This window comes from Tauraco erythrolophus, chromosome 4, assembly GCF_009769465.1.
Source record: "Tauraco erythrolophus isolate bTauEry1 chromosome 4, bTauEry1.pri, whole genome shotgun sequence".
NCBI lineage: Eukaryota > Metazoa > Chordata > Aves > Musophagiformes > Musophagidae > Tauraco > Tauraco erythrolophus.
The window spans coordinates 61,433,351-61,502,631 of record NC_141468.1 but is presented as its reverse complement, the minus strand read 5'-3'; the positions used below and the strand labels follow the sequence as shown (position 1 = coordinate 61,502,631).

General features: G+C 47.8%; 3 protein-coding genes across 12 annotated transcripts; all 3 read left to right on the top strand.

The window, feature by feature from the left end:
* Positions 1 to 9,845: 9,845 nt before the first annotated feature.
* Positions 9,846 to 26,061, top strand: HMGXB4 (HMG-box containing 4). Of its 5 annotated transcripts, none has more exons than XM_086611108.1 (11): positions 9,846 to 9,906; positions 12,111 to 12,216; positions 12,812 to 12,960; positions 14,301 to 14,376; positions 15,487 to 16,661; positions 18,399 to 18,480; positions 18,971 to 19,035; positions 19,324 to 19,429; positions 19,991 to 20,160; positions 21,373 to 21,495; positions 23,395 to 26,061. In XM_086611108.1, exons 2-11 carry the CDS (start codon positions 12,186 to 12,188, stop codon positions 23,437 to 23,439), a joined length of 2,022 nt encoding a protein of 673 aa, XP_086467234.1. In that variant the 5' UTR covers positions 9,846 to 9,906; positions 12,111 to 12,185; the 3' UTR covers positions 23,440 to 26,061. The 5 variants fall into 5 exon arrangements, with proteins under 5 accessions (XP_086467234.1, XP_086467230.1, XP_009988166.1 ...); XM_009989864.2 differs by lacking the exon at positions 9,846 to 9,906 and having other exon boundaries at positions 12,147 to 12,216; positions 15,487 to 16,415; positions 16,644 to 16,661; XM_086611104.1 differs by lacking the exon at positions 9,846 to 9,906 and having other exon boundaries at positions 12,078 to 12,216; positions 12,821 to 12,930.
* A 543-nt stretch (positions 26,062 to 26,604) lies between these two features.
* Positions 26,605 to 50,799, top strand: TOM1 (target of myb1 membrane trafficking protein). Of its 6 annotated transcripts, XM_086611099.1 has the most exons (17): positions 26,605 to 26,682; positions 34,478 to 34,562; positions 36,257 to 36,335; positions 36,481 to 36,630; positions 36,743 to 36,877; positions 37,130 to 37,276; positions 38,394 to 38,510; positions 38,963 to 39,096; positions 42,256 to 42,289; positions 42,871 to 42,979; positions 44,020 to 44,140; positions 46,598 to 46,673; positions 46,965 to 46,967; positions 47,115 to 47,177; positions 48,856 to 48,915; positions 49,267 to 49,303; positions 49,408 to 50,799. In XM_086611099.1, exons 1-17 carry the CDS (start codon positions 26,631 to 26,633, stop codon positions 49,554 to 49,556), a joined length of 1,551 nt encoding a protein of 516 aa, XP_086467225.1. In that variant the 5' UTR covers positions 26,605 to 26,630; the 3' UTR covers positions 49,557 to 50,799. The 6 variants fall into 6 exon arrangements, with proteins under 6 accessions (XP_086467225.1, XP_086467224.1, XP_086467226.1 ...); XM_086611098.1 differs by lacking the exon at positions 46,965 to 46,967; XM_086611100.1 differs by lacking the exons at positions 46,965 to 46,967; positions 47,115 to 47,177.
* An 11,400-nt stretch (positions 50,800 to 62,199) lies between these two features.
* On the top strand, positions 62,200 to 68,515 carry HMOX1 (heme oxygenase 1). Its single transcript, XM_009991166.2, has 5 exons — positions 62,200 to 62,280; positions 62,611 to 62,731; positions 65,115 to 65,606; positions 66,221 to 66,329; positions 67,856 to 68,515. The coding sequence occupies exons 1-5, from the start codon at positions 62,249 to 62,251 to the stop codon at positions 67,990 to 67,992; spliced, it is 891 nt and encodes a 296-aa protein (XP_009989468.1). The 5' UTR covers positions 62,200 to 62,248; the 3' UTR covers positions 67,993 to 68,515.
* Positions 68,516 to 69,281: the final 766 nt, after the last annotated feature.

The window sequence follows — 69,281 nt, the reverse complement described above, 5'->3', positions numbered from 1 at the left end:
AGATCCAGTCATACCACAGGAAATTTTCTCCTGGTTTTGGCACTGACATCTGAATGGTTCCTGGACACTGCTCAAGTTCGGTGAGGTTTCTTGGGAAAGCAGGCAAAAAAACACTGACGCCGCTGGCCAGGCTACTTTCCTGTCTGCGCACCCATCCATCAGGCTGCTATGGAGTCTCAGTGTCTAATGGTTGTAGCTGGGAAACTGCCTGAGAATTAGTCCTTTTTATGGGAAATTCCAGAATTGGAAAACATCAGGATTGTTCCAGATCGAAATTATTCAGAATTTTTTAATCCTTCAGGATATTTCTCTCCTCTTAGCATTTTGCCTTTAGCATTTTATTCAGCAAAACTGACCACAACAGTGGAACAACAGCAAATAGTGTCATTAACAAAATTCCTGTTAGCCACTTTCATCCCTGAGCCATGGAGTCAACCTCTGATGCTTCCAGAGACAGCCTCTGCTCTTAGCCAAAGCTAAGTTAGTTACCCTGCATTGCCTTGGCAGCATATAACATACTATAAGAACGCAGCCATTAACATGTGTATATGTACCAGTGTCTGAAAGCTACAAATCGGGGCAATTCTGGAGAAAAACAAGGAATCTGGAGAAAAAATAGAGAATCATCCCTTAAAACTCGGCCTTTGTGGAGGCATCAAACGGAGAACATAAATCTCTTGCCGCGGAAGAGGCAAGTACTTACTCAGTAAGTACAGCTGCCTTTGCACACCCTGCAAAGCTGGAAACTGTGGCTACAAGGAGCACCCCAGAGCATGCAGCTGCGACCAGGAGTTCAGAGCAAGAGGAGAGCAGAAATGACTCTGCTGCCATCTGGTGATTTTTGTAGCCATTTGAGCTTAAGGGAAGATGCTGTAAGTCTTGCCAGGTAGCACTAGCTTAGCAGTGCAGGATAATACGTACATAAACTGAGAACTTAGCTGTGGTAAAGAGAGGAATATGGTGAAAAATTCAGCGCTGGATGTCTTCAGAACATAATGAACATTATGTTGTATAGATCCACGTTCAGCTCAAAAGATATCACTGAGACATTCTTGCTGGCAATGACTGGAGCAGGAACATTTAAGAAATGCTGCAGTTGACATTTATGTGATCATTTGTCTCCCAGAAGCATTTCTTGACAAGTTCTCAGAATCCAAATTTGACTTCTATTCTGGAACACGGCAGAGCTGTGCTTTCCAGAATGGCAGTGTTTAAATAAAAATGCATTTGCAACTACAGTAATTACACTAGAGTTAACACAGAAATTTCCACCCTTGTCTAGAGCTGTGCTCCTGGACTCCAAGAAACATGAAAGCAGGGATTTGCATTGCCTCGTTTTGTCATATGGAAGAAAGCTTCCTTTTACCGGTCTTTTTCTTCTCCACTAAACTCTCCTTTCTTCTTATTTCATAAAAAAAAACAGCGATTAGTAGTCACGTCTTCTCCTGCACTGTACAATATTTGGTGTACATTTCCCACCCCTTCTCTTCTTCATCTCTTCACTAATGTTTCAGTCTTTCTTTATATGGGATGTTTTCCATGCATAGACTCATCCTGGTGGTCTGACTCAACGCCCTCTCCTCCTCCTTTGGAGGCGATCTAAATTGAACTGAAAACTCCTGCTGAAGGCATAGCATCGATTTGTGTAATAGCACTGCAATATCCCACATCCCATACTTGCTGCATTTTGCTTCTCTTTAACTACTAATTTTGTCCATCCCCAGAAACTATTCATTTGCTGAATGTGCTGAAAATATGCAAACGCACTTAATAGAACAGAAAGAATGTCTGTTGCTTTTCTCCTTGTTTGATCTTAGACGACGTCCTCATCCTCCCACCTATCAGAGCTTGTAATTTACCAGTGCTATTTCCAGGACAAATGTATCTAAAGAGTCCTAAATTTCAGCTCAGTAATAGGATTGCTAAATCCAAATATAGAATGATCCAAATAAATATATAGAGGTTTTAGCCCAGCCTCACTCATTTTACTAGAACACTGCTGTGGAGGTGTTTTGAGCTGTGCTAATTTGCAAATTTCTTGGTAATAATCATCTTTTCTTCAGGTTCATTCAACTGGAAACTAATGCATTTCAAGGAGGAAAATGTGAAGAAACCAGCAACAACTGAAATAGACTCAGTGGGGGAGGTTTTCAGATTTGCTTTTTATTTGGTCATTTATTTCTTCAGAAAAATCAAGCAGCTCAACTAAACAAAAAAGAAAACTCCTTGCTTATGAAATCTAGCAGACAATACAATGGTCTCTCAAGTGATGTGGTAAAAGCTTCCATTACCCGAGACATTTAACCGTGAATTGAATTTAGGACCATAAAACATCCCATTCTTTCTATGCTCCAAGTGCAGCACCAATACTGAATAGCCTTAGCAGGCTGGTAGTGTTAAAACGAGAAATGAGTTATCACTGGGATGTACATGGATACAATCTCTCTACTTCTCTCTAGGAAAGCACACTAAGTGTTGTATCCCTCATAGAAATGAACAACAGCTTTCTTTCTCATTTGTGACTCCTTGAGTCTGAAACCTTAATTACAAAAATCAAATTTTTCCCCAGGTTTCTCATCAGAATAAATGTGGGGCACACAGACCTGGCAAGGATTTGAGGATCACAGGGAGGATGGTCAAAACCGTTTCTCAAACTGTCACAGTTTCAGCACCCCTAGACAATGCTGAAAACCTTCAACTTCCATCTGGACAGCAATTAAAAGAAGAAGAGAAGAAATTTCAAAATATTGTTGCATGGTTGCAGTGAGCTATGAGCTGAAGGAGCTTCCACTCTGATCTCAGAGCACTTCAACTTTTTATGTAGGTTTCTGATGTGGATTGCACAAAAAATGTTCTCATTGCAAGTTTACTCCATGTTTTTACTTACACTTCAGACCAACGCTTTTTTCACACAAACAATTTAAGCTTAGCTTTATGATTCCTTTGTCTGCTTGCTGCAAAGCATAGTTAAAATTCCTTTTACAGAGGCCTTCCACTCCTACATCTTTCCCAGCATTAGCTCAGTCATGCCCCAGACTGCAGACTTCCCAGTTAGATAGTTCTCTTGTACCACGTCACAATGCCACAGGTCCTTATTTTTAGGTTCTCCTGTAACCCAGAAAAGTGAGTTTGAGTTAATATTTATTTCAGTTTGTGGCACAATGAGAGGTGAGGCTTCTTTAAGCAACTCTGTTAACAAACACTAGCACCAAGGACCAGTTGCTTTTAGATAGCTGGGGAAAGGCGAGTTGATGGCTCCATGTAGTTCAGTTTCTCTTTCCTTTGTCTTGACAGTTCCCAGAAAGTCTCAGCACTCCAAGGTATTTGCACCATATTGTGTGCCCCTGCACACATAAGCCAAATGACCAGGACAAATATCCTCTCTCTAATAAATGTTAAAACCATCTCTCATGTTCCTACTTCTGTAATTTCATCCTGTATTCCATTTGCAAATGCTACAAGTCTTGTGATCTGTCTGGGACAATATAGCAAACAGTCAATTTTTATTTAAGACAGTTAAAACTGGTACCCACCTAAATATAAAACCAGTATCATCTCGGACACATGTGGTTCAAGCAGGCAGCTGACCAGTTCATGGAGAGTGGTAAAAGGAGTATCTGTATTTAAGCAACAAAAGGGTCATAGCTGCATCTTCACATCCACTGGCACCTTGACTATCAGGAGAAAAAGTGGTGTAGGGAGTAAAAGAGAGAAACGAGACAAGAAAGATAGTACAGCCCTGCAGTAGTTAGGGCATGCTGGAGAAACAAAGCAAGAGGAAGCTCAGCTCCATGCCTCACATGATCAACACCCCAAAGCCTCCAACATGATGGTGGTGGCCCACCCTGAAAGGCGATATCACAGGTTGCTACCTACCTGAGACAACAGTCCCTCCTCCACATTACATCCTGCTGCAGCAACAGAGTAAACCTAGAGCTGCGCAGCCTCTGTCCTAGTCCTCAAAAGGCTGGGAATAAGCTGTGTATTTTCCTTGTTTGCCATATCCCCCCCATGACTACAGGAGAAATTATAATGCAGACTGACTCTTGCTGTTTTTTTAACATCTTATCAGAAAGTTGTATCCAAAGGTTTTAAGACAGTACTGAACTCTTCTATCCTCACAAAAAAAAGGAGAATTATTTCTTCTAGAGAGAGGATAGTATTAGAGTCATTGTATAAAACCTTGGTGAGACCTCTGAGCAAACTGTGTCCAATACCTGTCACTCAGCTTCAGGGAAGAATTCAATGTAAGCATGCGCAGAGCAAGGCTGCCAGCACGGAGAGAGGAAGGAGGAGGCCATCAGCTAGGAGGGAACTAGGAGAGCATGCCTTGTTCAGCACAGCAAATTGAGAACTGAGAGGAGGTATGACGGCTCTCTATAAATACATCATAGCAAAACCAGCAACAAGAGACAATAATTACATTAGCTAAAAGAAAATGTTGGCACAGGAACAAATGGATGCAAGCAAACCATGAATACATTTAGGCTGGTAAGCAGGAGACAGTTTCTAACCCTCAAAGGAAAGAGATTCTGGAACAGCCTCCCAGTGAGGGTTGTGGGGGGATGAGACTTGATTGCTTTTAAGACAAAGATCGATCAGTTTACAATAGCGATTGAATGACAGTGGGCCTGCAATAGCAGGGAACAGCATCTGATGCCCCAGATCATCTTGTCTAGTCGTCCGACCCGGAAAGCATTGCAAATTACCTGCTGTGTAAAGGGCTGCAACGTGCCCTGCAAGCCACCACTTCCCCCCACACATACCACTCTGCTACGCATGCAGGTGTACCAGGCAGCTTCCGTTTGTTATTCCTCACCCAGTCTCAACATCAGTGCATCTTCTTACTGCCTTCACCATGCCTAGAAACTCTGGGAGTCTGCCGCCCTTTCCGCACATCACCCCTTGCCTATATTTTTGTAGCAGCTCCACAGATCACGGCACACCACAGTCATGAGGTTGGCATTAGCCCAGCTGTTAGCCCAAGAGTTTTGTAGGCAGCCCTGTCCTCTCTGCACACTCCATTGCCACTTTGCAGCTGTTCAGGGCACAATGAAGTCTTCTGTTCTTTCCAAAAGTTCTGATCTCCAGCTACGACATCTGTAACCAGAACCAGAAACAATATGTAAGCTTGGTCTGCAGAAATAGCCATGACCCATCTACATTATTTGAAGACAAATTTTGGCAGTATAATGGTTTCTGGTACACAGTGCAAGACAGATACTGAAGCTGTGGTTCTGTTGTAAACAGAAAACTGCAGGAATTAAGTAGCCTATAGTCATGGGCTTTTTTGTACAAGTGAAGAGGGATCCTGCTATTGTCTAAAAAGAGAGGAGCAGGACAGTCTGGCCTGTACAGAAGAGAGCTACAATGGAGAGAGTCAAGGTGTGAGAGGAGGAAATGAATTAAATTACCAGATCCAAGTTAAAAACGAAAATGTAAAACAAGAATACAGATAGGGCTGAATGCCTCATGTTTTATGGGGCCAGGGTTGTGAGGAATTATGGTCAACAGAGACCAGCAAGGTCCTCAGCCAGCAGGCATGGAGGGACAGCTGAGCACTGAAAGCAGTAGCGTAGGCTTTGTACAGCTCCGTGAAACTCAGATTAAACCACTTCTACTTCCCTGGCAGGCGCTGAAGAGGAGGAGATCAAAATCAGTGAAAAGAGGCAAATCTGAGGCTGACTGATTCTCTGCATTTAGCAGAGCTCTGTGCATATGGCCACATCACCGTCCCTTTCCCTTTTCCTAACCACACTCAGGAGCATGCTCTTCCTTTCTGGACCCCATTAATCCTGCTGTAACACATGGTACTGTTTCCCCACCATATGGACAAGGACATCTCTCACCTTGCCTTACCTCTCTCAGCATGCGGATACAGAGGGTGCAGCGTTAGGAGCAGGGGCAGAAGGTGCTCACCAGGACAGACGCTGTGGCTCTGGGAACGTTCAGGATGTCGTATTGACGTTACAAATGAATGCACGCGCTCTCGGGCTTCGTTAATGACTGTATCGCCAGATGAAGAGGCAAGAAAATGAATGCATCCTGCAAAAAAAAAATGAAGACAAATGGGAAGTAATTTAAGTAAATCCCCAACACTGGAACAACGAACATAACAAATCTTTTGAAGTTTTGCTTCTCTAAGGAAGCAAGTCCTTGCATTCAAACAGGACTCACTAGTCTTCTTTATAATAAGACTAAGGAAATTATATGGCTGAGGTAATTGGCATGTAAGGTCCATTTCACCTAAGGTCCACTGTAACACTGTGGTCACTTCCTCCCTATTCATAGCCATAAGCCTTTTAAAATATATTTATTGTGCATAGAACCTACCCAAATGTCACAAGCCGTGCTTCTTTTTCAAGTGCAGCTTGGTAGTTAGTAACACACAAGTGTTGTAGTGTGCACAGAGAATAATAGCACTATCTGTGCAAAGCAAAGCAGGCTTTTCATGGATAGGTAGGGATTAGAGGTTTTAACCCAGGTCCCACTTCAGCTAATGCCAAATCATCTTGGAATCTAGGAAAAAAATATGGGAAAATGAGGCAGGAGTGAAAAGAGATTTGTGAGTTACAAACTATGACAGGGAGAATTGATAATTGTACATACACCTCTGAGTGCCATACTTAATTCTGTACATAACTTGGTCGTGGGCTTAAGCTCATGTTACTATTCATTCCTCTTATACTGATTGCTCTTGAGAGCCCATTGAACTAAGTACTAAATGAGACAAAAAGAGGACTAGTAAATCTAGAAACATGCACCTTAGTGCAGGCAGGAGAAAATGGGCAGACAAGGATACACAGTGAACATACCACGTACCCTTTTGCAGATTCTCTCCCTGGCATGTAGGCAAAAGAATGCAAGATGCTCTGAACAAAATGAATAAGCAGTATTCTCACAATAGCCTGAGATCAACTGAAGCTGCACTTTAGGTCTTAAAAACTATGACGACTGTTTGATTTTCCAATTCCCTCGCTATGACCTCTAATATTTAAGAGTACAAACAATTCTATCAGGTGTTTCAGATTTGAAGGGGTTATGACTCTCTTAAATTTCCTATCAGCATTCTGACATTCTCCACACCTGACCTGTATAATCTAGGTGTACACTCTAAAGGGATCCCTGGATTTTCTAGAAAAGGGAAAGGCTAAGCTGTTTGAAAGCACTCAATAAATGCCAATGGTGTGTGCTGGCTGGCTACCTTTATTAGCTCTGAAGAATGAGAATAATTGAAATGAGTTTTTCTGAGCATTTCTGCACTGATGAAAAGTGCAGTAGGAGGGACTACATGTTGTTGTTGTTGTTGTTGTTGTTGTTGTTGTTGTTGTTGTTGTTGTTGTTGTTGTTGTTGTTATTATTATTATTATTATTATTATTATTATTATTATTATTATTATTATTATTATTCTGTGGGAGGAAAGGAGCACAGATAGATCTCACCATGGGAAGTCTGAATGATTGGTGCTTCAGTGGCTTTACGTACAAGTATGCTGCTAAATGCTCATTTTTGCAAATTCACCTGCAAATTCATTCTGTCTCCTCTACACACAATCACTGACACAATCTAATACCTACGAACCATCCAGCACTAAAAACATTAAACTGCAGGGGAGCTAGAATCCTTTCTCATTCTAGGGTGCAGAATATTAAACATACTATCCCTACACATTTACTAGCTATCATTATCAAATGCTTGCCATCATCAAACACCAGGCTAATTTAGGCTTTCAATTTTCAAAGCAATCTGTATCCCTATTCCTTCAGGCTGCACCTAGCCTCTCCCAACCATGCTAATGGCTTATGCTGACTTGCTCCCATTCTGCCTCCACATGACCCATCGGCCAAGCGCTCCCAGGAGTTAACTGCGAGAAAGCTGAAGACTCTTAAAATCCTGGTGACAGGAGCCATATTTCTGTTGTACTGTGCATTGCCAAATGGGGTATGGATCCATCATCGGAACCTCTAGAAACATCATCAATAATCAGACGTAAAAAGCAGGTCTCAGTGAGCCCAACTCTGACAAGGTCCTGGTGATAAATTTGCAGAGGCCCTTGTCCACCTCTTGTCCACCCAAGGTAGCTCCTCCCTGGGTTATGGGTTGGAGGGTAAGGAGTGACAGAGAACATCTTCACAGGCCTTGTGCTCACCCTAAGGGCTGGCAGGTTTTAATCCGATGTGTTACAGCAGATCCCACTTTGGATCAAACTATGCATTCACACAGTGTAACAGACACAGGCCTCTATCATCTTCTAATTCCTCTAGGCCCTACTGTACCACAAATAATTGTTGTCATCATTATGCACTTGTTAGGACTCAAAAGCATCAGCAGGACCAGAAGGCAAATATGCAAGTGCTGGAGAACCAGCACATCTATGATGGGTCAGGTTTAACCTCAGGCATGGCTGGGAATTGTAGTCTGTAGACAGCATGTGACCGTGAGCAGCCTCTGACAAAGAGTCATGTGAGTGTCTGCCGGCATCTAAATAAAAAGACTTCAGCATCAGTGGAGATGATGGGATTTAAGGTAAGAGTTCAATGAGACTTGTTGGACAGGTACTCCTGAGCAGTTAGAGTGAAGAAAGGCTAACCTGATGGGAAAAAGACTTGTCTTTTCTGATCAGGCTGTTTCTTAAGCTTTTTTACCTGCCTTGAATCCTTTGCAGTAACCACCGAGCCCTTTAGAAGATGCTAGGGGTAACTTGCCTTTCTCTTGGCTGCCACCTTTGGGCAGTTCATAGGAAGGGTGTGAGGGCTGGCTGCATGCCTTCTCAGGCAGTAGCTCAGAGCGTGCTGTTCAGACACGCTTATCGCAGCTTGGGCTGGTCCTGGCTCTCCACCCGTGCAGTGCATCCACCCAATTCCTCGGGCAATCAGATTCTCAGGCTTACAGGAGATGTGCCTGTTCATGTGCACGCATGACTAATCCCACGAAAGCGCTGGCTCGGTAACTGCTTAGTAACAGGATTTCGCCCTTTCCCGTTGACCCACCGGCAGGCAGAAGCAGCCCGTTAACGACTAACCCACGCTGCAAGCCCAGCCAGCTCAGAGACTTGCCTCTGAAAGAAAGGGACGATGAGAGAGGGCAAGCTGTGCCACGGCAGCACCAGGAGGAGGTTGTGCCGAGGACAGGGGGAAGGTGGGCGCGCGCTTCGCACGAGGTGGTCGAGGGCAGAGCCCGGGCAGAGCACAGGCGCCCTGTGCGTGGGCCACTCATGGCTCCCTGAGCCCCCCCCACTCTGAGGGGGCACGTGGCACCCGGGCAACCACGCTGGGGTGTCTGGGGGCACGGTGGGCGGCCCAGCCCCTAGCGCGAACACTAGTGCGCTGTGGCGCCAGCCCGGGGCCCGCATCCTTGCACCGGGCGGGCGAGGGGCAGGAGGCCTCAGGTGAGGCCCCGGGGCCAAGCCGCTGGGGAGGCCCCGGCGCACGGTGTTCCGAACCCCGCCCGCCTTAGGAGCGGCGAGACATGGCGGGGAACGCTAAACGCATGGCGGTTGTCGCCTCAAGACCGTACCGCCCGGTGCGGGGTGGAGGCAGCCCCGTCCCCGCTCAGACCCCGACCCCGGGGAACGGCGCTCCTTGACCGGCCATCGATGTGCTCGGCAATCCCGCTCACCGCCTTCTCCCCCGCCCGCGGGTGCCACGTTGGAGGTGCTCGGTGCTCGGCTGGCTGCCCCTGGCCCCGGCACCGGGCGGGTGTCCCTTGTCTCCCTCTCCAAGATGGCGGCCGCGGGCGGCGGCGGCGCGGCGGGAAGCGGCGGCGCGAAGTGAGGCGGCCGCGGCGCCTCCCCACGCTGCGGTTTGGCAGGTCCTGTCGCCGCCGGGTGGCCTCGCCGCCGGGGCACGCTCAGGCCTGCTGCAGGGGTGGAGCCGAGGGCTAGAGCGACGGCGGAGCCCGCTCAGGTGAGAGGGCCGGCGGGCGGGCACGGGGCAGCCGAGCCCGCTTCAAACGGAGGCGGCGAGAGGGGCGCGGGCGGCGGCAGGGCACAGGTCCTGGGGGCGCTGGCGCGCATGCGCGGGGCTCGGCTTGGGGCGCCCCAGGGGCGCGGGGTGGCGGGACGGGACCGATCCCCATCCTCATCCTGATCCCGTGTCTGCGGACGGGCCGGTGCCGACGTTTGACCTCTCCGCCGCTCTCGGGAGTCCCGGCGGGACCTGCCTGCCCCCGCGCCCTCGCAGCTTCCCCAGCCGGGAATGGGGCGAGGGAGCCCGGCCCGAGCTACCGCTGCCCCTCCGCTGCCACCCGCCGCGGTGTGTCGCCAGCGGGGTGTGCAGCCTCCCGGGGGGACCGAAGTGCCGGGTCCCTGTGGAGTCTGGGGGGCTGCAGAACAGCAGCGCGTGGCCCTGATCCCGCAAGGGTGCGCGTTAAGGAACGGGAGGCGTGGAGAGGGATTTTCCGCTGAACCTGTGTGATTACTGCTGAAACCAAAGGATCTGAGGCAGGGGAAGCTAATGAGCATGTATAGGACAAGTTAAGGAAGGATATGTTTTGTATTTGCAGGGTTAGAGGTCTAGGTTGTAATTCCCTTTGGGCATTATCTATCAACCTTTACATCTGCCACGCAAATAATATTTAAAAAGGGAGCAAAAAGTATGCATGTAACCATAAGCAAATCTTAGTTTCTCCAAGTCATCGCTTCATGCGTGACTGTCTTCAGCTTTGTTTTGCTGAGCAGTGTCTAGATGAGGCTCTAGTCTTGTTGAGCGTAATTGCTTATGTCATGTGTGTTCCCACTGAAGTCCATATGCCAACTGAGAACCAAACATGAAATGTTGATGAGATCTGGTTCAAGATTGTGAGCCCACAAATGGCAAGATGCTCTTTTTTATTGTAAAGTGAAGTGCTCTAGTGTGTATACATAAATTCTGCCTATAAATTGCTGTGCTTGCTACCAGCAGTGTATAGTGGTCAGAATACGGGCTTAAAACATTTTGTGGTGGATGGTTGCCCAAAACCTAACGAAATAACGTTAATTCTCACGAATTTACACAGAAACATCTCCTGTCTACCTGCAAGCTTGATTTAGTTGAAACTTTGTTGTTTCACTTAAGTAACCACTATAGGATGAATATTATGTACATTCTCAGCCAATTATTTATAAAACTGAGGTATGTGCAGGGATGTACGAGCACAAGTTCCCTGCTGTTTAGGTTTACAAATGTAATTCCAGTATGGCAAGATCACTGTGGCAGCTAGCAAGAAAAGCTGCATGGGCTTTGGGAGCGATACTTCGTGGCACACTTACCCATGTGTACACAAATGCACAAAATCAGTTAGGAGAAATTGGTTTAATCGCTTATGAGAAGACGGTCAATCTTTCCATGTTAAGCTGGCTGATGACTGAAGAACAAAAGCAGTTTACTCTGAGGGAACCGGAGTGTAGCTACTCCATAAAGGCACTGTCCTGCTATATGCCAGCAACTATGGAACAGAATGACTCAGTTAGAGGAGGCCTGAAACCTGGGAGCTGACAGGAATTGGGGTGCTGCAGAAGCCCGAGCGAACAGGATTGCTTTCTTCCGTTCCCTCTCCCAGGCTGGCGTTCGGAATGGCTGCAGTGGTAGTGTCAGGAAACACATCAGAAGGATGTACACCTTCACTACAAAATGAGCAATCCTTTATTTCAAAACATTTGAAATAATTATTTTGTAGCACAATGATTCCAACCTGGTTTCTTCTATTCCTTCACTTCATCTGAGACTCAAGGGTTTGGAATTTCTCTTTAAACATCTCATTCTTTGCTACATTGGCTTCTGACAAAAAATGGCTTTGACAGAAGTTCAGGTGCAGTTTTGTGTGTCATGAAAATCAAACTCGGCCATCTTCTCACGCTCCTTCTGTTTTTGTAAATAAATTACTTAAGCGATTTGGAGATTTTCCAAGGAAAAGGTGGTCTTATTATGTCTTTAAAATAACAGAAGAACAACCTCTATTTTAATTTAAAAAAAAAATTTCTGTCAAGCTTGAAGGGTGAGCATGAACTGACGAGAAGGTAGCCTCTTTTCCCGCTGTCTTCCAGAGAATCTTCGCTTGGTTCAGAGGAAGTTTCCCGTTTTACATTGTGATTCTTCTTATGGGAGGGTTATTTTCGTTCTCTGTTTCTCAGACCTTTTCCTGTAGATGGGAACGGGGGAAGGAGCCCAGACGTGGCAACACATTCTCAGGTTCCTGCAGGACCACCATGGCTTATGATGACTCCAAGAAGAAAGAAGGTATGACTGCTTCATAATCTCAGAGGATGTTGCCAAAAAAAAAAAAAAAAGTACCCTCTGTAGCCCTTGCCAGGCCATGGAGTCAGAGTGGGAAAGGAAGCTAGTCTGCTGTGGAACCCTTAAATTTAATCTGGCCAAGTTGCTGAAGGATCCTAAGCCCTTGACTTCCAGGTCTAAAGTGCTGGGATTAGAATTTGAGAGAAACAGATGGTATTTCCTAATGCAAACCCCTTGACTGGAAACTGTGCCACTGCAGCCTTTCTTCTCCCTGCCAGGTCAATGGAACAGGATACCAGGGATAGGGATATGTTTAGTCATGGTAATATTTCTAAGTCCAGTTGTCTTTAGGAAGAAATATACAAGGATTAGAAACAAACTCTTGAGTGATTGTGTTATAGCATTAGAGCACTGAGCCCCATCCCTGTGGCCAGAGAGCACAGACTGATATCTTTTAGGCTCCTGTGCTTATTGGGTTTTGTGCATCATTATGTGTCAATGTCTGCTGTTATCTTATTTTGTCCATAGTCCACATGTCTGTCATTCCTTAATGAAGTATTTAATTTCTTCCTTTTTTCCCATTTCACGTAAATCTTAGAGTTCCTAGAGAGTGACCGAAGTGTTGATGACGTGGGGCTGGCAACTGGCAAGATACAGCGAGATAAAAAGCGCTCTTACAAAGATCTGGTGCAAGAGGAAGATGAGATAGCGACTCAGGTCAGGAAGCCCTCAGAGAAACGGTTGAAGGTGTAAGCATATGTGTAAAACTAGTGATGGGATGGGTGGGTTTATTGTTCTTTTTTATATAGAAATGCATGTAGAAGACAGCAAGAGCAGCTAATCATTCCTGTGTTGTTCAGTAACTTTCCTGGGGAAAAGGTCAATCCCAATTACAACTGACACTGATTTTTCTGGCCTCAGAAAATAGGGTAATAGGATACTGCCCTAATCTTGTTGTGGAACCTTGCAAGTCATAAGATAGCAAGAATAACTTTTCACACAAAATTTTAGAATTTGTGGTTTATAAATAGCCAGCAAAGGATCAATATAATGTTAACTGATGCACTGTTGTATTCCTGATTCTGCAGACACCCTGAAACGATAGCTCTTGAGAGGTATGAACTGGCCCTATTCACCTCTTTGGGGCCTTAACTCTGAAGTCACATAGCGACAACTTACGTTTCTTCAAAACTTTCCTCTTTGAGCTAAAATTCCTGCTGTTAGCTCGAAGGTGACCGCCTTGTGATTGGTTTGTTTTTTTTTTTTAAGCCTGGAAAAGAAGTTCTAGTTTAAAGTTAAAATCTTCTACCATGCAGATGGAATTCTGTAGAGAAGCTTCACTTTCAGACCATAAATTGGTCAAGAAGGATATAATAATTGGGTGATATGAGATATTAAGGTCATTTTTTTGGCCCATCATTTTGTCACCTCTCTGTACATCGTTTCACTTCTTTTCACTTCTTCTATCTTCTCCAGCATATTAAGCATGAACTGCTCGCCTTAATTTTCAAGGCTTAACAGCCTGTGCATGCTTAGTTATTTCTTAGCTTCATTAAGAGGTAGATGTCTGCCTTTTATCAACTCGTCAGCTGATCTCCAGGTGCTGGCTTTCATTGCCCATTTCTTAACACTTTCAAATGTGCTTTTTCAAGTTTTCTTGGGTATTGCTCTTCTCACTTGGGAGAAGCTCCCTATAGAGGTCTGTCTTTCAATTTCCTTATAGCCCTGTTGTGGTGCAATGCCTACAGAAAGCTTGATGCTGGTTTGGTGGCTGATGTGCTGAAACCAATCCTGACTAGTATACCATTTTTTGCATTCTTCCACCTATCCATACTGTGCTTTTTGTCTCTTATATTAAACCTACACTGTGGGCTCTTGGCGACAGAGTGTGTTTCCTTTGCTTATTTTAGCACCTAGAATAATGGTCCTGGTTCGTACTTAGGTTTCCTTGATGTTACAGTAGTACAAATAACTTTTGATATCTCCTACAAATTAATATGTAAATGATATCTCCTGTGTCAATAATCCATGTGAATGTCATGGTATTTCTCCCTTGTTTGTCAGCAACTTCTTTATTCTTATTCTAGGACAGTGACCTTTTTCCGGGGACAGAACCTCACAAAAAGAAAAGAAAGCACTCCTCCGATGAGTTCTGCCACAGAAGTAAGATAGTAATCAGGCAGGGGAAGGGGCTAACAAATCATGACTTTGAGGGAAGGGTGCTGTTAATGTCATGAAGCTTTGTGGGTAGCACTTTATGGGGGCAAAGTACATCAGCCTGTCTTAGGACAAGTAATGAGAAACCTGTCGCTGCTCAGCACCAGACCGCAAAAGATTAGGGAATGCTATTTTCAGTCTAACTTAACAAATTGCTGTTGTTAGGGGTAGAGATCTTCCACCCCTCTTTTCGTTGACAAATTGTAGTTTTTTAACCCGTGCCTTCCCTTTGACATTTGCATTTCTTTTTTGCCTACTGCATTACAAACTCTAATTTTACTTGCAGCTAGTATTACTTTCTCTGGATTTATAAAAATAGAATGCGTCAGGGTGAAAAATAAATGCTTTGGGGTTCAGTTTAAGTACAGAAACATTCTCACAAGCTGTCCAGAAAATGACAATTCTATTCATAAAAGCTTAACAGATTTAACATTTATTTTTGGCCCAATGAAAAGAGAAAGCCAAGCTGAAATTTTGTCAAAATCTGTTTTCAGAATTTAAGAAGCTTGTGTTTTCAATTCATTGGTCTCACCTTGGCTAAAAATGACACAAAAACCTTGCACTTGAGATGTGATTTCAATAAGATACATTTTCATCAAAATATGTTATTTCACAATAGAATACAGAGTTTGACAAAACTTAAAGAACTCCCTACTCTGTCTTCCTGCCTTAACTTATTTGACCAGCTCGGGCATTACAGCTCCTGAATTGTATCAGTAAGGCCATGCTGAGCTGGCTACAAGCTTCAGAGATCTGTTTAAGCCAGGATGCAAATCCATTATAAATCATAGAATCATAGAATGGTTAGGGTTGGAAGGGACCTTAAAGATCATCTAGTTCCAGCCCCCCTGCCATGGGCAGGGAGTTCTTCCACTACACCAGGTTGCCCAAAGCCTCATCCAACCTGGCCTTAAACACCTCCAGGGATGGGGCATCCACAGCTTCTCTTAGCTGTAATCATATGTCTTGCAGGATTGCCACTTCACTTCTTTGGACTAGTGTAATGCTGTCTTTAAGGGAATCATCTTGATGTACATTTCTCTTGTTCTTTTTCAGGTGTTCCGCCTTTGGATCTACCATCAAAGAAGAAGAAAAAAGCAGTTTCTAGCCCATCCTCAGCTGATACAACCATGGATTTAGTCAAGGTTATCACCTCACCTTTGGCCACAAGCTCAAAGTCTTCAAAGAAGACCTCTGAAAAATCATCTCATTCTTCCTCTGGCCATTCCGAAAGCAAAAAAGAGCACCACAAGAAGAAGCTGAGTGGGAGTAGTGGGGAGCACTCAGTGGACGATGGCAGCTTCCACAAATCTAAAAAAATGAAACCTCTCTATGTGAACACAGAGACACTTACACTTCGTGAACCTGATGGCTTGAAGATGAAGCTCATCCTTTCACCAAAAGAGAAAAGTAGCACAGCAGATGATGATTCTTTCTCCTACTCTTCAGCACCAGCAGCTGCAAAGAAATCTTCAAAGAAATCAGCTCGAGACGAGCAAGGCTCATTTCTTCTGGGTCATGAACTGCAGAGCTTCCTGAAGTCATCCCGGAAGAAGCACAAACCACCTCCAGACCCACATCCACCCTCTGACAGTTTTGGTGCTGACACCTCTCTTTTTTCAGAGGGCCATGGGAATGAGTATGAGATATCAGGTATGGAGGCACCACCAGAATCTGGTTCCTCTTCTGGTGGGGAGTTGGAGGCTGGAGAGCTAGTGATAGATGACTCCTACCGGGAAATCAAGAAGAAGAAGAAGTCAAAAAAAAGTAAGAAAAAAAAAGACAAGGAGAAACACAGAGACAAGAAGCACTCTAAGTCCAGAAAAAGTTCTGGACATGCTCCTGTGGCAGTACCAGAAGTAACAGTGTCACCACCACCTCCTCCCGGTACCTCCTATGTTCTTCCTCCACCCCCTCCTGCTGTTTTTCACTCAGATGGTCAAGGTGAGAAGAGGAGGAAAAAGGAAGACAAGGAGAAGGATAAAGCTGATAAATGGGAAAAGGAAAAGGAAAGAGAAAAGGAAAAGGAAAGAGAAAAGGAAAAGGAAAGAGAAAAGGAAAGAGAAAAGGAAAAGGAAAGAGAAAAGGAAAAGGAAAGAGAAAAGGAAAAGGAAAGAGAAAAGGAAAGAGAAAAAGAAAAAGAAAAGGAAAAGGAAAAGGAAAAAGAAAAGGAAAAAGAAAGAGAAAGAGAGAAAGAAAAGGAAAGAGAAAAGGAAAGAGAAAGAGAAAAAGTAAGGAAAAATCGGAGGGAAAATAGAAAATGGGTGATGGGTAATGGTGAATTAGGCACTCCATTGCAAAGGCGTGTTAAATTGAAACGGAAAGATAACTGATACCAGGATCGATGGTTTCACTGAAGCGTGTTTGGAAAAATGTGTCAGCCACTGTGATTTCTGTTTGTAGAAAAAGGAATATGTATTGTTTTGGTTTTGTGGCACAGGCAATCTTTAGCCAATAGAGGTTCTTTGAAAAAGTTATACTTAGTTTGCTTGGTCCAGGCTATGTACCAAGCACAACTGCATCATTTTCTAAGGTAACCGGTTCTAGCTATTGCCAGGCAGACTTTTGGACTAGTGATCCATCTTCACAGTTCCTGTAAAAAGGAATCGAGCTCTAACCTGAAAAGTTAGACATTTGCCTACTTACCCCTGTATTCAAATGAAATTCTTAGACACTACCACGTTCCCAGTTTTGTCCTGTACTCTTAAATTCAGTTTTCTATGGTTAGTGTATAAAAATATGAGTAGGAGAAATGGTAGCTAGCATATGAATGAGTTTACAGGTGATACAACTGTAGCTGTGGAAGTATATAAATGGGGAAAAGCAACTTCTGTATCTTCAGATAGACAAGAGCTGCTTTGTGTCAGGAAATGGGCAGACGTAGCCCTAATTTCTTCAGCCATTGTTCTGTTCTATTTGTTAAGTTTTCTCTCATCATAGCTCAGCAACTGCTTATGCCTCTGCTGTCAATGTACTTACACTGTCTATTTTACTGCCAATTCGAAGTGTTTTGTGAGGATGCAAGGAATGGAACAAAACATTATGATGAGGACTGAATTCTTTTGACAGATCTATGATAGGTACTGTGGATAGCATGACAGATGTATATTTTTAATTTTAAGTTTTAAAACTGAAATATATTAACAGAGTTGTATTTTGATCCTGGACTTAGAATAGCAGGTTGTTGTATCTTGTGAATGAAATGCATTAACAGAGTTGTTGCAAGATAAGCTTTGTGCTGAGACTGGTTCTGGCTAGTTCCTGTGCTTTCATAAACACTAAATTCAGACAGAACATACAAAACACTGCTTTTTTAGGTTCCTGATCTAAGCACCACATCTTAAGTACCACGCAGAACTGTGTCCAGTTCTGGTGTCCCACCATAAGAGAGACATAGATTTGTTCGAGCGTGTTCAGAGGAGGGCCACAAAGATGATCCAGGGGCTGGAGCACCTCTGCTACGAGGACAGGTTGCGGGAGCTGGGATTGTTCAGCCTTGAAGAGAGAAGACTTCGGGGGGACCTAATAGCTGCCTTCCAATACCTGAAGGGAACCTACACAGGAAGGCTGGGGAGGGACTTTTTACAAGAGTGTCCACTGATAGGACAAGGGGAAATGGGTTTAAGTTGAAGGAGAACAGATTTAGATTAGATCTTAGGAAGAAATTCTTCAGTACAAGGGTGGTAAGACTTTGGAATAAATTGCCCAGAGAAGTTGTGGATGCCTCCTCCCTGGAGGTGTTCAAGGCCAGGTTGGGCGGAGCCTTGAGTAGCCTGGTCTAGTTGAGAGGCGTCCCTGCCCATGACAGGGAGGTTGAATTAGATGATCTCTGAGGTCCCTTCCAGCCTATGCCATTCTATGATTCTATGATTTTTCTTTAAGTCTTCAATAAATGCCAATTCTTATTAAATTTGAGTAGGTCTCCTTATAATTAAAAATCTTTTGTTTCCTTTTCTTCTTCTGACTAGCCAAAGAAGAAAAACATGTCTGCCTATCAAGTGTTCTGTAAGGAATATCGTACAACTATTGTGTCTGAGCACCCTGGAATAGGTGAGAGAATAATCTAGCCTTTTCTTCACTTGATTATACACCAGCCAGATTAATTAGCAAAATATACTGTCTCAGTTTCATACCTATCTTAATATTCAGAGTGCAAAGAATCCGCCAATTTTCTTTGAATAAGTGGCAAAGGAGACAGGAGTGGATTTCGTTATTTGCTTTCATTGCATTTCAACCAAGCTGTGAATCTGGATAAAGAAATTACTAGCTTTTTCTTCCTTTACTTAAAGAGTTATCTTCATTGTGTCACTTTGCTGTATATACACGTGTGACCTTAAATTCCTGGTACCAGTTTTTTTTTCTTTTTAACCAAGAATGGGAATGCACACAGGCAATCATTTTCAGGACAGTGTGAAGAGTTCTGGTTGTGGAATGGGTTGCTTCCTAAAGGTGTATGAATAGGCCAGTAACTTTCCTATGTTCTTTCCATGATTTTATGATTTCATTTGTTTTAAACCTTTTCCTTCTTTCCTTCTGCTAGATTTTGGAGAGCTAAGTAAAAAATTGGCAGAGGTGTGGAAGCAGCTACCTGAGAAGGATAAACTGGTGAGTGTGTGAGAGATGTTTTAGTAATTCTGTAAACTAGATGCTTAGGTCAGAACATGCTGGCAGCATTGCCACCATACCTTGAAAAATGCTACCTATGTCCCCAAAGTATGTAAAGATGGAAAGTATGAAAACCTTGCCCTTGCGATCATAAAAGCATCCATTTTCTTCTCATGGTATTGCTTCACTTGCTAGCTACATAACATCATTCTGCCTCCAGGTCCTGGCATCAGGTAACAGAATTACCTAATGTTATTAATCTTTCTTTTCATACCCTGGTAACTGCAGATCTGGAAACAGAAAGCTCAGTATCTCCAACACAAGCAGAATAAAGCAGAGGCCACCACTGTGAAGAGAAAGGCATCATCTTCAGATGTTGCACCAAAAATAAAAGGTAATTGTTGCGCTCTATTTGCTCTGGTCTTCTTTCTTGGGCAGGGAAGATAGTGTTGCCTGTGGAATACAAACAAGGGTCCTTTCCTGCTTCACGTTCGTACCTGCTTTCTCACAAGTCTTGACATTGAACTCATCGTATTACTCAAAAACAATGTTTCTATGAGAGTGAGAATGATGTCAGCTTTTAAAAAAAATATTTCCTTGTCTAATTTGTAGAATGATACTGTTTTTAGCAGCCGAGAGATTGAAATGTAAACCAAGAAGAGGCAGCAGGGAAGTTCTAGTCAGATTTGCTTGCTGCAAGAGGAAAAAGAGTTGTTCTTGGCTTGGTATCTCTGTTTACCAAATATCCCAAACCAAATCTCCCAAATTGCATTCAGCTGAGGTAGATGCTTTGCATACATAAAAAGAAGGTTTTGACTCCAAAGGCTGGAGGACCAGGTCCACAGAACTATTTAAGCATCTCATGCCTTTGAGATTTGAACTTTACGAAGTAAATAGGCTTGTAAGTAAAAGAATGAAAGAAGAGAATATGGGATTTTAATTAGCATGTTTCCAGCTTCTCCAACAGGAGTGGTTTCCCCTCATAAGAAATCCCCCACGAGCACCGTGGTGGTGTCTTCCTCACCAGCCAAAGTCCCTGACACAGATCCTATTGATGTAGCTGCACACTTACAGTTGCTGGGTGAATCTCTGAGCCTCATTGGACACAGACTGCAGGAAACAGAGGTGAGTCTCTAACCAGGAATGTCACAGTGATGTCCTATCATCTACACGCAGGATTGGAGGATGTTGTTATTTTACTTAGAAGTTTAGCCAATGCTTTTCTGTTAGGAAGAGAAATTAGAGATTGGGTTGTGTCTCTTTGATGCATTGCTGTTTGTTTTCAGTGAAATAAAAAGCCTTGTTTCTCAGTAAACAGTAGGCATCAAAGAAAGACAGGTCCTTTGCAGCTCTAGGTCCTTGAAGGCAATTCTTAGTTCAAAAAAATCCTCAGTCTTTTCTTACTATATGTTCACCTTGGATCTCGTACTTCCTTGCTGTCTTTGCCACTTTCTGATCTGGTTTCTGTTACTGTCTCAAGCCTTCTTAGAAAACCATCAGAGAAGGCCTTTACCAAGATGGTTTTGCATGTCCTGTTGTTTTCTGTCAGTATCATATTGCCAGTGCTTCAGATAGAGGCTACTATAGTTTCAGGTTACCTGGTAATGTAGATGTCATATTTTATTGGTTTCCTACTGTTAGATGATAGTGATTCTAGGCAGGCATGTGCACATATACACTTACTTTCAGAACTTAGCTCAGCCTCTAAGGAGAACACATATTTGGCTCAAATAATATCATTCAATTTTATGGCTCTTAGGATCAGCTCATCCCAGTATGCTTGCTTGTTTTACCAACAGCAAAATAAATGTGTTTGCATTTTGGCTTTGGTATGACCGATTGAGGTCGTTCTTCAGAGGAACTATCACAGTAAAATCTCCCCCTTTACAGAAGAGCCCACAAACAAATTCCCTTTCCTGAAAGTGTGTCAATAACTAAAACATTTGTTACAGACTGCACATTTATTTGGACTTCAGTAATAAAACAACTATTGTGTTTAGGACTCATGTAGTTAACAAAATAGATGGTATGAAATGGTAAAGAAATTACCACAAAAATTGTGGAATTAAATGTTTTATGCAACTGAAAACTTTCTGACGTTTTCTGGTGTTCCTGCTTTTTTCCTTCATCAGTATATTGCCTACTGGATTCTTAAAATTTTTGAGCCAGCAGTCTGTGAAGTGCGTGGCATAGTTTTGTTACTGTGTAAATAATGAAAGTGGACTAGAGGAGCTCAGGAATGAAGATACTGTATCTGTGTGAGAATCAATACAGTTGTGAACAAACCATAATTCCCAGTACTCATTCCTATCCTTTTTTTTCATTCCTTACTTCCAGGGAATGGTGGCTGTTTCAGGAAGTTTGTCAGTCCTTCTAGATTCAATTGTCTGTGCTTTGGGCCCATTAGCATGTCTGACCACGCAACTACCTGAGTTGAATGGCTGCCCTAAGCACGTTTTGGTGAGTTCCTTGTGGTTATTCTCATTCCAGCACTGTTAATTTCAGTAGAGTCCAGCTAGAGGTTTTTGATTAATCAGTCTTATGATGTGATGATAATTCCAGTGCAATACGAAAATTGTTTCGGTCATACACTTTTATAGAGCAGTATTTCTTGAAATTCTTTGAAATGTTACTGTTTTATAGTATTTTGCAACATTTTTTTACAGTGGTAACTGACTTGATATTTGTACCACTGACTGTAGTGTGTAGGTCCTGTTTTAGTGACTGAATCGATCCATCTGAGTCAAATAAAAATACCTGTGCACATACCAGTATTTTTGAAATTTCTAATTTTCTGTTAGAAAATAAAAAGCACCTTCTAGCTGCTCTGTATCACACAATATGTTTTTCCTTTAATAGCATAAAAAATAACTTGTGACCTCAAGATTCCTAGTGTGATTGAGTAGGGCCTTCTACATGTGGCTGTAACCTTCTCCAAGAAAAGAACAGTCTCTATTTTAAGGAACTGCATAACTACAGGTTCTTTTCCACTTTAAACTATGCTTTCCATTGAGCCCTGATTTAGCAACAGTTTGTGGCATCTACATAGCATGATGTGGACATAAATTAAGATGGCAGCAGCATAAAAGGAATCAGGAGTCATACCTCCAACAGGTGACATGAATAAAGCAGAGAAAGAGTAGAGCTGAAATGAAAAATAAATATATAGTCTGCAAAAGTTAAGAGATTAAAGACAAATCTGGCAAAGAGAACAACAAAAATGGGATATGAATTGGCATGTTTTAATAGAGCAGCCCAAACATTGATTGATTCTGAGGAGGGACTATTGACAACAGCAAAGTTGACAGCTTAGGCTGTGAGCTCCCACAAACTGGCTGTCTACACACAAGCTGAGTCAGCAGGCTGTTCCCATCCTAAGCCATCGAAAAACATCCTGTGCTTTTTTTCCTTCTGGCTTGCCAAGTGCCTTCAGAGCAATGACACCACATGACTCATGGTGCGTACGTTGGAAACTTATCAACTTATTGTTACAAAGAGCAGTTGAGCTTCAGGTGGATTTAGGCACTTACCCTTCACTTCTGAAGACTGGTATTCAGACTTAATAATAAATAAATTATTCTGATTTTTACCATCAGATACATAACAGCAGTGGTGTTTCAGGACGTGGATAAAATGGTCAGTGGTCGTGTTGCACGTAGAATGCAATTTATCTTTTCAGTCAGCAGGTGGCATTGTTAAATTCTAGAATCGCATCCAGCTCCTCTGTCTTCAGCAAATAAAAGGTGGTATTTCTAAGGCCGTCTAGCCACAGGCTTGAGCTTACTGAAATATTGCGTCTGAATAACATACAGATAATATTCTCCTGGGTCTTGTTTTCTGATGTGCACGAGAAGGACTCTTACTCTCAGAATTCCGTTACATTTTGCAAGGAAAAGTGGAAGGCACATTGTCTGACACACTGTTAGTGAGTGTGTTTGAATTGCGTAAAGGACTTGTGAGTGTAAAGTCAAGTAATTTTTTTTTGTTATATGCTACAACTGTGATCATTTTGGTCAAGTCTTTCATCACTAGTCTTTCATGTGGTTGATGTGGCTTGTTTCAAATTCGGAGATAGAGTATGGACTTTTTAAGGAGGAGGTCACTTAAGGAAAGCCTCAAACATTTTCATTGTTTTCAGATGCTTACAAATACTGAGGCTGCCTTTATGTTTAGTTAACTTACGTTTCTGAAAATGTGAAAATAAGCCTAGCAGTGGTGGTGATGACTAGGCAGATTTGGTTCTCATGGTATGACAACTTGTAAGACAAGTGAACATGCTTAGTACCCTCGTCTGTGTTGTTTTTCAAGGATTTGGAGTCATTACCTGACACTAAAAAAATACTGAATTTCTTTTCCCAGTCAAACACACTAGACAACATCGCCTACATCATGCCTGGACTTTGACGGCAAAGGATCCTGGGATGTACTCAACCTCTGCGTAACTGACTTGCGTACATATGCACTACGCCGGCACTCCCAAAGGGCTCCGTGTGTAGGGTTTTAAAATTTTTTATCTGTATAGTATATGCATAGGATTGTAACTATATGACTTCTATTTTATGAGAAGTTGTGAAGTTAAGCTGAGAAAACCCTTTTGTTTTGGTGAGTGAAACGCCCTCCAATCTGAAAGTATTTTGTATGAAGAATTCAGAAAGCTTTTGAGACACTCGCCTTAAATTCAGATTCTTTAGTGAGGGAAGCAGCCAGAGAATGGAATTCTCGATACAAAGAAAGAAACGTCACCATGATAGGAGTCATTGAAACGGGTGGCCTAAAGAGGTTGTCCACTCTTCATCCTTGATGATGTTCAGAAACTGAGCAGCCTGCTGTAGTTGGACTTTCTTTAAGCAGGGGGATGGACCAGATGACCTCCTGATAATGCCTTCCAAACTAAAGCAATCTGATATTCTACGGTCAGGTAGAGATGATAGTGTATTTTGGACCAAGGAATAGAACTGAACTCTTCACCAGCCATATTTCTAACTGGTTTTCAGTTTAAAGTCTACTGCTTGAAGGGAAAGCTGGATAGCTGATCAGAGATAGAGAGGTCTTTGCCTCTTAAGTCACTTCTTCCAACCCCTCCTCTTCAGCCAGTAATAACTGAAAGTTGTCAGCATCAGCTGGCATTTGAAGTAAAGTGGAAGATGACAACAAATTTAATCTTTTCTTGTGGACTTGCACCCAAATCGTCATTAGCATGATGTATCAACCAGCTGCATTGGCTTGAGAGAATGAAGTTCTGATCTGCTGATTTTTCCAGGGTATAGTCAGCCTGCTTTGATGGAGGAGAGTGTGGAAGCAAATGGGAAAAATTTGGATTGCTTCTGCCTGTCTTGCACCTGTTTTGTGAACAGATAACTTTGGTTTCTGAGACCGCTGATCCCCCATCCCTTTCACCAGCAGCATTGAAAGAGCCATGGTGCTGCTGTGAGGCAGTGACTAATGACCAGTTTGAAGCAGTTACGGCTGAGTAAGGCACATATGGGTTGATTGGACCGATTCCTCTACCTTCCAGCCACATACTTGGTGTTTGGTTTTCTGCTCCTCTAGAAGAGGAGCCGCAAGAGAGCACTTGATACTCATATAGGCTTTTGTGTGTCTGTATGTATGTGTATGTGGTGTTCATATCTCATGTATTTAACTTTTACCAATATCTGTAAGAGATTTTAATTTATCCTGTATATTTCCGTGTGTGTGTATATACACATAATTTAAAAGCAAAAATCCCTCCCTCTACCAACATTGTGTGGAAAACATGAATCAAGTTTGCCTCACCCCACTTCCTGCAGGAACCAGCTATATGTGTAGTAGTAAGCATTGGCATTGTATGAGGAAACACCAGGAAGATTTTAAGTGTTTGTAGAAACAGGATATCTTGTGAAGGTACGTAATAAAAACGAAATATAATTTGACTCTAACCTTTCCAGCCTTACAATATTAACGTTTTAAAATGACAGAAGAGCACTTTTTTACTTACAATGTGAAGTAGAGCTTCTGTTTAGGGCAGTTGAAAGTGAGCTCTCTCTCATTGTGGCTGAGTCCCAAATAATATTTAAATTAAATCCTCAGAGGGGTGCAAGAGGGTTTTTTTCCCCCTTCCTCTTTACCATGTATTCCTCAGCTGTGCCTACACAAGGTAGTCTGTCTCTTTTGGAGCTTTTCTCAGTGCAGTATTAGGTTTTCTCAGTCAGTGGAGGAGGCAGAAGGTTTTCAGGCCACCATACAAGTTCTCAACCCAAGCCCCAGACCAGAACATACATGTTTTAACAATATATGACTAATGGCAATGAGCCTGGAATTGGGAAGGACCCAGGAGGGAGGCAGTCTGATCCCGCTTCGGATCCTGGCCTGTACTGAAGCAGCTGCTGTTGGGAGTGGCACAGAATCACTGGCTCTTTCCAGCCCTTTACAATTGAGAGCGCCGTGAAGGGGTAGATCTGCTCTCTGAGGATCAGAAGGGGATCAGCTTTAGCTTTGTCATCTGTATAATGGAAAACTCTTGAAGAGTTTTAAAAACACACAACCCTGGTGTATTGTATTTTTATTTAAAATTTGTACACTTTGTATAATCTGCATCTTGTGGTATTTCGTACTAGAGGGAAAACTTTGGCAAGACTTAGCAGTTTTTATATTTTTGTTATTTCCTTGCTGTTTGATCCAGATTACATTACAATTATACAAAGAAACTTTTTTGTACTGTAATTAAAATATAATTTTTTTTTTAACATTTGGAGTATTGTCATTCATTTCTGGCATGCACTGTGTTTTCTGCAACTGTTGTCATTAGTATTTAATATTTCTCAGCAAAACACGTCCAATTCTAAACTTGTTAAACTCGGTTTGCAGGCAGGCTGTGCTATGTCCAGCAGCACAGTTCACCCAAACGTGGCTCAAAGAGTATTGACAATTTGGGGACTTTCCTGAAGGGACACGTCCCATCGAGCGCTGCGGGTCGCACCGGGGCGTTTTTCCTCCCTGCTGCCTCCCTGCAGCTCAGGTCGGTGGTGCCGAGAGCAGTGCCCGGGGCTCGAGGCGGGTGCGTTACGTGGGACGTCAGGCGTGGCCGCGTCAGGTCGTGATCTGAGCCGGTTACGAGCTCGTCCGCGTTTCCGGGGTCCGAGTGTCGGTCCGTGGCAGCCTCGGCTCGGGCGGGGCGATGCCTCGGGCCGGGCGGGTGCTGCAGAACGCGGTGCCTTAACCAGCCCGCGCCCCCTGCGCGCGAGTGCGGTGACAGAAAGCCAAAAACGTGTCACCGCACGTTCCGTGTATTTGGGCACGGCTCCAGCTCGTGCTTTTTCTGCAGGAGCTCAGGAGCGGAACGCGGCGGCGGTGGGTTCCCGCGGACCGACGGCACCACCACCGTGCCTCGTCAGCTGCCGCCCCTCCAGGGCCGCCCGCGAGCCGGAGACCGGCGGTGAGGGGCCCGCCGGGCGCCGCGTCGCTCCCCGCCTCGGCTCCACCGCGGGGCCGGGCGGTCCCAGGCGGCGGTCGTTGGCGTCACAGCGGGGCCCTGGCGGGGCCCGCCCCGGCTTGCTGCGCGGGTCACGTGAGCGGCGGCGGCGGCGGCGGCGTCAGCTGATCGCGGCTCGGCGGCGATGGACTTTCTGCTGGGGAACCCCTTCAGCTCCCCCGTGGGGCAGCGCATCGGTGAGCCCCGCGGCCGCGCGCCCCCGCGCCCCTCCCCGCTCGCCCGTTCGCCCTCTCCCGCGCCCCCGGGGGCTCTCGCCCGCCCGCCGGACCCCTTCCTCCGGGAGACGGCGGTCCCCGCCTCCGCGGCGGGTCTGAGAAGGCGTCGACCAATGAGAGGAGAGCTCCTTTCTGACTGACGGGCGTTGTCGACCAATAGCGGACGCGCAGCCCGAAGCGGCCCCCGTCGGCGGCCCCGCCAGCCAATCCAAGAGCGAGGGGGTCTTGCGGTGGCGAGGCGAAGTTTCCTCACTTAAAGGGGTCGCAAACCAGTGATCCGAGCCACGCCCCCCGGTTTAGCCGAGGTCCGTGATTGGCTCGGGGCCATGCCCGCCCGCACCGCTTTGGGGGTCTTCGCGGGGGTGGGGGCGAGAGGGGCGCAGCAGGGGTGGCTGATTGGCTGGGCTCCGGCCACAGCAGCCTATCACATTCTGGGCGGGAAGGGGCCGCGCGCTCCCTGAGGTGACAGGGTGGCCAGGGGCGGCCATCGCTGAGCTGGAGGCTGCCGGGGGACAGGGGCTTCAGGCTGGCCTGGCCCTGGGGCATCCCAGCTCATCTGGTCGGCTCAGAGCTCCCTGCATGAAGGATGAGCATCCTGGGCACGCCAGGGATGGCTGCCCGCCGTGAACTTCCCAGCACAGAGCTCTGGGACAAGCAGGGCCCTGCAGGGCCGTGCACTGGCTCTGTGGAGAGTACCAGCTCCGTCAGCGAAAGCAACAACAGGAGCATAGCGTCCACTGTGTGACCTTGCAGGCCCGTGGACACACAGTCTCTCTTAGTCCTTGTACGCAGGTCAACTAGATGAACACAGGAGAAGGACATAGTCTGAGGAAGTGGAGCAAAGAGATGCTACAATTAGAACAAGACCATCGACAGCTACACTGGTCTCAGAACAGAGATGCAGTTCTTGAAATACTTATTTTCTCCCCATGTTGTGTTGTCTAAGTGCCTTCAGGTTACGTTTGAAGGTTGATGTTGCCTGTTTAAACTCTCCAGTTTGTGCAATGGCTGTTTTGCTGTGAACATCTGGTCCCTCATTCAGTAGGTTTTGGTGTGCTTGCATGGATGAATAGGCCGCTGTGGCTGGGGTGGGAAGGCAGCAAACAAGTGCTTTATGTAATGCTTTTATAAGCACCACTTATTTTAGAGGCCACCCAAAGCAGTGTCCAAATGATGTGGGTCAGGGGCACTGCGATGAGCCGCTCTCTAGCGTTGGGCAAGATGGGTGAAACGCACTACAGCAAGGTGAAGGAAGGATCACCAGGGAAGGTTTTCTGTAACAAAAACCTCCAGATGATCTTTGATGCCTCCCCAGATGAATGTCACATGTTTCATCACACTTTTCAGGAGAAGCCATCTCCTGCCCTTTCCAGAATGAATGCGCTTTGATTCCCACAGTGAGTGCATCAGATATGTTTTTGTGTTCGGGTAGAAGCAATCTGAAGTTATCTTTAGATGTCACAGATCACTTCTTGCCCTCTGGATCTTCTGATCAGTAGCCAGATTGTGAGTTCCCTCCAGGCTTTGTTTCAATTACAGAAGAGTTTTTCAAGCAACAAACCAGCAGCAGAGAAGAGGAAAAAAGTATTTCAAGAGTGTTGTCAAATAGGAGCTTAGAGTCCTTAGTGCCAGAGATGTGACAGTAGAGACACCATCATGACTGGGATTGTTTGGAGTTATGGGAGTCTCAAGGGGTGGAGGAATTGCAGCATATGGGAAAGGAACTCAGGGTAGAGGACTTGAAAGGGCTGGTGGCTGAAAATATGAATGTTTTCTCCTTTTGAACATTGCCTATCAACATCCTGGGGACATGGATAAATGCTATCTTCCCTGTTTAATTTGGGACGCGAACATGACTTACCCAAACTTGTTTGGTAGGTCTGTGGCAGCTGCATGGTGAACTCATGAGCCTAATCACCAAACCTGCATAGTGCTGCTGCTTTGGGCTGTCTGCAGACAGCTAATACTGCGTCCTTGTGAATTACTTGGGCAAAGTCATGTATGCCTGATACAGCTTATCAAGTCTAAAATAGCTTTAGATGAAGGCTATGGAATAAAAAAAAAATCCTCTGTGGCACACTGCAGTGACATTCTCAAATTCCTTCATTAATGTTAATCTAGTATGTCCTATTTATTTTGCTGACAAGGAAAACGATGCTTAGATAATCTCAGTCATTTGTCACAGAATGAGTCAGTTGCAGAGGAGTAGGTTTTCTAGCTTCTTACTCCCAGTTCTGAGATTTGGTCACAAAAGTTGCCTCTGTCCTGCTTTCGGACCATGACGCCTCTTCCCAAGTAAGATGAATACCAACCAACTTGTTTGGTTTTTTTTTTCTATTTTTTTCTGTTTTTTTTTTTTTTTTTTTTAACACAGTACTTCTGACCATTGGAAAATTTTTCAGAGTGCTGAAGCATCGTAGTTCAGATTCCCCCCGCCCCCCCCCCCAAGAGGAAAATCCACTGCACCTCCATTTGGAGCTAAGAGAAACTTCAAAACAGAAAATCTAATTTCAAGGAGATGCTCTGAGTGAAAGAACATCATTGGAAACTACCAATGGTCTCTCCTGACCCTGGAAGTCCGGAATAACTAGTAATTATGGCAATACTGAAAGAGACACAGATGAGTTATTTCAGGAAGTGAGGTCAGGCAAGGGAGAGAAGTAACAGTGTAGCACAGAGATGAAGAGGATTTTTTTATGGTTCGGGGTTGGGTTAAGCATGAGAACCAGAAAAAGTTGAGACTGTAAAGAGGGAGCCGGTAAGACAGAGCAAATTTCCTCTGCAGATGGGTGAGGAAGAGGGGTAGGTACAACATAGTATGCCAGAAAAAAACCCACAGCCATTCGTATCCCACCTTGCAGGTGTCCCTGCACCCCGCTTTGATTTGAGGCCTTAGGAGCTGTTGGGAAGCAGCTACCAGCTGTTGTCAGTAACACTCTCCTCTCGGAACCAGATGGATCCCTGCAAGGTAGTGCTTCTCAAAAAGGCATTGCATTGTCTTCTGTGCCCGCTCTGTCTTGAGGGGAAGGGGCAAAAGCAGCAATTGAAGAGTTCTTTGGTCCCTAAGAGTTTGAACTGATGCACAGGAAAAGAATAGAAGAAATTCGGAGACCCAGATACCCACAGCACTATGTCAGCAGAAGCTGCTATATCCATCGCCATCCTTGAATTAGGTTTGGAGCCATACTGTGTTCTCTCTAGAAAGTAAGTTGTCTCCTCTATCTTTGGAGGAGCAATACAGCAAGGCTGAGCGGTGGAGTCCTGCCTGAGATGGTGCTGAAGTTTCCTCAGAGGAGGTGAAAGCAAGAGGCTTAGCAAGGAGACTTTGTACAGGATGCTGATTTGGACCAGGGGGTTTGTGAATCGAAGGGAGATCAGGAGAAGGGACTGCTGTGTTGCTTCCTGCTGAACCTACACTGTCTTGTGTAATGAAATGCTGGTGCCTTCAAACACCTGTTGAAGTGGGTGAGAAGGTACTTGATGCTTTGCTGAGGAATTTAAAGCCAGCGAGACTGAGCACTGTAGGGAATGCTGGTTAAGGGCTTGACTTGGAGGAGGGGCACACAGTCTCTGACAAGAGCATATCACAGACAGAGGGCTGCAGGGAACACTGCCTGGCTGGTTATGAGTGCTTCGGGTCTGTGACAGCGAGCAAAGGGGACAGGAGCCTGTGCAGTATCTTCTGTGCCCTGCTCCCGTACTTCCCCACGCTAATGACCGTACAGCCAGCGTGCTGCTGCAGGGACGGCTGGGTGGGATCGCCAGCCCCACAGTGGGCTCTCCCCCGCCACGAGGGCAGGGACCATAAACTCGAATAGAAGCAAAGCTGTGAAATTTACTCGTGGCACGAAACAACATACAGCTCTGTTCTGTCAGTTACTCCGAGCTCAGAGTCGATTCTTATCTGACCGTTCCAGATAACTTTTACAACCTAGTTGCCCTCAGCAGGAGTGCATCAAATGCCAGACAGAAGAGTCAATGCTCTGGTTCAACCCGTACCACAGTCCTCAGCGGTTCTAGGTCAATTCGAGCAATTTGTGAGGCAGCAGAGTGGAATCAGATAAACCCCGGCGCTGTCACACCCAGGAAGCTGAACTGACTGCCAAAACACTGTGGCTCAGAAGCAGCCCTGTCAAGGGCCTCCTGCACCTTCAACAGCCGGTTAGTTTCGGACTTGGAGGGAGAGGCATTCATACGCTCGCCGATAACCTGCACGGGCGGAAACTCTCCGCGGCAGGTCAGGCTCAGCTCATTAGCGCGCAGTAGACGCTGCCTGACGAGCCCTGCCAGGCAGGGAGCCTGCCAGCCGTGCCCTGCCTCCTCTGCTCGCTGTTTTTAGGGACTTGTCGCTGTCCCCAGCCATCCCAGGCTCAGATTTCGTGAGGGGCAGACAGCTCATGTACTAATTATGGCTCCTGAAACGGGGCCAGCCACCCTGATCTTTCATGTGACTAATGAATAGACTTTGTTTCCTTCTCTTCTGCAGGCTTTAGTAAAAGGATAAAGTTCAGGATTTCAGAGAAAACTCCAACATAGCTTACTAGGCTTGGACAGTCCCTTAGTGCTTGGAAGCAAGAAAGGAGGATTACAAGGGTATTAACTCCAGCTCTCCCAAGGCCAGCTAGGCCAGGCCTTAATCTGTACTGGGTCAATTCAAGAGCTTTGTGCTTGGCAATGCCTCGTGGTCACGTTCCTGCTTTCCATACTCCCTAATACTGCCCTTTCAGCTTTGTAGTTTTTGAGCCTATGTTGCACTTATGGCAGGTTTGCTACTTTTCTGCAGCTCTTCATTGACCAGCATGTGAACCAGGGTGACGGTGGCAGGATGACCACAGCGTTATGGGGTAACAGTGGGGCGATGTGTGTCACTTCTGAGGAAGCCCCATTTTCCCTTAAGTGGCCAACCAGGTGAAGGAGCATGCACGATTTTTTTGCATTCCTGTCTGAAAAGCAAACCTGCTGCCTGATCTTGGCAGGACTGGTGTGTTTGGAGGAAAAGAGGTGGTGGTGGGGAGCAGGTTACTGAGTGCCACCAAACGTAGGGAAGCAAGGGAACGGTGTTTGCATTTGCAGGCTCAGTTCATGTTTGTGTACAGTGAAATGATGATGAGGAGGGTTGGGGAGACTTGAACAGCAAGGACTTGATGGTTAAAGGCAGTTTTCATTTCATCCTTGGTTTCTTCTGTAACTCAGAGCTTCCCAGCAGGCTCAGCCCTGTTCCTGAGTTGTGTTTTTTTTCCTTCCATGTGCAGTGTTTTTCTTCAGGAGTGATAAGAGTGGATGTGGACTTCCTTTCAGTAGAGTAACCCCTGTGTGATTGATTTGTGTGCTTCATTGCCAGAGGCAGCAAACAGTATGGAGAAACGTCTGGCTAGGCTGGGGTTCAAACCAAGGTGTGTCATGAGCAGGGGATGCTGGAGGAGAGCGCAAGTGAAGGGTGGCTTTGTGACCATGTGTGTCAAATCTGTCAGACTGACCTGAGCTGCAGTCAGCCTGCTGACAAGGCTGGCCACGTGGTGTCCCAGAGCAGGAGGGAACCTGGAGCTCTGCTGCTGTACCAAGTCCTGATCCTAAAGGAGCCCTGACGGAAAATATTTTCCCCCATGTATTACCATAGCTTCACCTATTCCTGTGCCCTGGTGCACCAGACATGCTCCCCTGTAGCCCACTGCCCTGGATGTATGCTCCAACACATCACCCAGTGCGATGCTACTGCCTCCTGTGCCTCACTGAGGAAGCTTAGATCTGCAAGAGACCAGGATTCCTATACAAAATTAACACTCAAAGTGACAAAAGCTCACCTGAATCAAGGGGCCTTCAGGATATTACAGTAGTAGCCAGACCTTCAGAAAGTTGGAAAAGCACCAAGAACGTTCTGCCACGCTCCTTCCCTTGTTTACCCTCTTCCATTGGGCTGTGGCCACAGTGTAATTGGCATAATCACAGTGTAATCAATACAGTCTGCAGTCAATAGAAAAGGTGGTGGCTGGATTGTGATAAAATGCAGATAGGTAGCTTCACGCTGGATGTGTAATCTGTGGGAGGGACACATGTATAAAAGGCTGCGTTGCAGAGTGCTGTGAATAGCTCTTTGCCTGACCTTTAAAAACAGGACATCCCAAAACATGGTGGATGTGGTTACCCAGGCAGGGGTTAAAAAACTTTCTTTTTCCTGTGTTATGGCCCTATCCCATTACTGCATGAATGGGCATTTCATTTCATTCCCACAGAGGGATCATTAGCTGCTGGGTCAAAAGCAGAAAAAGACAGCTCTGCAGAGGAAGGGCCTCTCCAAAGGGGTAGAGGATCCACAGCAGCAAGGACCAGCTACAGATTTTGCAGGGACAGCAGTTTTGAAAATGCAGGCACTTCTCTAAGTACCTTCTTGGCTTTGAGCTCTCCTGAAGAGCATCTGGTAAGTGCTAAACCAGTCTGGCTAGTTTTAATTATCTTACCCCAGTGCTAAGTCAGGTGTTTTATAGGATGGGAGAGCTGGGAAGGATGGTTCTTGTCCTCTGCTTGCCATCTCTGCGTCTCTGTGTTTCCCCATGGTCTGGAGAGTGCCTGGGTCCTGCCTGCCCCGTTAGCGGTTCTTTTTCCCCCAGCCGCTGGTGGTGTCCCTGAAGGCATCAGCCAGCCAGCGCGGCTAGGACCAAGACATGGCTGATTATAGGGTGGAGACGCTGGTGCTCTCAGTAATAGCTCCTCGTTTCCCAGATCTCTGCTTTGAATAACATCAAGGCTGACTGAGGAATTCCTAATTAAAGGGGACACAATCAAAGCTGAAACAATATTGCTTTGACTTCAGCCTGCAGTCCACTTCTGTCCATACTCCCCAGAGGCCAAGAAGTTCAGGGTAGAGATGTAAATATTGCACAAGAGAGAGCCCTGATTTGGCAGTTTATGTTTGCCTGTTTGTTTTTGTAGGGCCCATGTAAAAAGAATCATAGAATCGTAGAATGGTTTGGGTTGGAAGGGACCTTAAAGATCATCTAGTTCCATCCCCCCCTGCCATGGGCAGTGACACCTTCCACTAGATCAGGTTGCTCAAAGCCTCCTCCAACCTGGCCTTGAACACTTCCAAGGATGGGGCATCCACAGCTGCTCTGGGAAACCTGTTCCAGTGCCTCACCACCCTCAGAGTGAAGAATTTCCTCCTTAGATCTAATCTAAATCTACCCTCTTACAATTTAACGCCATCACCCCTTCTCCTACCACTACACATCCTTATAAAAAGTCCCTCTTCAACTTTCTTGTAGGCCTCCTTGAGATACTGGGGGAGTTGATTCTTTTGTCTCCTTAATTTGGTGCAAACCAAGAGTGGTGCCATTGAGGTTAGATCTGTCTCAGTGTGAGCAGACTGAGAAACTCACGGCTTCTGGCCCTGCAGCAGCAAAACAAATAAGACCTCTTTTCTCCAGCTGTGCACATGAAGTCATGCTGAGCCCCTTCCTTTCTTATACAGGACACCACAGATCACACAGCGTGTGTTTGCGCATTGGTAGCATGGGTGGCGTGGGCGGAGTTGAGCAGCCGCCTGTCCCAGCACTGGCCAGTCATGTGCTTTGCGGTGGTGACACCTAGTGGGGAGCACTTGGTGGCCTGGACTTTGCAGCCGGATTTGCCTCCTTGTGTGTTGTGGTGGAAGCCAGGGAGAAGGTGGCTGGGCTCTGGGGTGCCCTGAGAGCTGAACAGCAGCCCATGAGAGTGCCAGGACTGCTCCTAACCTTGCTGTGTCTTGTTTTCTGTTTTGCAGAGAAAGCTACCGATGGGTCCCTGCGAAGCGAGGACTGGGCTCTCAACATGGAAATCTGCGACATCATTAACGAGACTGAAGAAGGGTAAGGGAGCTGGCAAAGGTACACATCTAGCGGCAGGTCCCAGCACACCTGTAACACTACATCCCTAGACTGCACTGGTAGCATGCACTGGTGGAGGTAATAAGCTAGGCTTCTCAAGAGTCCCTTAGACGAGACTCTGCTAGGAGACCTAGAGACACGGCAAAGCTGTCAGAAAATATGTTAGATTCTTCCCCGTAAGCTTCGTGAGTGCTGGGAGCCATTCTAACAGGCTTTCAGGGTCCCCAGAGAAACCACGATTCAAGCCAAGCTGCCTCCCATCTCCCAAAGGCGTATTTGCAATTCTTCCACTTTGGTATATTCCTCCTTCATACCCCTCTCTTTCTCTCCTCTGGGAATGTAAAAATCTGCACGCTGGTGACTGAGGAGAGAGGAAAATCTCAGGCTGCTATTCAGTCCTCTGGGGTTCAGTGCAAGTCCTGCTGGGGTTCGCTTCTCAGGTATTTTCATGTATGGTCACTCAGACATGTGCCAAGTGGGCGGGGGAGCCCTTGTCTCCCTCTCCCTGCAGGGAGATGTTCAGAAATCTGCCAGACTTGTTAACTGTGGACCTGGGGATTTGCCAGTGAATTCAAGGGGCACTGCTCCTTCTCACTGTGGGAATGTCAGGAGCAGCATGTAAAAAAGAAGGTGCTACATGGAATAAAAAATGAAGGTTTCACTCCTGCTGTCCTACCCCACAGTGATGCTGACAGAGGATTAGCAAGCCCAGTTTTCAGCTTCACAGTTGTATGAAAACAAAGTCAAACATCTCTACTCACAGATCTGTCACCACTTCTTTTCCATGCTATTCCCACAGTGCCAATACGCCTGTCTCTGCCCACAGTTCTCAGTCTTGGTGTTTCAGTTCTGAGTGCCTGATAACACAGCTGTACCCTCCTGGCATGGCGGGCTCTCCCGTTGCCCTGCTAATGCCCATCCATTGCAGCCATGCTGCCCCACGGGCCAATACACTCCTGCCCTCCTCATTGCCTCAGTGTCTTCACCCTGCTCTTCTCCTCCAGCACTGCTGCTCTTCCAGCCCAGCCTCTCTTCCTGTGCTCTGCCAGACCATGTTGGTTCATTTGTGCCCTCTCACAAGACCACAGTGGGCTGAGACCACAGTGCTTCTGTCCTCTGAGAATGGTTAAGGAGACCCTGCTACACTGTTGCTCTCTTGCCCACCTCCAATATAGGCAAGATTTTGCCACTGCATCTCCCCTGCTGCTTTTTAGCCTCCTTTCCTCCAGGGAAGAGTTATTAAACAGCTTCTCTCTGAGCAACACAGGGATTGCTGCAGCTTGCTCTCTCCTTCCTGTTTTTAACCCATGCCAAGCTTTTTTGTGATCTCCTTCACTTCAGTCTCTCTGCCATGAGATTTTGCTCTACCCCCAAGTAGTGCATTTCTGGCATTGCTTTTACTCTGCTCTCTGTTGAGTCCTGTACACCTTGAGCTGTTGCAGACATCAGCACAGAGGCCTCCAAGTTCAGTAACAGCGCTCATTAGCAGGACTCTCCTCCCCTTGCAGAACCACAGGCAGAAGCTGCTTTACCAGTCATTGCTTCAAACCTCTCTGAACACATGGTGGTGAGGGTCACCTGCTGAGGCATCCAGAGCCAGTGGCTGTTTTGCTTTGCCTCTCTTTAGGAGGGTCTCAACCTTCTGATGATATTTCTTCATCTGATTTCTCCTGCAGGCCCAAAGATGCCTTCCGGGCCATTAAGAAGAGAATTGTAGGGAATAAAAACTTCCATGAAGTTATGCTGGCTTTGACGGTGAGTGGTCAGGGCTCTTTCTCAGGTCTGTGATATGCTGCTGTAAAGCTGAGCCTCTGGCTGAAAAGACATGGGTACTTAGAGCCAACAAGACAAACACACATGGGCAGAGGCGGCTATAGCTAATGCTTCGTTGCCTTTGAAGGTCCTGGAGACATGTGTCAAAAACTGCGGCCATCGCTTCCACGTCCTTGTATCCAGCCAGGACTTTGTAGAAGGAGTCCTGGTGAGAACAATCCTGCCGAAGAACAATCCACCTGCCATAGTACATGACAAGGTGCTGACCCTCATCCAGGTGAGCCAAGAAGCATGAGCATCCGCACCAGTTCAGAGAGTGCTTGTCTTTAGGTGTTTGTACAGAAGGCCACTGTAAATGATGACGGGCTGTACTGTCTCCTTCTCCCCAGTCCTGGGCGGATGCCTTCCGCAGCTCACCGGACTTGACTGGTGTCGTTGCTGTCTATGAAGACCTGAGACGGAAGGGCCTGGAGTTCCCCATGACTGATCTGGACATGCTGTCACCCATCCACACGCCACAGAGGGTATGGGAGCATCATCAGAGAAGGGGTGTTGGGCAGCTGCCATTCTGGAGCTATGAGAGCACTTCAAGAACTCTAGCTTGCATTTAGAGGGCTCTTGGGGAGGGAGAAGCTCCAGGATAGCCTTTGCTGTAAGAGCTATTGAAAGCAGATGGGGAGTTACCATCAAAGTTTCTCTCCTAATTGCACTGCCCTGTCAGCTGTGAGTGTCTAACATCTCCTTCTCTCTGTCACTTTTCCCACCTTTGTCTGTAGACTGTGTATAGCTCCAACTCCCAATCTGGACAGAACTCACCTGCAGTCAACTCCCCTCAGCAGATAGAGTCCATCCTCCACCCTGTCACCCTGCCCACCGGGAGGGGCACATCCAGCGACGTGCCCATCACACCCACACCAGAGCAGGTGAGTTGGACATGAGCCCCGTGGTGCTGCTGACTCTCCCTGCATTTGGGGGCTGTTTCACAAACACTGTTCTGGGACTGCTGTCCTGGTCCTTTTCCAGCCTCTGTCCTCAAGGAGCCATTCCTCTAAAGCATAGTCCCTCGAGAGCTCCCCAGAGCTCCATGGTGGTCACATGGATGACCTGGGATACCACAGGCACGGACTGGTTATGTTTTTGTAAGACAGGGCAGCTTGCAGGAAGAGGGAAAATTGCCTGGCTACAGGGAAGTGGAGAACGGAGGCACTGAGGTTTTGAGCAAGGTCCTTGTAGTGCAGTACAGCAAAAGCTTGCCCAGTAAATGCCTCCTTATCATCTTTGTTTATCTTGCCTCACCACTGACTTTATATGAATCAACCCTATCTGGCTATGTGGTTTCCAAAGACCAGGGCTTTCTCTTTTGTTTCCCCATCCTCTTTTGTCCTTCCTCACCCTGACTTCATGTGACACTATGTTCAGCACCAAACCTCCAGCTGTCTGTTTGCAGGACAGACAATAGAAACTGTTCTCAAGATGCTTATTAGCAGCTCGTGAAACCAGAGAGATAAAGCTTCAACTGCACACTTAGCCGAGGCTCGCCTTTTGAGTGGGAATTCATTTTTTCCCCCTCTTACACTGCTTTGGAAATGAAACGATTTGAATGGCTGCCATACAGGAGGCACTAGCTAGGGAGAGATTTGAATCATAACAGCAGCCTGTGCTGGCAAGGCTAGGCTAGTGGCCAGAGATCCCAGGTGAGGGCCTGGCATCTGTTACCAGCAAGTGAACTTGATAGTAAGTAATGGAGCTTCCTTCTGCTGAGAGCTCCTGAGAGCTAAACTGAGCAGTGACAAATGGATGAACTACTCAGGGATATGATTTAATGGGGATTAGGGACGGTTGGACTGGATGATCTCTAAGGTCTTTTCCAACCTAGAAATCTATGAAATCTATGAAATCTATGAAATGAACTCCCCAGTGACCATTCCCTTCGGCTCCGTGAATGCTCACACACATGCGGCGCACTGCCATTCAGAGCTACCTCAGCTCCATCTCCCCAGTCTTCCCAGGCAGAGCTGTCACTTCCTCTCCCTTTTGCAGATTGAGAAGCTGCGCAGTGAGCTGGAAGTGGTGAATGGGAACATGAAGGTCATGTCGGAGATGTTGACAGAGCTGGTGCCGTCCCAGGCCGAGCCTTCTGACCTGGAGCTGCTGCAAGTAAGGAACACTGGCGAGGCAGAGGGCAGGCACACGCAGCTTGATTTAGCAGTGACTTGATGGACTGAGGCATAACACATGCCCGGCGTGAGGAACAATTGGACAGTTTAGAGAGGGGCCTATCAGGGAGCAATGGGATAAGGGAGACACAGGGAAGGTGGAGTTTCAATGGCCAAGGGAAGTTGCACTATTGAGGTTGTAATCATCTCACATGGGGACTTGTAGTCCCCGAGGGCCTTTCTTTCTGGGTGATGTGTTACACAGGAGGCATGTAACTATTGTCTGTAAAGCTCAGACTCAGTTTACCTCTCACACCAATATCCGTTGCCCATTAACCCTTGCTGATAGACCCCAGTAGCCTCTGAGGTCAATCTGTCCCAGTCAGACTTCCAAATCTGTAAGTGCTCAGCCTTAGCCTGACCTTTGTGGTAACTTCCCCTTGCTGTGAGCAGGAGCTGAATCGGACATGCAGAGCCATGCAACAGCGTGTGCTGGAGCTGATTCCCCGTGTCCTCCATGAGCAACTCACTGAGGAGCTGCTCCTCATCAATGACAACCTCAACAACGTGTTTCTGCGCCATGAAAGGTACTTCTCTTCTCCCTTCTCTGCCCTGTTCTTCCACAAGAGTTTACTGCCCCTTGAAGACCTTCTATCCCACCCTTTTGATCTGCCCATGAATATCATGCTCAAGATGTATCAGCTTGTATCATCTATCTGTCTTTGAGAACAAAGCCAGACCTCAGTTTTTGCTGGTTTATTCCTGTCCCTTCAAAACTACTGTGTAAGTTACTGATGGAACATAAAGATCTCCCCATGGCATAACCCAGAAGAAGAAGGAGGGAACTGCATGGAAAGAGCTGGTTTTCTAGCTCTGAGGCAAACAGGGAAAGGACTTGTCTAGCTAGGATCAGCACCCCTTTCTTTTTTCTTCCAGTTCATCAAATCCATCTCTTAAGCTAGGATGAAGTCTGAAAAATTTAGTCCCTCTGTCTGTATGGAGAGCTGGGTTTGAACCATTTTGGTTAGAAGTAGGTCTGGAGGATCACAGGAAGCTTCCTTACACCACCTCTCAGGAGACATCAACTCTGTGGGCCTTGTGTCTTTGGTTTTGAGGGTCAATTGGGCCCTGAGCCATGGTCCTCCTTTCATAGAATCCTAGAATGGTTTGGGTTGGAAAGGACCATAAAGATCATCTAGTTCCAATCGTGTTGCCATGAGCAGGGACACCTTCCACTAGACCAAGTTGCTCAAAGCCTCATCCAACCTGGCCTTGAACAATTCCAGGGATGGGGCATCCACAACTCCTCTGGACAACCTGTTCCAGTGTTTCACCACCCTCATTGTAAGAAGTTTCTTCCTTATATCCAATCTAAATCTACCCTCTTTCGGTTTAAATCCATTGCCCCTTATCCTATCACCACATGCCCTTGCAAAAAGTCCCTCTCCGGCTTTCTTGTAGGCCCCCTTTAGGTACTGAAATGCTGCGAATGTCTTCCCGGAGGCTTCTCTTCTTTGGGCTGAACACAGAATCATAGAATCATAGAAAAGGGACCTCAAAGATCATCTAGTTCCAACCGCCCTGCCATGGACAGGGACACCCTCCACTACACCAGGTTGCCAACAACCCCAACTCTGTCAGCCTGTCTTCATAGGAGAGGTGCTCCGTCCCTGACATCATCTTCATAGCCCTCCTCTGGGCTCACTCCAACAGCTCCATGTCCTCCTTGTGTTGAGGGCCCCAGAGCTGAATGCAGTACTATGGGTTGGGTCTCACAAGAGCAGAGTAGAGGGGCAGAATCACCTCCCTCGACCTGCTGGCCATGTTTCTTTTGATACAGCCCAGGATACGGTTGGCCTCTGGGCTGCAAGCACACGTTGCCAGCTCATGTTGAGCTTCTCATCAGCCAACACCCCCAAGTCCTTCTCCTGAGGGCTGCTCTCAATCCATTCTCCACACAGCCTGTATTTGTGCTTGGGATTGCCTCGACCCATGTGCAGGACCTTGCGCTTGGCCTTGTTAAACTTCATGAGGTTCTCACAGGCCCACCTCTCCAGCCTGTCAAGGTCCCTCTGGATGGCATTCCTTCCCTCCAGCGTGTTGAGCACACCACACAGCTTGATGTTGTCAGCAAACTTGCTGAGGGTGCACTCGATCCCACTCTCCATGTCACTGACAAAGATGTTAAACAGTGCCAGCCCCAACACCAACCCTTGAGGAATGCCACTTGTCACTGGTCTCCACTTGAACATTGAGCTATTGACCGCAACTCTTTGAGTGCCACCATCCAGGCAATTCCTTATCCACCGAGTGGTCCATCTGTCATATCCATGTCTCTCCAATTTAGAGACAAGGACGTTTGGGATGGATGGAGGGATGTGCGGGACAGTTTCAAATGCTTTGGACAAGTCCAGGTAGATGATGTCAGTTGTTCTTCCCCTATCCAACAATGCTGTAACCCTGTCGTAGAAGGCCACCAAATTTTTCAGGCATGATTTGCCCTTAGTGAAGCTGTCACCAATCACCTCCTTTTTTTTCCATATGCTTTAGCATAGTTTCCAGGAGGATCTGCTCCATGATATTGTCTGGGTCTTCTTTTTTTCCTCTTTTAAAAAATGGGGGTTATGTTTCCCCTTTTCCAGTCAGTGGAAACTTCACCGGACTGCCACGACTTCTCAAATATGCTGTCACCCTTGCCGGCTTAGCAACTTCATCTGCCAGTTCCATCAGGACCCGCAGATGCATCTCATCAGGTCCAATGGAATTGTGCACCTTCAGGTTCTTTAGATGGTCTCAAACTTGATCTTCTCCTACAGTGGGCAGTTCTTCATTCTCCCAGTCTCTGCCTTTGCCTTCTGTGACTTGGGCAGTGTGGCTAGAGCACTTGCCAGTGAAGACTGAGGCAAAGAAGTGATTGAGTACCTCAGCCTTCTCCATATCCCAGGTAACCAGGTCTCCTATTTCCAGAGAGTGCCCACATTTTCCCTAGTCCTCCTTTTATCACTGACATACCTGTAGAAGCTTTTCTTCTAGCCCTTGATGTCCCTGGCCAGATTTAATTCTATCAGGGCTTTAGCTTTCTTAACCTGATCTCTGGCTGCTCAGACAATTTCTCTGTGTTCCTCCCAGGCTACCTGTCCTTGCTTCCACTCTCTGTAGCTTCCCTTTTGTACTCGAGTTTGTCCAGGAGCTCCTTGTTCATCCATGCAGGCATCCTGGCGTTTCTGCCAATACCGTCTTTGTTGGGATGCATCACTCTTGAGCTTGGAGGAGGTGATCCTTGAATATTAACCAGTTTTCTTGGGCACTTCTTCCCTCCAGGGCTTTATCCCATGGTACTCTACCAAGCAGATTCCTGAAGAGGCCAAAATCTGTTCTCCTAAACTCCAGGGTAGTGAGCTTGCTGTGTGCTCTCCTCACTGACCTAAGGATCTTGAACTCCACCATTTCATGGTCACTACAGCCAAGGCTGCCCTTGAGCTTCACTTGCCCCACCAGCTCCCCCTTGTTGGTGAGAACAAGGTCCAGTATAGCACCTTGCCTCATTGATTGCTCTATCACTTGGAAAGGGAAGTTTTCATCAATGCATTCCAGGAACCTCCTGGATTGCTTATGCCCTGCTGTGTTGTCTCTCCAACAGATACATTATGTAGGAAAGGGCAGATTAAAAGCCTTATAAGAAATCTCGTGGGCTGCAGGTGAATAAGCACACGCTACTGAAATGCATCCTGTCGTCTTTCTTGCAGGTTCGAGCGTCTTCGGACAGGAGAGCCTGTTAAGGTAACTCGGAGCAACTGCCCCTCTGTGCAGCTTGATTTGCATCCTGCAGGTCCAGCAATGTCTTGCTGAATTGGAGAGAGGTTCAGTCTCCCCTGCTTACAAGCTGCAGGCTTTGCTCTCCCAGCCCAGCTGCACCAGCTCATGCTGGTGTGCAGGACACTCCAGTTCCCACTGCTAGCCTCTCCTTCCCTGCCAGTGGGAGCCTCCCTCTCACGCCAAAAGCAAAAGCAGACCAGCAGCAGTTATGGTTTTCCAGTATTGAACATTGAGAGGACCAGTTCCCATATGAGCCTCCCTTTGTCCTCTGAGCACTGCCCTGTCCTCTGAACCAGTGCCTCCCCTACTCAGTGACAGCCAGCAGAGCTGGGAGGCTGGCTACCAAGGCGTGTTCTGCCCTGGGACACTATTCCCAGCCAGTTCCCTGATCACCATTCCCCTTCTTACAAGGAGAGTCTTCACAGCTGATACCTTTCGATGGGTACAGAAGGGCTTCCCTCTCCAGTGTTAATGAGCTAGGATTGTGGGGTCAGGATGTCCATGCTTCAGAAACTCTACACTATCTTCCTTTTTTTCCTCCAAAGGCACAAAATGAGGCAGAGAACAGCTTGATTGACCTGGGACCCAGTACTCCTTCTGTAGTGAGACAACCTGAAGTCACCAACAACCTTTCCTCTCAGCTGGCTGGAATGAGTATGTTGCCATGCAGTTTTCCCCTCAGTCCCTCTCCTGTGCTGCTCTGGGAATCCTTTCATGCCCTTGCATCATCTCCCAACATTTTTTGGTCACGTTCACAAAGTAACCTGGAGAAATGGGGTGTATTGTCAACTAATAAACTCACGAAGAAGCTCGTATACGCCCCAAGACACACAAGCGTATGTCTCAGCATCCACACCTCATGTTGTGCAGGAGGTGGACATGACTTAAGAAGGACCTCAGCAATAGGCTGTGGCTAAGGACTGGGCCTTCCAGCAGGCTAGGGGAGGAAATTGCTCTTTCTCCAATGCCCAGCAGCAGTGCCGTTGCGTCTCTTGCTGTGTGGTGTCAGGCTGGCTCCTGAGGTCTGGGAGAGTAAAAGCAGCTGAGCTGTGCTGCAAAGGCAGCCATGAGCATCTGGGGCTCAGAACCCAGGATTTGGCAGGTTGTTTACTCAAAAAGCCTGGGAGGTCCTGAGAGTTCTTCAAGACATACCAACAGCCTACACAGCACTGCCTGAAGCTCTCACTAGCTGTGAGCGCATTCAGTACCACTTGGATGCAGCTACAGAAAATTGGCGAGACTGTTTTTACAGATGAGCCAGTTGAGATATTTTTCAAGTCAGGGTTCTTCAGATGATGTCTGAGTCATGAAAATCCACTCATCTGTCTCAGAGGTGCTTGCCCAGAAGCACAGGTTACTCTCTTCCACAGGTTACGGAGCAGTTCCCTCTGAGTTGTCTTAAATGGTCAGGAACATCTAACCTTCAGCATCGGTGCAGTAAATTGATGCTGATGCTGCTGCCTGAGACTGAGCTAAAAATATCTGCTGAGCAGGCAGAGAAACTGCTTCTGTTACTTCACCCACAACACTGCACACACACATAGACTGTGCTGCACCTGCGGGGCAGGATAGAGTAGTGGGCCTGGAGCAGTTTAGCCTGTTCTGATGCTAGCTTTCCACCTAGCACCCTTCAAGCCCTCAGCCCTCCATTTACTGCTCTGTGCTGCCTGCTCACCCTGCTCTCTCTCCCACAGACCTGGGCTCGAGCAGCGTAAGCACGGGGCTGCGCTCCCTCGACACCTCTGGCAAGCTGGAAGAAGAGTTTGACATGTTTGCCCTGACCCGCGGCAGCTCGCTGGCTGAGCAGCGCAGAGAGTGAGTGTAGCAGCCCCCTCTGTCCTGTCCTGCCTTCTTGCAAAGGGGGAGGGCTCAGGGCAACTGGGCTGTGACCCCAACCAGCAGCACTTCCTGGGAAAGAGTAGGATGCAACAGAAATGCACTCTTCTGACGCACAGTGTTTGTAGGATGACCCCTGCGTTCCCGGTCATTCTTCCTGCTGCTGTCATCTCCTCTTCACAGTGTCCTCCTGGGCATGGGAAGAAGGAAGCGGCCTCTACACGCGCATGTCCCTTAGCGCTGCGTCGGTGGACTGTGGTGCCATATGTACTGGGGAGGCTTAGCGTCTGGAGATGAAGGTGTGGAGTGGGACTGGCTGAGTTTTCTTGTCTGTCTCTGAACTCATGTGCCCTGACTTGGGGTGATGTTGAATTTGGGAGTTGCTGAGTATCGATGCATCCTACTGGCAGAGTACTGAACTGGAGTGCAGTAAGTATGCAGTCAGTTGTGGTTTGCAAGGCAGGGCACTGCTCTGTGCCTCAGCTTCCCTCTTGGTAAGTGGGACTGATGTTTCTTCATCTGTAGTGTTTAGGAGACCTCCTAGTGTAAAGCACTGAGAGTTAGGTCTCCATAGTACTGGCTGAACTGAAGAAGTCTCTTCTCTACTGCAGAGTAGATTCCTGAATCTTTGTTTGGGAAGGAGCTGGCAAGAGCTGTGCTTACCGGATCCCTTTGACTTGAGAGGCTGCGACTGATCGCACTCTGTTTTGCCTGTCAGAGTCATCCACTGCTCTCCATCGGTTACTGAGCAGTAGAGCCCACAGGCACATGGCTGCCTCCAGTCCTCAAAGACTGTTCTCCTGATGTCCATCCACTGGAGTGCCTTGTTCTACAGGAGGACAGTAGCAAGTTAAGGTCTCTTAAGGACGTCTACTTTCATTCCTCTGCCTCAGACTGCTTCTGATAAAAGCAGTGGGGAGATCTGTGGCCTACACACAACTTGATGTGTTTTGCCCATGAGTTTCCCCACCACTTTTACGGTGGGGTGCGCTGCCTGAGGACAGAGGCCGTACAGGACAAAAACAGTGGCGCCAACAGCACCCAATCTGGTGCTGAAATCTGAGCCACTGGTATGTGCTCAGTGCTGGAGGCTGAGGGAGATCTGGGCAGGGGTGGAATCGTATCCTCTCTGCTGTGGCGCAATCCTTAACAAACTGAGGCTTGTGATCTCTGCACAAGTAACGAGACATCTTCTATTTATTCCTCACTGCCCTCCATCTGCCTGCACTTGCACTCCTGCCAGGTACCCTCTACTCTCACTGGCTCAGGCTTCTCATTTCACTCACCAGCTTCTGCTCTCAGTGTCTCCCTCCATCTGAACAGACCCATTGCCTTGCTGCTCCTGGATGGGACATGCTGGCAGGAGACACAGGCAGGGCCGCTGAGGTTTGTTCCTGACCCCTCCATGCTTCATGTGTCTCTCAGCAAAGCAGTGCTTGAAACACCTCAAGCCTTTCCTGCCGTTCTTCCTCATCAGTGGCATGATAGCAGCGTTGTACTTCATCCTTGATGCCATTGTCCACAGCGGCCCCTTCACTGATGAGCAATTCTTCGAGAAGTTTGAGCGCCGGTGGCCTAAACCCCTGGCCTCCAACAAAAACAGCTCTGCTTGATGGTCTGCTGGATCTGTGAAAAGGGGACTGGGAGCAGCTGGAGAAGAGACTCGCAGAGAGTTTCTGGGAGACGCTTCATTCTCCCTGTGTGGATGGACTGTTTTCCTCACTCTGCATGGATCAAATGGTGACGTGTGGCTTTAGCATGTGAGGTAGCAGCCTAGAGGGGACAGAGGGATGAGGGAGATTATGGGTGAGACATGTCTATGTGTGGAAAGAGGTTGCTGTAATGGGGCAGTTGGAGACCTTGAAGGAACAATAGGCTCTTCTGATCATCTGGTCTCACCTCCTCTGTAGCATAGACCAGTGAGTCTCTGCCACCATTGGTTCTTGAGTGGTATCAGTTAAAGAGATGTTTTTGAGCTGTGTTTGTGTCTATGAAGGTAGGTGAGTACGTAGAGGCTTGTTGCTTGAATGCTTTCTAAAACAGCTGTAATCTTCTGGTGAGTCTATGTTAGTTATCTCTCTTTTGTAGTCAACCCGAGAGCAGATGAGTGTCATGGTGATGCACTTAGCTCTGTAAGTCCGTGTTTTAGTCTGTTGGATGGTTGTTTTCATATGATGCCTTGTCATCCTCCTGTCATGTGCCAGGGCTGTCCTGTGGTATCCCACAGTGATGCTGCAGTGAGTAGATTAGTCTGTTTTGTGATGGACTACACATTTAGTAGGGCTTTTGCATGCAGTTCTAGAAGCTTTTGGGAGCAGAATGATGAGAGATTAAAATCTGTGCATTCAGAAGCCTCTGAATATATGTTTAGAAGTACCTGCTCTTCACTCTCAGGCATCTCATCAGCCTGTGTGTTGTCTAACTTCATGCTTTCAGGGTAAAGTACGAAGATCCCCAAGCCTCCAAAGGACTCACTGGTGCCCTGGATGCCCGGCAGCAGCACACAGGAACAGTAAGTAGCCGCAGAGCTTTTAGTGCATCACCAGGAATGAGGATATCCTCCTTGCTCACCAACACAATAAATGTGCTGTCTCTTTGAAAAAATCATGTGTTTAACATGACTAATGATAACTCCCAGTCTCCACCAACCTGCATTTTCTACTGGGGCTCTGTACCTTAGTCTTTAAACCCCAGAGGTGGGGAACCATGGAAAGTCTGGGGTTGACTCAGTCAGTAACAGGATGGCCTCCTTATATCTGCAGGGAAATTTCCACCTGGAAATGTATGTTTTATTCCTCCTCAGCAGGTTTCCAAGTCCAGTTGCCTTCTCTCTGCAATCAAAGAAGTAGGCCACCAGTACTAATGTGTTCTTGCCCTCACCATAAACCCACTGCCCCCCCTCTCTCTCACCCTCTTTGATAGCAGCTTTCAGTGCAGACTCTCTCTTGACCAGGGGGAGTCTGGTGCCTCTAGTGATGGAGCCCAACTAACTAAGTGGATGATGCGGCAAGGAATGGTGAGATTGTGGAGCGCCAGCAGGGAGGAAGGAGGCTGGGGCTGCTGAACTAGAAGTGGCGCTGGCACAGCACATGAGGATGTGTGGCAGACATCAGCAGAGACTGCAAACTGAAAAGGAGCAACCCTGGTCTGCACCTGTAGTGGAGACCAGGGTTGGGAAGGAAGCAGGCAGAGTGTCAGTCCTTCCTCAAGTAAATACATCTGTAGGAAAAAGTCCTATGAGCTCTGAGGTCAAGAGAGCACATGCCACTCTTTGAGTGAGAGGATGGCCTGATTTTGGGTGGGTATCTGGGGCAGAGGCACTAGTTGGTGGCATCATGAGGAAGGCTGCTGCCATTCATTCCCCCTGCAGCCTCTCCTGCTCAGCATGAGCTGCCCCATTTAGAGGAAAACACATTCTGGCTTTTACCCTGTTCAAGGAAGGCTAAAGTGTTTGAGCCTTCAGGCTGTTGAATTTAGTCTTTTGGCAGCAGGAATTCCTGCAATTACATCCTCTCAGGCACACTGAGGCTTTGACAAACTCCAAGGTGTGAAGCTTGTTAGCCTGTCTTCCTAAAATGGGCAATGCCCAGGCTGATGTCTGCTCTAGGAAGTTTCCCCACATGCTGTCCAGTTGGCTTGAATGCACTTCTACCCCAGAGTTCCTCTCTGGGTAATCAAAGCCGGTTCACGTCCAAACTTCCTTAATCTCACACATCCTCTTCCATCCCCCTTCATCCGTCTGCCAGCTGTGGTAACTATCCACACTTGCTCTCTCTCTGGTTTGGGGAAATCTGCCTGTCCTTGGTAAGAAGGTGTTGCTCTTTTTCTTGGTCTTGCTGCTTTCCTGAGAGCAAGGGAGCTCTACCTATTAGGAAACTGATAAAAAATTCCCACAAAAACTCTCTCACGCTTCTGCTTGCGGAGCCTCTAGCAAGGACCGCTCCTTGCTCAGCTTTGTTCAGGAGCTCAGGACTGGAGAAAAGGATCTGGGGTTTTGAATCAGACTTGGTTTACTTCAAGGTTATCTCTGTCACTAGGAAGGTCTCTCTTTGCTGCTAAAATTGGCCAGAGACATGAAGTCTGAGCTAGCCTTGTCCCTACTGGAAGTAAAATTTATTTCAATTGTAGAAGAATTCCTCTTTGATGGGTCTGTTTCTGTAGTTTGGTGTAATGTCAAATCCTGCTGTGCTCCATGATCCTACCAAGGAATCACTTCTTGGCAGGTGTCTTTCCCCCTTAATGTGGTGCCAAACCTGGCACATCCGATATCTTCAGCATCGCAGACTCTGACGTCAGACTGTCACTGGTTTGTAGAAGGGAAGAGGTGTGGAGAAAAGCACATCTCTTGTTCTCTGGCTGCCTAACACAAGCAGCCAACTTCCACCTAGTGAGTCCTCACCAAAATGGAAAGCCTTGTCCAGTCCTAATACCCCAAAGCCAACCAGCAAACCCCAGATTCTTTTAATGGCATGTATCCTGAAAACTATGCGTGTCTGGGTGTGGATGGGGCAGAGGAAGCAGGTGAGCAGTGACATTGGTAGCTGGGAGAGCTTTGCAGTGGCACTGGCCGGATTTGGAAGGGCCTGAGCTAATGAACACTGGAGTGAGAGGGTTGGGCTTTCTTTTTGCAGAGTGGGGTTCCTGGAACATTCTCTTTTTTCTTGGCCTCATCGCTCTTTTTCCTTCTGTCCTAGGTGCCAGTTCCCCAAGCAAATTTCATGGAAGACATAGAAAAGTGGCTCTCCACTGATGTGGTAAGTGAGGGGCTGCTTTCCTGGAGACAGCAGTCCTGCCAGATTTGTCTGTGGGGCTGGATTTTAGGCAGTGTAAAATAGTGCTGGCACTGCTGAATGTGTAGCACAGGCTGCTCGGAGGGAGCAAGGGAGGAAAAGCCAAGGGCGCAGGGTTTGGGATACCAGAACAGTATCATTAGCCTTCTGGGAGGCATAGCTAATGAACCGAGCCTCAGGGCCACCCTGACACGTCTGTACTGTGGAAGTGTCGGGAGCATTATCCTCTCTCTCTCTGTGCAGACAAAGAATCACATCTGTGGAGATGCCTTTGTCTACCTTGCTTCTAACCATGCCCTTCTTCTTCTTCCCTAGGGAGAGGCAGAGGATGCAAAAGGTGTCACCAGTGAAGGTAAAACTTGCCAGCCATCCCCTTTCTCCAGCTGTTCCTGGTAGCACCTTGGCTTTTCCACAAACCTCCCTCCTTGCTAATGCTCTGCTCCTCTCTTGCCCCAGAGTTTGACAAGTTTCTGGAAGAGCGAGCAAAAGTTGCGGACCGGCTACCCACTTTGTCCAGCTCCTCAGCAGAGACGTCCGTCTCCCCTCCTGCTGCCAGCCGTCATCGGAAGCAAGCAAAGGAAGATGATGCTATGTTTGCTTTGTGAATGCTGTGGACTGGTGTGCCGTGGAGCAAGATGCTGTGTGTGCTGTTTTGCTTGCCTCCAACCAGGGGCCAGCAGGGGAAGGACTCTGTCCCCTTCCTCCACTCTCTTCCTGTTTTCCCTTTGAGTTGTTTTTATTTTTAAGCTGCTTTCAGATTTCAGATAATCTTTGTTGTGTTTAGGGATGTCATACAATAGACTTGTGAAGGGGGTTTTCAAAGCTGCTAGAGAACGTGGGAGTTTAGTGGGCTTCTTTTTTTCGGTACAGTGTGGGCAAAGTAGAAGCTCCCCATCCTCCTCTCCAGTGAGGTAGTCAGAAATCTTGCCCAAGAAACAGGAGAGGCTGCAGTCTGCTGCTGAAATCATTCCTGCCTGCCTCTTTCCTTGCCCCACCCCTAGAACGGATCTCCAGCCCTCTGCCTGCCACTGTTAGACTGGAAAGCATGAGGATGCAAAGCATTACAGGTGGCAGAGGAGGAACACTAACGGTAGAGGGACCCTGTTGCTCCAGTCTCTCTTGCACAAGTGCTTGTGGTGTGCAACACCTTCCCACTCACAACCCCTTCTCTTCCTCTTCCTTTCCTCCCCCTCCCCACCAGTTTATCCAGAATCCTACTCACAGACGGAATGTTTCCGTTGCGTGACAGCCGGTTGCCAAAGCCCTTGGCTGCACACAGGGCTTGAGCTGCGAGCAGTACCCCCGGCTGAGGGGGCTGTCTGCTGTGGGGGTAGGATGTGCCTTCAGCAAACTTTGCAGTTAATTTAATTCTCCCATTATTATACTTTTCTCCCCTCTTTCCCCGATGCGATCCCACCTCCCTCTCTCACTTCCACTGATGCCTTCCACCATACTGTGCCGCGGTGTGGGGGTCTCTCTGAGCCTCTTATCAGGCCAACCCTATAGACTCCTTCGGGGTAGCTGTGTGCTGGGGGTGAAGAGCTGTGTTCCCTAAAGCAGGAGGCCCTTACATAGGCATGGCTACACCAGCGAGAACGTGCTGCTGCTGGAGTAGCTTGTTGAGCTGGTGAGCACAGAGGTGCAGTGAGACATCGGTCATCTCACGCCAGCAAAGCAGCCCTGCAGCAGCCAGGAGCTCCTTTGCACATGGGGAGAAAAGCCTTTCTGAGCAAACCGCACAAGCTGCCCCATTGTAAAAGGCAGCCGGGGGGAGGGTGCCAAGCCCGGGGCTCCTGCTCATGGGATCTCTTGTTGAGCGTGGGATAGTTGCCTTTTTTTTATTGCACATTAAAGGAGCAAAGCCTTGAGCTTCCCTTGAAGATATGTGTACGCTGTCATTGCTGGGCAGGGGAGGACCTTGTAGGGGGAAGAGGGGTGCAGCTACATTTGCTCTCCACGAAAAGGCAAAGGCACCGTGGTGCTGAGATGAGGCACGACATGGGTGCTGAGGGTGCTGTGAGCCAAGGCAGGTGCTCACTGCTTTTTAGCACAGTCTCCTGGGGAGGTGACTACAGCCCATCTCAAAATAGCAAGAGGGTGAGCTACCTCCTCTCCTTTCCCTCTGCCTTGTGACCAGACCTGAATATCCACCTCGCAGCCCATAAATCACTTAAAGACGTGCAAGAAATACAGTTGCTATGAAAGGGCTCTCTGGTGTCCACAGGGCGTCTTCAGTTGTCCCTGTGCCATCCCCTGCTATCCAGCTGAGTGGGAGATGGGGGAAGGATTCTTAAAAGGAGGTTGAACGGGTTGAAAGTGTCATCTGAGCCCCAGACTTGTAGAAAGGAGTTAAATTAGCTGCAGTTGTTCACACCTCCTTGTCCCCATGCCTGTACGACGTCTCAGCTGTACTAAGTTCAGGCAGAGGCTTGAGGATAAGAGCTGAGAGTAGAGCTGGTCTGCAGCTGGTGGCAGTGGGGCTGGAAAAAGCAGAGCACTGGGTTTCCTCCCCTGTAAGCCGTTATGGGATGGGAGGGGGCCTTGTGTCTTCTTCAGCTTTCCAAGATGGACAGCACATACTATCCTTGGGCAGTTTGGCCGCTGGAAAAATGAATCACCATTTCCAATGCCATTGCGTTCCCAAGGCCTTTGGGAGGAACTAGGAGAGGCCTCCCTCCTTTCTGAACCAGGTGGTATTACATATTTAATATAACCCTCTTTGAGCAGCAGGCCTCAACCCAGGGTATGCATGCTATCTTCTGGAGTTGGTGGGGAGGGGAAAACCCCAGCCAAATGAGCCTGAGAGGCACCTGTCCTGCCCCATCTTGCTGCTGAGTTCACAAGTGGCTCTGCTGGCGGTTTCCTGAAGCTACACAGTCGTGGCTTCATCTCTGAGCTACTCCCCCTCCTGCAGCCAGTCCTGCAGCAGAACATCACCATGCCACAGGACTCCATGCTCCTTACCTAAGAAGGGCTTAGATCAAATGAACTATGTGGAGCATTTTCTCTTAAGAGCGCAGCCTGAGAGCCACGGGCTTCTGCCCTACCAACTGCATGAGGGTTTCATGCGGCAAACACGGTTGAATGCTGGGGAGTGGCACAGCTGCAGACCTCTATCACAAGTCTGTTTTTACCGCATTCACAGTTTCCTGAAACATCTTTTTTTTTTTTTTATTAATCTCAGGACCATCCTTGTCCCAGCAGATGCTAGAAGTGAAACCTGGGTGGAGGGGACAGGTTTGCCCATGCAGTGCTGGCTCTGGCCTCTGCTGTCACCCTTGCAGCAAGCCCAGAGCCAAACTCAGCTCACCTCCACCCCAGCCAGAGCATGCAGAGCTTGCTCCAAAGGCTCTGTGCTGGGAGTGTGGCCCACAGGAGGACACTCGAAGTCAAGGGACCATGAGGGCTGTGAGCTACAGGCCAGCACAGAATCCTCCAGTGCTGCAGACCTGCAAAAGCAGGTCCCTCCTGTGAGACAAGACTCGGAGCTGGGACGTGAGGGGCTGGGAGCCCCTGCAGCTTCCCGCTGCCAGCCTCAACAGGGAAACAGAGAACAAGGAGGAAACGCAAAAGGGCCAAATGCTGCCCTTCCCCTCCCAGAGCACCTGCAGGAGAGGAAGCAAGAGCAGAGGCACAATGGAGCCCAGGCTGGTGGGTTTTGCAACTGTGGGGCCAGAAGGGCCTCTGGAGCAAGGGACCCAATGCCCAAACCTTCTTACCAGTGCCTGGACTCAGGCTGCCTGGCTCTGCCGAGAAGGGAGGGCTGCTGGTGCCTGGTCAGCATGTGCGAAGGACACCAGCCTGTTCACACCGGTGATGTTTTGAACACTGGTTCATGCCTCAGTGAGTGCTTAAAGCTCTCAGTGCCTCCAGTTCCTTCGGTGCATTGCCTGCGGCTTCCCCTGAAAGAGAAATGAAGCCATCCCCGAATGTATACCTCGAGCACGGGGAGTTCAAGTTCCTCTTTGCTGCCCTTGGGATGCCCTGAGCCTACCTCGGAGTAAAAACACCTTTTCCATCCTCACTTTGTTTTCTCCCTCCCCAGACAGCAGGCACAGGAGCTGGCAAAGCCAAGAGGTGACTGTCCCCAAGGAAGACTTGAGTGCAGGGGAATTGGCTCACTGCTATTTTTGTCATGGGGCAAACAGGTGGGAAGGGTTTTTGGTGGCTGCCAAGTGGGGTCGGTTTGAAGCGATGACCCATAGGTGAAAATTCAGAGTGCTGCTCATGGCGCGCCAGGCCAGCCTGTCCCTGCTCTGCCGTGCAGCCAGCCGTGGTCACAGCGCTTTTCACTGCGGGCCACCCACAGCAGAGACTTTTCCTACTGGAATGATGTCTCTTTTTTTCAAGCAACTGAAAATATGAAGAATAGGGATGAGGGCACGGAATCTTTCCATGCCCAAATTAGTACTGTTGTACTTGCTATAGATTATACCAGTAATAGCTTGAATAATTTTGCAAGGTTTCTTTTGAGGAAGAACTTGGAAAAAAAAAACCTGCCAGGTCTGCAGGGGGTCGTTTAAGTATAGGCCATTGGGAAAAACTGCTTTATGACTGCGAAAAAATAAAACGACCTCTCGGTAAAGAATTCCTTTATAAATGCCTTTCCCTGTTTAAAAGTGTTTTCTAATGTCGCTATTTTACAAAGTTAAAGCTGCCTGCTCGCTTCTGACCACCAGATGGCTGTGGTCCCTCGCAGGCTCAGCCTGAGCAAAACCGACTGCAGAGGACAAGCTCTTGCTTGGCAGTGACCTGCCTAGCAGGCTGTGCAACCAATTTTTTTTTTCCTTATTCTAAGTATTGCGCTGCAACCATTAGCCTGGCGCGGATTCAACCCTGCAACTGCCCCAGCGCACACATTCAGGCATTGCAACTACACGGGGACCGGGAAGGAGCACTTGCACTGTGTCTATGATCCATTAATAACCACACTGGGAACGGGATCCTGACCTGGACGGATATTTTGCATGACCCAGAATGGTTGTTTCTATGCAAGCCGAAGAAAGGCATAACTTCCTTGTACTGGGTCAGAGCTGCCCTCTGTCCCTAAAAATCAAATACATGCTAAAAGTTCATGAGAATTTCCATGATGTTTGGGTTGTGCAGTTCCTGGCATACCAGCATCGCATTCATAGAGGCAAAAAAAAAATGCATGCTTGTCTTCTACCTACTACTAACCTCCAAATAGCATGTTATTATTTTTTTTAAAGACCTGTTAACAAAAACATCTCCTGATTTCCCACAACATCATCTTACAAATCAGCACAGAAATGTCCCTTGCTAGTACACTGGAAAGGCTGTTCTCCATCCCACAGGACTTTCATGTTGCTCTGCCATATCAAAACTTCCCCAAAGCTTATTTTGGATAACAAAATTCCCCCTTTCTTCAAAAAATGAGAATAAAGGCACTTCCCCTTCCCTTCAGAGCACTGTTAGTGGTGCTGCTGAGGGCAGATGGAGATGCTGGGAAGGGACATACAGTGGGGACCTGGTGGGCAGCATAGAGGGGGGGTTTGAGGAAGGAAAACATTTCTGTAAGTAACTTAGTTTTATCTGGAGGGGGGCATAAGCAAATGGAAGCACAAGAAGAGAGGAAAGAGACAAAAAGAGGAAGGAGTATAGGAAAATATGCAAAAACACAAGAGAGAAAGTAGGTGCCCTAATGCTCAGGAGTGAGGAAATGGAGGTGGCCTGTGGTCAGAGAGGATGTGCAACACAAGGAGTCGTACTGGCAGCCAGTTTGTTTATTTTCTGTTTCTCCTGAAGATCTTTCACGTGTCTTGGCACGAGGACAGAGGTGACTTCTTGCACCAGGGTGATGCCAAGGTGCTTGGAAGCCCTCAGGAGATTTCTCTTTTGTTGACTTGCCTGCTCTCTCCTCGCTTTTAGGGCACCCTGAGCATCCCACCTGGTGTCCAGCAGCTGTGCTGTGTGTTGGGTGAACAAGTACCCCGTTACTTTGTGTCAGTGACTGGCAAAACCGAAGAGAGGGAACAGGGACTCAGGGACATGGGCTCACAAGCAAAACTTCCTCTTCTCTATCTGCAAAAACTCGTGCATGTGACGATGAACAGGGACGGCAGCAGGTTTGGACTGCACAAATGGGCAGATTTGGTTCCCCCTCCCGGCAGGGTCACCAGCGGTCAGAGGGATGGAGACAAGTGAGGGGGGACAGGATTGCTCCCTGTGGGCAGGAGAAGTCTGTGGCAGTGCTGTCTCCGGTAGCATTTCTGCAGGACTGGACCTTGATCCTTGCCAGGAGCCCTTGGCCGGGAGGCGTGGGGATGTTTTGCTCTGCAGCAGCAAGGCTGGGGGCTCAGCCCTGGCGAGGAGACCCCCGGGGAGATGGGCTCTGCAGCAGGGCTTTTCTTAGGGGGGATCTCTAATTCCGCTTCCAGCACAGAAAAGCCGCATGTGCCAGTCTCCAGGCGCTGCGTTTTCCTAGTCAATCTTGGCAGAAAAGCGTGGATCAGGCACAAGGTGAATTTTCCAACGGGGTGAGGAGAGGACATGGCTTTCCAGCGGCTTTAGGGGAGGCTCTTTCTCAAGCACAGCGCAGTAGGAAAATCTGTGTTTAGAAAAATTGCTGTGAGGCAATTCAATGGTATTTTTAGCTGCTTGGCAAAAAAAAAAAAAAAAAGGGCCTGAAATACCAGGACAGTCTCAGTGGGAGATAGGTGCCAATTTCTCTGAGCTCCTTTGCATGATTTCAGTCCAAACCGAAAAAAAAAGAAAGACAAAAAGCCAGGGTGTGGGCAATCCACTGCCAGCAATGCCCATCCCCATTGCTTCCAGGCAGGGACACATTTTGTGCATTGATACACACCATCAACCACCAGCCTCAGCAGAGCAATAAGGGGGTGGCTCACTCCATGCGGAGCACCTTTGGTCCCTTTCATGTCTGCCAGGCTGCACTCGGCAGCGGAACACTTTGATTCAAACACCACGTGGCCCAGGTGCTCCTGTTAATGATTGTTTAACTTAAGAACCACAGCCACGGTCCAGAGGTCTTGCTATGCTAGGCACTGCCCAGGCAAAGGGGGTCTCTGCCACACAGTGCCCGCAGCCCCGGCTCCCTGATGCCCGGGATGCTAGGGAAGACCTCTCCAAAAAGGAGGATGTTGCTCTTTCACACTAGCAGCTGTGGTCCATAAGCATTGCTGTGCCCAGGGCTCTCCGACGCTGAGCCCGCCCTGCCCCTAAATGAAGGGCTTGGAAGAAATATCTGTCCTTCCTAACTCCTCTTGTTCTTATTCCTTCTCATTAGCATGTAGCATCATACTTTTTGAAAACAAAGCTCTTCCAAACAGCAGCTTGGTCAGGTAAATTCGGTCTTGCCTGCCTGCCCCGGAGCAATCTTTTGTAAGGAGTGAAGAAAAAGGAGGGGGAAGGCGAGGACAGAGGCTGTGCCACAGACACCGTGTGGCCCTGGGTAAGTCGCTTAAATTCGGTATACCTCACATGCCAGCCTCTAAAATAAATGCATTTCCACACCCCATATCTCCCTGGGTTTGGTGTTTTTCACCAGCACAGGCGCCCATCCAGCAGTGTTCCCGTGCCTTGATTCCCTCCATACGGAGTGGCGACTGTCCCCCTCCCAGGGTAGATGGCCACAGTGTCCTCCATGTCCGCGAGTCAGTGAGATGTGCAGCTTTCCTGGCTTGAGACACCAGCTTTTCTGACCTTTTCTGGCCCCCCGCCCCAGTGCAGCTGCAGTGGCCTGGGAAGCACAGCTGGAGGGGGAGCGTTTTGCTGCTGCCAGTAATGCCACATGTCCCACCAAGACTCCCCAGTCTTGCGTGAACCCCAAAACCCCGCAGCCTGGTTCCTGCTAATGCTGACTCACTCTTTCCCCAGCGTGGGCATCCTGCTGAGTCAGGGTCATGCCGGGACACCCTGTATAGCTGAGTCAAGGATTTGGGTTGTGGTGGAGGGGCTCTTTTGCTGAGTCATGGTGGAGGAGCAGGGTCCACGTGAGACTGTTTATTAAGGGGCGGTTTCCTGCGTGCCGCTCTGAGACTGCAGCTGCTATTCTTGGCCCAGGTCCTGCTTCTCGGGACAATTGGAGAAATCTCCAGAAACAGACCCGGCTGCAGCTGCACAGCGCCAGGCAGGAGGAGGACATGCGTGTTCCGTACCCCAGGGGCAGGGAACCATGCAGGGGTGGTTTGGAAACCTTGATGGAGGGGTGGTGGTGGAGGTGCATCTGGGTCTCACACTCTTTGCAGAACTCGGTTTCCAGCTCCATCTCCTCCTTTCCCCTGAGAAAGCTGTGTGAGCTGTGGCACAAAGGTCCTCCTTGTTGCATACGTGTGATTTTCAAATGCAGATTTTCACAGTTTGTGCGGTCTCACAGTCAGGGCACACTTTGTTCTACATGGTTGTTGCACGGAAACAAAGGAGGTGGCATGGGCTAAACATTTGCTCAAATGGGATTTTTATTTGCAAACTCTGCCCTGCTGCCTTCCACACTCCCCTTTCGCTTCCAAAGCGAATCCCCAGCAGGTCACAAGGTCTGTCCCCACCAGCACCAAGCCTCTGAGGACCACGGTGGGCTCTGTGCACTCTATCCCAAAATTTCAGCCCAGCTTACCTGTAACCTGGAGACCTGCTTCATGCCTTGGGTCGCTGCCTGACCCTGGGTCTCTGGTCGCAAAGCAGGCATGAGCCTTGCAGGGTGCTTGCTCTCTTCTCCCTCCTCCTCCCTGCTCTGTTCCCAGCCAGCCCAGAGCTCTCTCCATGCTCATAGCCATGTCCTGGAGACACCCATGCACTGCAGCACGTATATATCCACACATCTATAAAAATACATATCGTAATCTGTGCTTCTTGTTTTTGACACGCTAGTTCATTTATGCCCAAGAAATCTGCCTTCACCTCCCTCTCCCACCACATTGGTCTCCGAGGTTCCTGTGTGCGGGGTTGGCCCAGCACAGCCATGTCTGTCTGTAGGGATCTCCCAAGGGTACCAGCAATGCCAGGCCGGACGGTGCCTGAAGCATCTGTGCTCCCTATGGGGATTTCCAGTGCATTACACTCCTGACCTCCCTTTTTCCACCTGTATCTTTGATCTAGATACGGATTGTTCGATGCTGACGGCAGCGAGCACAGCCAGCTCTGCCAGGATTGGGCTGGGCCAGGCAACCTCCCTTTGGTAAACATGAATTATCCCCTAAACTCCAGCGCTGACTCCCTTCTTCAGCAAGTCACTGTAAGCGGTTATCTCAACTTCTTTGTTTTTTTTTTCCTCCCCTGCCATTACACAGCAAGTCCTGGTTACTGAGTCAGCTTTCCGGGTGCAAACCAGGCGGCTGCGTTTTGCTGTGTCACGGTCCGAGAGAGCCCACTCACCCTCCGAGCTGGCGAAGGCTGCCTTCACTGAGCGGTGCCTTCCTGCCGAGCTGAGCCGAGCTGCTGGGAGCTGCCCACCAGAGCCCAGCATGGGACAGCACTTCCCACGGAGGTTCAGGAGAGCTGACTTGGCACTCCATGACTGCCTGTGCAACTAGACATTTCTGACCATAAATCTAGTGGCAGAACATGCTGTTCAGTCTATAAAGAGAGAAAAATCCATCACTTCCCTACCCCTGATGAAAACACCAACCCCTCAATAACTCTGTTATTCACCTACACCACCTCTTGATTTTCTCAGGGCTGGGCTGTGCAGATAGAGGCTTTTAAGCCCAGCAGGAACTATTACAAATACCTTGCCTGAGGCTATTTGATTCATCTTCGCTAGAAATCTTCTGTGCAGTTTCACTGGTGCCCATGCACATCACTCTCACAGCAAGTAGCTCTGGCAGCACCCAGCCACTGCTCACTGGAAAAGCAGGAGACAACAGGACTTCCGGCAGGCACAGTGGAGACCACTGTTCTGACACTTCGATGAGGTCCAGGAAAAATCTCCTAGTGACCTGGATGCGGGCTGGCCTCTGCTTTCCCATGTCCCACTATGCCTAGATTGAGTTTCTCCAGGGGCCAGTTTATTCCTTCCACTAAAAGCAGGCACCTCCTTCCCTGTGCATTGCTCTCAAGTGTCAACTTCCCAAGTTCTCTTCTAGGAAGAGAGGGTCTCTCGCAGATCTCTGCCAGCACATTTGGCAGACTTGGTGTCATCAACCTTCCCCACTCCACACAGCTACAGCACAGCAGCAGCAATACAAGTCCTCGCTGCAGAGCGCTGGATGGGGCCAGAAACACCCCAGGCCAGCAACTGCAAAGATGATGACATCCCACTTTCAGTTCTCCTTCCATTTTGCTGCAGGGCATTTGGGCCTTTCAGGAGAGCTGGGCCCAGTCTCACAGTCGCTCCATCCCAAGTAACCCTGATCAGCTAGAGACCAGATGCATAAATCAGTTATGGGGCACAGCTTGCTTTCCTGCACCTATTGAAAAGCTCACAGCAGAGGCGAGCTGCAGTAGGGACCTCATCTCTTGTGACCAGCCCAGGAGAAGATCAAGCCTCAAGATCCAGAGGGAGATAGAATCATAGAATCACAGAATGGTTAGGGTTGGAAGGGACCTCAAAGATCATCTAGTTCCAAGCCCCCTGCCATGGGCAGGGAAACCCTTCACTACATCAGGTTGCTCAAAGCCTCATCTAACCTGGCCTTGAACACTTCCAGGGATGGGGCATCTACAACTTCTCTACGCAACCTGTTCCAGTGCCTCACCACCTTCAATGTAAAAAATTTCTTTCTTATATCCAATCTAAATCTGCCCTCTTTCAGTTTAAATCCATTGCCCCTTGTCCTATCACTACATACCTTTGTAAAAAGTCCCTTTCCAGCTATACATTGGCTCCATGTCCCGGGGCAGTGTGGTTAGGAACCAGGACTTCTTCCTGGGAAGAAGTATTCTACCTGGAATGGCAGCAACCTGGCTAGACACCCTTTCTCTCTCCCCTCCAGTCTCACATCTACATCTGCCTCAACCCTGGATGAAAAGGTAGGAGGATCACCTTTTTGATACATCTTTTAGAGTGCCTCCAAGCATGCAACCTCTTGGAAGAAGGCAGGCAGGGGACAAAAGCACTGGTCTGAAAGCAACCAGAAAGTCCTTTGGAAGCAACTGGGTGCATTACCAGAGCTGCAGAACAGAAGTGAAAGGAGAGGCAGGGGTGAGGGTTGTTTTTTTTTCATATTATTTCATAAAATGAATAATAATATTCATTTTCATATTCTTATATATTTCCGACTTCCCTCTATCAGAACTACAGGTTCAATCTGTGCTCCAGCTTCCCACGTCAGAATAGGACACACTGAAAAGGACAGAAACCGTCAGATTTAAGGAGCAATGCCAGAGGGAAATGCTCATTTTGGGGCCATCCCTGTGGCAAAATGGCATCAATGTTTTCAGGAGGGACTGGCCATGCAGCCAGCTTCTGTGGGCTCTGCACAGGAGTCCTCTCCCAGGGGATGTTTTGGGCTTTGTCACAGTTGCATCAAACATTCACACACTCCGATACATTTATTTTGCTTTACAGAAAACCAAGCAAGCCAAGCAGCAAATTGTCTGCAATGGCATGGGGGTAAGAGTGGAACACGACAGCTTTTGCTAGCGTACTGTTGCTTTAAAAGACAATAGCAAGACAGGAAAAGTCTGGCTGAGTCAGGGTGGAAACGCTGAGTAATCCTTCCTGAGCGCTGCACAGCATGCCAGATGTCTGCCCGAGTCAAAAAACAACCGTGGAAGCATATTTCCTCCAGGACATCATTCTAACCTACACCACCAAACCCAGCTGTGGCCAGACGTAGGTGCAGTAACCAGGAGACATGCGAGGCACTCGGTTTCAATGGCAGCAACCACCAGCAAAGCCTCAGAGTGGACTTGCTGGAGGGGACAGACGGACAGAACATGCCACAGTTCCTCCTCCTCCTCCCCAGACTCTGCCTCCCTACCACCCCCTGCACGACTGCAGCACGGGGCTTTCTCGCACCCCCAGCAGCACGGGAACGCTGGCTTTAAGCACCCTGCTCTTTGGGTTGGGCACAAAATATGTGCTTTTCCGAAGTACAGCTGGCTGATGCATCATCCGTCCTGGCTAGCCCTGCTTCCAGCACAGCTAAGGCTGGAAAAGGGCCCCACTTCATGTGTTGGCAGCCTCAGTGAGCACTTCACCAGACAAAAGGACAAAGCAGACAGGTACTGGCAGAAGCACCTTGTCCTTATCTCTCTTCCCAAATCAGAGAAACTATTTGCATTTGAAAGTCTCTGCAGACTTCCTCAGTTTCCCCCAAGCCTTGTATCACATCTTTTCAGTCCACCACCTACCCTAGCTTTCTGGGCATCTAGAAGATGGAGTGCCATTTTCCTAAATTGCCCTGCATGCAGCTGTGGTAACAGCAGGGGCCAGTTGCCACGCAATTCAGATGGGATTTTGTCCGTACACAAGGGAGCATGGAAAGGATTTTGCTGTGCATCGGTGCAGGCACACCTGTGCTGGCTCTATGCAAAGGGACAGGGTTTATTCCCCAGTGCCCGGCACTGTGCAAGGCCAGTTCTGGTGCTTGCAGACCACAGCTGGCGTATGCATGTGCCACAGCAACCGGATTACCCCCGGTGCCCAGGTTTGAGACACACCCCAGGGTCCCTGCTGTGCTCCCTGCCGTGAAGGGGGTATGCTCCTAACTTGTAGTGCGGAGCTCCCCATCCCATGGCCAGTAAGCACCGTGTTACCCGAGAGACTCTCTGAAGATGTGCACAGTCATGGGAAATAAGGTGTTTATACCCGAGTCATGTTAGGGCAGATGAGGACGGGTGATGTCTCGGCTCCCCAGGCAGGGTGCAGCCGGGACACAGACTGGGGTGTAGGGAGAGGAGGCTGTCCACCCTGCCCCGGGCACTAGCCCTGTAAATCCCCCCCCTCGTTGTCCAGCCCCGCTGCCGCCAGCACAACGAGCACCTCTGGCAGCACCTGGGCTCCGCCTGCCATGGGCACTGCGCTGAAAGGGTTACAGATCCAGGCACCCCTGAAGAAGAAGTTGCTGGACATCCTCTTCTTTGTGCTTAGTTATCAAGACGCATCAGGTGACTTCCTTCTGGTCCCTGGGGCTGCAGGGGAAGAGAGGGTGACAGCCGCGCTGGGAAGGGAAGTGCAGTTGTGTTGCAAGAAGTTTGTATTCTTCATGAGGTCAGCGGTTTGGCTGCTCACGTGTCCTGGCAGTATAAAGCTGGATGAGGGGAGCTCGGCTGCCCAGCTCAGAGCTTCACTGTCCTGGGAGCAGGAAGAAAGGAGGAAAGCACGAGCAAGAAAAAAACAACAGGGAAGCGGAGGAGTGAAACGAAGTGGAGAAACATGGAAACTTCCCAGACACACAGCTCCGAAAGGTGAGAGCGGCACGGGAAGGAGAGGGAAGTTTTTTTGCCAGAAGAGTATAGTGTTTCTCCCTTTGCTTTTAGGCATGCTGTTCCTGTTTACGCTCTGTAGGGAACGGCATGCTCCTGCTTTCACCTCTGGATGGAGTCTGTCAGTCTTCCCTGCTCGGGACAGCGTTTGGGATGCTGGCGCTCCCCTGTTCCCGTCCGTGGCTCTCGGGAATGCTCTGCTCCTTTTCCTGCCGTCCCAGGCTCCCCATTTTTTTTTTTCCTAGAGAGCTAAGATCCATTTTGCCAGAGGAGAGCAAAAGCACTCACATCTGTTTTGCCGCTCTTTCCCAGCATGTCCAAGGACTTGTCAGAGCTCATGAAGGAAGCCACCAAGGAAGTGCACGAGCAGGCGGAGAACACGCCGTTCATGAAGAATTTCCAGAAGGGGCAGGTGTCACTCCAAGAGTTTAAGGTACTTGTTAGCAGCCTTGCTTGGGGATGGGACTTCCTCGCCAGGAAATGTGCTGTTAGATCAAACGGGCTGCACGGGAACTGAGGGGGGGAGGAGGGGGACAGTGCAAGGAAGGAGGTCCTCTGCATTACCACTGTCTGGTATCGGCATCTCCTGTGCAAAACGTGCTCTTCATCAAACTCCAGCACCCTAAAGATCTTAGTGGCTCCTCTTGCAGAAGGCAGGGCAGGACTGTGCATATCAGGACGGGCAGTCAAGCTGAAAGAGGATAAAAAGACAAAGAGGTTGAAGGGATTAATGTAATTGTTTTTCTCTTTCTTCATAAATGCCTGCATGTTAATTATTGGCAATGATAGTTAGTGGAGATAAAACTATGTGCAGATACATGAGTGGCTGAAATGCCAAAAAGATGGAGGATACTAATTTTACAGCCCTCTAAGCAGCTACAGCTAGAAATAATGATGGAATAGTGAGAAAGGGAGGCTGTGGGATTATCTCTGGCAATTTTGCAATGTTTTAGTTGTCACTTGGGTTGTAGCAGAGCTGAGACAGTGAACAATAATAACTCAGAAGAGTTTGAGCAAGCCATGTCTGCTGCTAACAGGTAGGAGCCTATTGCTTTTCTTAAGATAAAAGAGAATCATTTGCAGATATTAGTCTGTGCCTAACCTAGCTAGACACGATTCCTGGAATCTGAGCCACATAACAAAGCCATGAGCAAAACCAAAGCACACACCTGGGCCAAAACTTCCTGGGAGGTGATAGGATGTGACGCACAGGCTTGCAAATAACAGCTAGCAATCCAACCTGTGGTTTAATTACTTTGTTGTCGAATGGTTCTTTGGCAAATAAATCCATATGAGTTGGAAAAAGACTGCTTATTTCTGACAGGTCGCATTCAGGATACTTAGTCAAGCATAAATGTAATCTCAGGTGCTGACTTCCTGCTGTTAGAACTGCAGCATTGGTTAGGCAGTGAACTTCGAGTCAGGCTGGCGATAACGTAAAAAGTCAGGCCTTCAGGAATACAGCTCAATTTCTTAGAAGATATTTATGTTCTGTCAGGGGGAGTGAGACATGTGGGTTTAAAAAAGTAACAATAGTTTTCAAAAGCCACGTTTCCCACTGAACCACTATCTGCCTCTGAAAACAACTAGTCAAGTTATATTTTCTTAATTTGTTAGGCAATGTTCCCGTATTTTGTTTCTTTTCCAGTAAGCCGGGTAACAGGTGGTTGTTTAAAAACCTCTATTTTTGTTTACTCTCTTGGCAAACCTATATATCTGTCCTGACATGTGATTCCGCAGAATCTGAACGTTTGTTGCCACAACTGAACCACTGCCCGTGTGCTTATCAAAGTCCTATTTGCTGGCAGAGTGGGGAAAAGTTGAAACGGCAACTCTTTTACGGCAGAACTGATTGCTTTGTGGGAGAGTAAACCACTTTCTTTCCTGTCATCAGTGTAATTCCTCCCCTAAACCTGGGTCACTTGGACTGCAATACCTTCACATTTTACCCTTTTCTGCTGACAAGGGATTCCAGTTTAACGAAGGGGTGGTGTGGGTGTAAATATGTATACAGCCTCTGAAAACAGAACGCCCCGGGAAAGAAAGAACACAGCCAGATTGTCTTATGCCACGTGGAAAAGCTGGCGGAGAGAAGAAAGTATCACGTAAGCTGGGAAAAACAACAATAACAATGGTTTCAAAATAGAGAGGAGAACACACAGCCTCGCAGTGCGCCTTCACAAAGGCATGTTTCAGAGGCGGGCTGTGCTTCCAGCCCCCTTTTATCTCATCTCCTCCGGCAAACCAAGGAGGCAACCCCACTTGCAAGTCTGAACGAGGAGAGCGGTGGTGCCTCAGTTCCCAGGATGGTGGGATGCCAACAGGATGAATATGTTGAAAAACAAACAGGGTGTGTCATCATCTCACAGGGCCCCACAAAGGGAACCCACATCTTGAAGCATTCAGATTTGAACAATGCACCAGCAAATATACCTTTGGGAATATCCTCTCTATTGACCAAGGGAATGAGAATAGACCAGGCATGATTTAATAGGGCTCCAGTTTCCATTGCATCAAGCTGCAAGACCTTTAACTCAAATGTAAAGGCAGTGGCTTTTGAGGGCAAGTAAGACCAGTATCTGCTGGAAAGGGTTTAGGTCGTATCTGATGCCGCTTCAAGCAGAAGGGGAAGGGCTGAACAGTGTCTCACTGCACCTTGCAACTCAGTTTTCCGCATGGGAAACCTGCAACATCACAGATGTGCATGACTTATACTGGGTGTGTCCATTAGTAACTTTTTTGTTAATAGTATTTGTCTCCAACACCTGAAGAAGACATAGATGCACCTGTAGCTCAGCTTCTTCCTTCTCTTTCAGCTGGTTACAGCATCCTTGTACTTCATCTACTCTGCTCTGGAGGAAGAGATTGAACGTAACAAGGACAACCCAGTTTATGCCCCTGTGTATTTTCCGGCGGAGCTGCACCGGAAAGCTGCCCTGGAGGAAGACCTCAAGTACTTCTACGGCAGCAACTGGAGAAAAGAGATCCCATGTCCTGAGGCTACTCAGAAATATGTTGAGAGGCTCCACTACGTAGGCAAGAACCACCCAGAGCTCCTGGTGGCTCATGCCTACACTCGGTATTTGGGAGACCTGTCTGGGGGGCAGGTGCTAAAGAAAATTGCCCAAAAGGCCCTCCAGCTGCCCAGCACTGGAGAAGGGCTGGCTTTCTTCACCTTCGATGGAGTCTCCAATGCCACCAAGTTCAAGCAGCTCTATCGCTCCCGCATGAATGCCCTCGAGATGGATCACGCCACTAAGAAAAGAGTCTTGGAAGAAGCCAAGAAAGCATTCCTGCTAAATATACAGGTAAGTAACACCCAGCCAGCCCTGCCTGCCCACACCCTCACTGAAACAAGATAATAGCTACAGGGGAAAGGCAAAGCCGGTATTTCTGCTGTTGAGCTTATGGGAAGTTGTGGACTAGGGCACGCTAGTCAGAGTTCAATGGCTACATTTGTCCAACCTGGGAGCCTAGTAAAAGGTTGAGCTCTGAAAAGGTCTTCTCCCTCCCCTAGGGTTTGAAATCAGTCTCTTCCATGTGCCATTGTTCAGATATGAATGAGGGCTTATACCGGGAGTGGGGATCACCACCCATCTGTCCTACCTCTATAGTACAGCTCCACAGGTCCTCTGAGGATGCTGACTTGATGCACAGGTACCTGGCTTTCCCTCCCATCAGAAGATGGGCCATAGCCTTCTCCTGAGCTGGAAGCTTCAAGGAGAATCTGTAAAGTGAACAACAGTTTGAAAAACATACCCCTGGCCCCGCAGGCAGATTGCGTTCTGTACAAATAGTTCCAGGAGACTTGGACTGAAGGCATGTGTCTTCCTCTAGTTTCTAAAGTGCCTGGGGCAGGGGCAAGGGCTCCAGTGAAAAAAGAAGAGGCGGCCATGTAATGACACAGTGTTCCTCTTCTCAGGTGTTCGAAGCACTGCAGGAGCTGGTGTCTAAGAGCCAAGAGAACGGTCACCCTGTGCAGCTGAAGGCAGAGCTTCGCACAAGGAACTTTAACAAATCATATGAGCACGGTAAGACATTTCTAAGGGCAGGTGTTTAACATTGCCCCTTGTGGTTTTGTCCTCCTCCCTTCCTCAGTTCTTGTTTGTAGAAGCCACTGAGAAATGAGCATGAGGTGCTTGTCCCGTCTCTTCTCCAGCCATCAGTAGGTAGTGCAAGGAGAGGCACTGGTGTGTGCAAAGCTGCTTCTAGACATGACAGAGCAAGCATGACACATGGGGGCTCTCCAGAAATAGTGTCAAGGAGGGAGCTTTACAAGAAGCCACTCTCCTCTCCTCCTCTGAGGTTTTAACAAGTTTAAGGTTCATTCACCACATGAGTTTCGACCACAGGGAAAACTGGCCTTTAGTTCACAGAAGCAAAGGCGGCAATTTTGGGCCCAGCAGCTCAGCCATGCTGCCGTGATGCTGAAAAAGGGTTCTTCTGGACACGCGGCCCTATCCAACGGCCTGCCCTTTCAGACTAAATCTCCCTCTGGTTGTTTTCCTGCCTTACAGAACTATTTACTGAAAACACTCCTGAAAGCGTACTGGGTTTATAGCGAGCATTGTTCTGGATGGTGAAATGTAACCAGCTGGGAAGTGGGGATGTATGGGCTGCCCATCAGCTTTGCAAAACTGACAAAGCTCCATCGACTGGCAAGCGCCGATCCCGAACCAGGCAAAGCCCGAGCAGTGGCTGCAAGCAGAGCAATCCCTTTTCACGGAGTCAGGATTGTGACTGAGTGAGGAGTGGGCTCAGATTTTTACACAGGAGAGTGGTTTCTCTGATAACGTGTGGATCAAATAGAAAAGCCCTTATGACCTACCCATTCTAAAACTAAAAGGGAGATTTTTTTTTTGGTGCATACTAGATTGAACCAGTTTTCCCATGGTAAAGAATGAAAAGCAAACCTTGTCTTGTGCATCTCTAGACAACGAAGCTTAAAGCAACTTTGTTGGGAAAGGCAGTAAAAGTTCTCTGTGAAACTTTGCTGTTCCTTTCCCAATACACTCATAAAAGTGGGATTTTCAGAAAAGTTTGGTGTTGGATGAGGAATCCCATCCTGAAGTTGTACTGGGATAATTATTTGTCTAGAGTGCTAAGGACTACCTGTTTAAGGTCATTAGAGGCCTAATGAATTAAATCAGAGACATAAGAAACAAAAGGCTTTTTAAAATTCTGGCTTAAGTATTTGGCTGTCTTCTGCACACATCAGGGGTTTGATGGAGCTGGGCAGTGTATTTATAAGCCTGTAAGGAGACAAGGGTAGTGGCCATTACTCAAGTTCAGGTAGATGCGTTGTGAGCCTTTGTGATTCTCAAAGGTCAGGTCTGCTGCTTCCCTTCTTCACCTACCCCAGGAGAGCAGAACCTGCTGCTGCTGTTTCCCCCAGTTTCCCCCAGCCCAAGTGGGCTCTGGGCTTCCTCCTCTCCCCTTGACAACTCCAGCAGGGTCTGCTCCAGCACTGGGGAAAGCAAGCATGGCATACCAGCAGCTTCTTGCCTCAACTCTTTCTCATCCACTTTTTGTCTTTTTCTTTTCCTATCTGATCTAGGTCCAGCACCTGGGAAAGAAAGTGAGAGGACAAACAGGAGACACACAGACATGATGCCCACCACTCCCCTGGTGCGGTGGATCCTCGCGCTCGGCTTCCTAGCCATGACAGTAGCAATGGGCTTATTTGCCATGTGAAGAAGCAGGACTTTCACCTTCTCTTCGTGCCTTCCCTCACCCTGAACTAATCCACCTTCCCCAGTCCTTGTGAGAGAAATTGCCCCCAACTGAGTACTGTGATCTTGGCTCTGTCACTAATACTAGGAGGCTTTTCTCCCCAGAAATCAAAGAGAGGGCTGTAAGGGGGGTCAGGCAAAGGCTCTCCTGTGCTTGGTGTGAGCGCTTCTCAGAGACTAACTGTATCACCAAAAACTAAGGGTAGAAAAAGCTAAAACCAATGGTCAAGAATTGCCATCGCTTTACAGAGTGCCTGCAAAAATCCTACAGGATCAGAAACACAGCTTTGACATGTCTCTCCTCAGAAATACGAAGCTCCCTGGAGCTCTGTTTGCTCAGTTTTTATACTGCTAGATAATACTGTGATCATTTTTTCTGTGGAGCCACACGGCTCCTGTGGATTATAGACTGTTTTATATGACACTAGTAAGTCTTTGTTAATTCTTTTTCCAATCATTTTTGTTTTTTAAAAAGCAGAAGACAGTTGTTGAAGATACAGTGTCATTCTCTTGTATGATTATATAATTTATACACATAATAAACTTCAATGTAAAGTCTTCAGACCTGGTGTTTCTTATTATTAAAGCCTTACCTGGGGAGAAAGGAGGTGTATGTCTGTCTATCTCCCAGTTTTATATCTTTTGGAGCTGCTGCCTCCAGAGACATTATAATACATGAAAGTGGGAGCTATCATCAGAGCCAGACTCTGCTCCCACTCAGTGCTAACAATAACCTGTTACAAGCTGGGGCAGGTTTCTTCAGCTCCTACACGCTGGTCTCCATTTCTAGAAATGGCATGAAATTCTGTGAGCATACACAGTATCTTTAAGGGGTGGAAGCCGTACCTAAGAGCTGATTGCTATTCTATTAAAAGCAAAAGGTGACAGGACCATCAGCTGGTCTAAACCAGGACAGCTCTCCCTGACCGCTACCAGCTGAGGGCTCCATTACCAGATTGCCTTTGCAAGAACTTCGGCATAAATCGGAAAACCAAGTATGTTTTCACCACCCAGAAATGAAATGCATGCTAGGTTTTGATCCTACGAGGCAGCTAAATGGGAGGCATCAAGCGTGCAACTGCATGCCCTCACCTAGGTAACAAACTAACCCAACTTATTACCAGGACTCAGTACTCACAAAGCATTGCTAAAGACACTCCAAACACAAGGCACTGCCGGCGCTGCCCATGCACACAGCTTTCTTTCCCTCCCTTTTGCTGAGGCAGATCTGGAGGTCCGGCTTTGTGGACA

Bases quoted from the DNA above. Each gene is read 5' to 3' on its own strand.
- HMGXB4 (XM_086611104.1), top strand. From the start codon at position 12,078: ATGGGAGGGTTATTTTCGTTCTCTGTTTCTCAGACCTTTTCCTGTAGA. The intron at 14,377-15,486 runs GTAAGATAGTAA...GTTCTTTTTCAG, and splicing joins CGATGAGTTCTGCCACAGAA to GTGTTCCGCCTTTGGATCTA. The intron at 19,430-19,990 runs GTAATTGTTGCG...GCATGTTTCCAG, and splicing joins TGTTGCACCAAAAATAAAAG to CTTCTCCAACAGGAGTGGTT.
- TOM1 (XM_086611099.1), top strand. From the start codon at position 26,631: ATGGACTTTCTGCTGGGGAACCCCTTCAGCTCCCCCGTGGGGCAGCGC. The intron at 36,878-37,129 runs GTATGGGAGCAT...CTTTGTCTGTAG, and splicing joins CCATCCACACGCCACAGAGG to ACTGTGTATAGCTCCAACTC. The intron at 48,916-49,266 runs GTAAGTGAGGGG...CTTCTTCCCTAG, and splicing joins AGTGGCTCTCCACTGATGTG to GGAGAGGCAGAGGATGCAAA.
- HMOX1 (XM_009991166.2), top strand. From the start codon at position 62,249: ATGGAAACTTCCCAGACACACAGCTCCGAAAG. The intron at 62,281-62,610 runs GTGAGAGCGGCA...GCTCTTTCCCAG, and splicing joins CAGACACACAGCTCCGAAAG to CATGTCCAAGGACTTGTCAG. The intron at 66,330-67,855 runs GTAAGACATTTC...TATCTGATCTAG, and splicing joins TAACAAATCATATGAGCACG to GTCCAGCACCTGGGAAAGAA.